This window comes from Dreissena polymorpha, chromosome 7 (assembly GCF_020536995.1).
Source record: "Dreissena polymorpha isolate Duluth1 chromosome 7, UMN_Dpol_1.0, whole genome shotgun sequence".
Lineage (NCBI taxonomy): Eukaryota > Metazoa > Mollusca > Bivalvia > Myida > Dreissenidae > Dreissena > Dreissena polymorpha.
Genome location: NC_068361.1, coordinates 46,227,853 through 46,290,575, shown reverse-complemented (window position 1 = coordinate 46,290,575; position 62,723 = coordinate 46,227,853). Strand labels below are relative to the sequence as shown.

General features: G+C 36.3%; 1 protein-coding gene across 9 annotated transcripts; it reads left to right on the top strand.

The window, feature by feature from the left end:
• Window positions 1-2,480: 2,480 nt before the first annotated feature.
• LOC127838767 (solute carrier family 23 member 1-like) lies at window positions 2,481-50,889 on the top strand. Of its 9 annotated transcripts, none has more exons than XM_052366750.1 (15): window positions 2,481-2,514; window positions 3,734-3,932; window positions 11,887-12,090; window positions 23,354-23,511; window positions 23,952-24,052; window positions 34,386-34,468; window positions 38,390-38,571; window positions 40,321-40,441; window positions 42,533-42,689; window positions 43,542-43,691; window positions 45,519-45,622; window positions 46,873-47,002; window positions 48,674-48,814; window positions 49,149-49,244; window positions 50,410-50,887. In XM_052366750.1, the coding sequence occupies exons 2-15, from the start codon at window positions 3,876-3,878 to the stop codon at window positions 50,637-50,639; spliced, it is 1,914 nt and encodes a 637-aa protein (XP_052222710.1). In that variant the 5' UTR covers window positions 2,481-2,514; window positions 3,734-3,875; the 3' UTR covers window positions 50,640-50,887. The 9 variants fall into 9 exon arrangements, with proteins under 9 accessions (XP_052222710.1, XP_052222719.1, XP_052222711.1 ...); XM_052366751.1 differs by lacking the exon at window positions 2,481-2,514 and adding an exon at window positions 2,925-3,009; XM_052366759.1 differs by lacking the exon at window positions 11,887-12,090 and having other exon boundaries at window positions 50,410-50,889.
• The last annotated feature ends 11,834 nt before the right edge of the window (window positions 50,890-62,723 follow it).

The following is a 62,723-nucleotide window of genomic DNA, read 5'->3' as shown; positions in this document are numbered from 1 at the left end:
AGAAATATTCCAAATTATTATTTCCTCTCAATACTGACAGAAAATCCTAAGCAAATTAGTCCCACAGGGCTCTCTTGTCGATTACAACTGATTTTAACAACACCAATAAATGTCTTTTCATTTCAATGAGAAAATGTCCACCATGGGTCATCACTATAAATCCGTCATATCACGTCTCCTCAATTTATGCGCATATTTTTATATCCATCCTGTAAACCTATATTTACATCCAATTTCTACCCAACATTTTACTAAAATAAAGTTTAAAAACACTGATAAAATTATTTTGCAAATCAGTCTTTCTCCGAAATCATTTAGAAGCCATCATGCGTAAGGTTACACATACGATAAGTTCTTAACTGTTTTGTGAATTACGATCATCCATTTTTCATGTTTATAACAGAGAGGCAGCCGAGAATGAACAGAGAGGCAGCATTTGACAGAGAGGCCATCGATATGCATCTACACCGTGTTTTTCTATAAACATAAAAAACATTTTCTTTTTCCGTCATGGGCATATACCATTGCATGGTATATATCCCTTTGACCGTTTATAGCAATAGCTGAGCTAATTAACTTTCTTTTAGAAAGTGTTGCTATATGTATATTCTACATTCGATCACATAATTAATCTCTCGAAGTTCATTACTGATAAAAAAATGAACAGAGCGTCCTGAATGTGGCAGTTAATTTGTTATACATTCTGCGCAGTCATGGTCCGTGTGTCTGCCAAGCAGGTACAGAATGTTAATTGAGTGTATGCGTGTTTCATAAGGTATGCAAAATAAATTGCACAGCGATGCACGTTAAGGATTTAATAGGCGAGAGCAAGACACCGATTACACGTACGTTGATTTACATTATATGTCTTGCAAGAGACAGGGGGTTAAATTTTATTATAAGAAACAGACTGAACTATCTGTTTAATGTGAACGTTTACTTTTAAGTTGTTTTGCTTTATAGGGGCGTGTCAAGTTTTAAGGTACTCGTTCACATACTTTATATGTTTTAATAATGATTATTTTGTTATTTATTTGTAGTATTATTAGTATGATTATAATTAAAATTCTCAAATAACTTAAAAATAGAATTATCAATCATCTACTCATGTAGTATAAAAATTGGAAACAGTTTAATTCAAACACTTTTCTTTTGCCGTAATTCGAACTAAACATTAAAACTCGGTTAGAAAGACTGATATGTTTAGTATGATATGTTTAACGATTTATGTTAAAATACAACAATCAACAAACGAAAATTGTTGATTACTTTTCAAACGCTTCATATCAAGTGGTTATATTAACGCTGCATATGTTTACCGTATACAGGTTTAATTGTCATTGGAGTATACAACGGCAACATTGTTCGTATGATATACATGTACATTGAAATTTTTTGAGCTATTACTGCTTTTTAAAGTGCGACTCAATAACTCGTTTTCACGACATAGATAGTTGAAAAACGTAAAAAAATAAGGCGCGGTAAAGACATTTATAGACATATGCACATGTCACATCCGTTTCTGTCTCACTGTACATTTGAATTAACATTAACCCACCACACCACTACTTCCATCGGCGGAATACCTATTTCCAGTTTGTTATTTGCTAATGATATTGACCTTTGAGTGGCACCAGCAGTGAACGCTAAGACCTCACCAAAAGACTATGAAAGGGCATGCGTATACTGGATGGAAGTAAGCATGTAGAAATCGACTATCTTGATGAAAGACACGACGAACATCCGTGCAGATGTCACATTGAACTACCAGAAGCTGCAAGAAGTGACCAGCGTCAAGTTCGTGGGAGCAACCCTCTCCAATGATGGTACCAGTACCTCTGAGGTCAGAGTAAGACTTTCCATGGATACTGCAGCAATGGTCAGACTGAGCCGATTGTGGACATGAGTTTCCCCACAATGTACAGGCTCTACGTAGTCTCCATCATAGTGTACGGCTGCGAGACTTGGGCACTTCACGCGGGATCAGACAGCAGGATACAGGCCTTTGAACACAAGTTTCTCCTAAGATTGTTTCTCCTTCATGGAGCACAATGCTAAAAAGTACGTCCGGAACATAAATGCATCACTTAGTGGCTCACAAAAAACCCTCCTGGTGACCGTCAAACGGCAATAGATGGCTTGGTCTGGATATGTCACCAGGCAAGGATGTGCTTCTTGAGGGGGGTCGCCGTTGAGGCTCTCAGTAGACAATCTGGCCCCGTTCATTCATTGTACAACCTGTACAACCAGGTTGTACAACGTGAACGACTGGAAGTCCCTCCGTAACTCTCAGCAGCCCACAACAGCCATGACTAGCGAAGGATCTGTGTTGTCGTCCCTAATATACCTCTTAACGACCAGACCGGCAAAATGAGTGACGATAATGATGACGGCTGAAACCTTCTTATACGAAATTACGCGCGAAAACGACGTGACATTTCGTCGACGTCATAATGACGACATATTTATGTTTAATTTCAATAGCACTCATTTAAGGATACTTTAATCAATAAGGTAGAATATTTAAGTTGATTAACTATTAAATGGTTTATATTCTTTATTATTTATCTTATTTAGAAATACTTTGATTGATTGATATATATAATTTAGTTCTCAACATCATATAGTTGTCTTTTATATTCAAATCTTGACTATGTGGCTAATATAACTAAAAAATAAATTAGAAATTTATCTGTTCTAATTAATCGTAACGCCAATATCTTTATGAATTTGTATGAAAATTAACGTCGATAAACCCCTTTCAGGCATACCGATATGTGCTTTTGGGTTGCTGCCAAAACTTGTAGACATAATATTGCAAAAGTGTCTCATACCATAAGTTGCCAGCGTAGCTCCACACTAACCTGAGCAGTCGCGCAGTCTTATCATGAGGTACCCTGTCCGCCAACGAGGCCACGAATTCGACCGCATGAGTTTATAGCGGATATGGTAGCTTCTGACCAGACCGTGCGATTTTGATGACTACGGACTACGGTGGCCGAATACGACGTAAGACTCATTTTCGAATCATACGTCCAATTTCATATCGGATGACAGTCTGAATATGCTTGACATTTCACGTTTAAGATCTGCACGATATAAGTTTCAAATCGGGAAAAATGCCATGGCAATGACAGCGTAATTCGTGCATATGTAATAATGACAGTTGTGTAGGAACATACTTAGCGTCCTGAGTTGTCATAATTAGGCTCAGTCACGTTTATATTATTCACCATTACATTCCGAGCAAAATATTGTGTATCTCGACATTGCAACGTTGTGAACAAATCAGTAATGTAACTTTGCCGTGAATGGTTCATAGGTTGAAATATACTAAACAAAACACCGTCTAGCGTTTCGCGCAATTTATTTTGACGCCCGAAAGTATAGCGGATGGTATTGATATCTCGATCATTCTGACTGGATTATAAAGAGGACAATACGCGTATGCCATCACAGTAAATGTCTGGACGCACACAGGGCACGGGACTGAATCTCAAAGCAGATGCCCATTTAAACATGAGTTTAATAAAATGGTCTATCCTTCAACAATTTAATGTTGGTTATAAGTACGTGCGCAATAGTATGCAAGGTACACTAACGCGCACTTACCCATTCAAAGATAACAACGTTATTAACCTAATAATTATACCGAAACGGTTCTGTACTGCATCAAGGAGCATATAATAAATTAGTTGCATGTTTGAATTGGCAATTTGCATTCTGATTCCAGGCATACGATTCGTTTTGAAGTGGAAGAATACGGTACTGGACGTTCAAAAACGGACAGAGGACGATTACTTATGAATTGACAAACCCCGTTGTATCGAAGTTGTGTAGTGTGGGATTAGTCGGATCATACCGGTGTGCGAACAATGAGTTCGTCTGGAGTCTATCGGCCAGTGAAGGCCTTGTATGGCTTTGATCGTCAGGTTTGTGTTTAAGATTATTATTATTCATGTTTTTATATAATACCATGAGTTTTTTTTAGTTGAGACTTAAGCAACAAATGTTCGTTTATGTAAAATAAAACTGATTTCATAGGTGATCATTATAAACTCCCACAAATTTTAAAGGGGATATGTTTGCATTGTCCATAAGGCCAGTCGGCCAGGACCGGATTACCAAATAGACAAAGTAGGCAACTGCATATGGGCCCCGCGACTTTTAGGGGCCCCATGAGACCGTGACGAAATAATTAAATACGTAATAATAATTAAATACGTAATATACATACGACAGTGATTGTTTTCTTGAATTCCTAATCTAATAACTTAATATGTCATGTTGGCATTAAGGTATTATAATGACATTTTATAACTATAGATGTACATTGTCATATTTTACTTACCGGCCTTTGCACTGGTAGGCTAATTTCAACGATTAAAATCAACTGGGCACTGTCGTTTTAGAAGGCACTGGGCCAGGGGCTCGAGCACAAAAAGTTTTGCTGCTTTATGGCCTCCAGGGCGGCTAATCCGGTTCCGGCACTGCCGTTCGGCTGGTCGGTTTGTTTGAATCGCAATCTGCGATTGGGGTGAATAAGGACCCTAGCCATTGCCTTAATATAGTTGAATTATTGCACTTTATTAATTTTCAATAAAACTTTGTCTTGGAAATATCTCTAAAACTAGGACAGATTAAAATCTAGAAATTGTTAGATCTTATTGAGGATGGAGTGCAAATGCACAAAGAACCACAAATCTTGCTTTTATTTGTAAGATCAATTGTCCTTAAGTAAGTCGTAGACTTCATTTCTGTCCCGAGCAATATTTTTGTTTAACTAAGAGTGGTTAAAACTTCACAAGTCATAATTCACAATTCATAGAAAGACACCAGACAGATCCAATTAAATTAAACTATAGTGCCAAAACACTTTAACTCTTATTTCCATTCTTACACTTATATTATTTAAATTATTTACATGCTAAAATGCTGTCGTGGGAATATCGCAATAATTTAAAGAAGTGTAAATTTGTTTTAGGAAAGGGCAGCGCCTTAGAACCAAACCTCTTCCTTTGATGTTTTGAGATTAATATTGCAATTTGTTTTTTAAACCGAAGTAGCTATGCTTTCCTACAACACGTCATAGGTGGGTATTGCAGGCATGGCGGTGACATGTCCCGTTTGCAGTTTACGCAAAACCTTTTTTATTGTGGGCTATTTAAAATGATGTGATATTTGCAGATAAAATATTATTATGGTGGCGTCCGCTTTTTCGTTCTATTTGTAAAATGTTTGTGTTCTTCCTATTGGCATGTTTTAAAGTCGCCAATACCCCAGAACGACAGATATACACGCAATAAATGGCACCAAATGTTAATATTGTGTTAGCACATTTTTTGTCGATCTGTGTGTATATTTGTCGTTCTTTCATTTTCGCGCGTTAGCGACAATCTTCAACCCCACCAAACAGCAAACAGGCAAATGGATCTTTGGTGCTACCGATATTTGAAGTATTTTTAAACGAGCTTCATATGTACGCATGCTAAAAAGGATGACCGTCCAAACTGTGTTCACGAACATTTAGCCACTAGAATTGCTTTAACAAATTACGTTTTTCCTTTGTGCCACTTGTTGTTTCGAATAGTCGAACTCTCTATTACGAGAGCGAGAATGCGAGCACACGATATAAAGGAGCGAAATTACGATGTAAGAGCGAGGGATCGCCACTCGAGAACGCGATAGTACGCAGTTCGTTTGACCACGGTTATTTCTCATTGTTGACCTTTGGATAACAAGGGCGTGAGGACGATACGAAGAGCGAAATAACGATGCGAAAACACGAGGTCAAGAGTAGAGAAGACAAATCACCATGCGAGATCGCAAAAGTTATATAGCAATCTTCATCTTTATTTCGTGCAACCGCATCTAAATTGCGAGATGATATGCGAAAACACGATATTGAGATCGCGACCATGCATGATTTTCTTCTATTATGTTCTCGTATTTTTTACCTTTGCAAAATTCGAGATTTCGAAACCACAATGCGAAGTAACGAGAGTACCATGCGAGATTGCGACATTCCAAGTTCGATCTCGCATCGTGATTTCGTATTCTCGTTCTCGTAATCCAGAGGTCGACAATGCGAAACAACGAACACTGCACGACAGTTATATTGTGATCTCGCATCGAAATCTAGTGTCTTCACATCGTTTTCTTTCGATCTCGCCTGCCATCTGTAAAGATCGAAAATGCGAGGACACGATATAAGAGAACATTATTAGTCATACATGCCATAATTTTTTAGGTCCAAAGCGGGACATTCCATAAAAATTGTCGGGACATTTGACCAAAAAGCGGGACACCTAAAACGATCTATCATTCCACCTTTACTGTAGTCAGTATAGTATAGTACTAACAAATACTCTTGATACTTTTATTCAAGACACAAAACATCTGATATGAAGAATGGAATCTAAAACATAACAATAACAGTTTTATAAAGTAATACAATAGCAAACAACGAGGATAATATTCATCTTTTATAGTACAAAATCTGGAACATTACGACAACAATACTCATTATATTAATTTCAATGGCAAACATTAACGCGAGGGAGGCTATCCAGTACACTGAAATTACGGGTTACAGTAAACTATCTACCGAACAGTTACATCAGTTACACACGGAATGCGCGGCCGTACACATTTCCGAGGTAGGTTTTTGGTGCAAACCGTCTTTGTGTTCATTTTAACTCTCAACAACGCCTCAACCGTTTTTTACACCAACAAAAACAAAAGGACAAAAGAAGTCTATGGATGCTTACTCGAATTATTTTCTCTAAAGTTAATAATCATATTTTGTTTTCTTCTTATATATACAGATTAAACTGAATTGTGAATTGTCAGGCGCTGTATTGGGGTAGTGTCAAACTGTCATGAATAACAACACGTTGTTTTTATTACAATAACACAAGACAAGATGGGTACCACTTTACTGTTTGTTGCGATGTTTTTTAAGCATGTATCCATGCGCAGTTTGTTACTTGTCAATTGTAGCGGCTTAATTGGAGTAGGGTCAAACTGTCATGCATAGCACCTCGTTGTTTTAGCTTAATTGGAGTAGGGTCAAACTGTCATGCATAGCACCTCGTTGTTTTTATTACAATTACACCCAATTACACTAGACAGGATGGGTTATCACTTATTGGACTGTTTGTTGCGATTTTGGTATATTGCACATTCGGATTATCCCGCCATTTATGAACTAAACATTGAATGTTAAAGACTCATTAATGACGCAGCGATAATTTTACAAAACAATTGTTTTGTAAACCGTTTCCAACAAATACAAAATAAACACAATTTCAACATTTATTTCATTATAATACAACTATCGATAGCAATAAGCGACCACTATCTTGAAGACCACCATGGTGTGAATGCCTGATGAAATCAATAATTAGCCGATAAATCGCAGATAAGGTGTCATAAACAACACTGGTACACACGATAAGTAGAATCGGATTGTTAATTGGGGGCAATAAAGGGATTAGCGGGGGTAAGTGTTAGCGAAACAGAGCTTGAATAGCGAATTTTATTGGGAACCTATAGACCTTACATCGTTTTTTACGAATGTCGGGACAAATCGTCTCATATCGGGACGGCGGGACAAAGGGCCCAAAAGCGGGACTGTCCCGCCGAGATCGGGACGTATGGCATGTATGTATAATTAGTATTGCGCACTCGCATCGTTTTCTCGCTCCTAAGCATTCTTATCTCGCAACCTGACGCCGTGGATCATAGTGTTAGTCGTACTCTATGCAAGGGAATACATCTTGTATATAATTAAGTTTATTTGCTCACATGATTACCGCTCTTGACTTTTCTCTGAACGTAGTGATTGATAGTTAAATGAATATTTATTAAATAGATGACTTGTGTTGATACAAATTTGCATCAAATGTACTGTATTATATGATACTTATCTACTCATTCGACACACTTCAATCTGACCCGCGTCATGAGAAAATGGTTCATATGCCATATGCGGATAACGTAGCTCTATTAAGGAGTAACTCTGTCCACTACTAAGTCACGCAAGGTGTCGCTGTCTTTTTAGCGGACAGCGCAGCTGCTAACCTGTCAGTGCGAATGCGCAGGATGGTCTGGAGCTACGCTGGCCGCATAGTGCATGAGATTCATTTCGGGTTGTATTAAATTTGTTTCGATCATTTCAAATTACTTATAAGGTTTTAAAAAGGCCCGTCAGTGTAATACTCGTGTCAAAGAATTACGGTTCATTCAATAAATATGATACACTAGTTAAGCATGTCGTTAACCGAATACATGCATATAATTTATAGAATAGCTTACCGCGCCCATTATTCACGATGGCCATTCTCTTTTAACACTAATATATGTGAAAACACAGTATTCTCAAAATGTAAACAACCATTTTTACAACGCTTAATAATTGTATCAATTTTAAATGATTATTACTCAATGGCGGAATTACATGTTCGTTATATGTCACTGATTGTAGCATTTGTTCGCTTACTTTTTTACACTGCTGTTTAAATGTTTGAACCTGTGACAAATTTGGAAATTTTCAATTTCGTCAATTTTTTGAACAGTATCAAGTATCAAGTTGACAAGTATCAAGAATAGACCGGCGACGAAAACCCTTTTGCTCAATAAGCGAATGAATTTGTCTTAGATGAGCGTTTAAATAAGTTTGAGATTAAGAAATTGCTGAAGAAGATCACGTTCGATCAGGAAATATTTTCAAGCCGAACTATGTAAACAGTTTCACGCACGTAAATAACACAATAAGGACAGATAACGGAAATAAATAAGATCTGTATGTTGATAGATCGATGTTGTGATCATTAGTTGGTAAGTGCCGGATTCCGTCCCTCTTGCATACATATTTCAGATATTACTACGCTTATCGTATATCGTTCCCATTTTGAACAAGCATTTTGTCGTTAAATGTGTCTATAGTAAACATGTAATGAACTGAAAACTTATTCAGGCGTTATATGCTTTTATTTTGAAATATTAGTGAAGAGGTAGGCTTTGTGTGTACGCTACGTTTTAACCATTCACGTCGTTTACCACTTATCGTGTGATAATTCATTTAACTTAAATGGATCTATATTTTACGACTTAAAAGGCATATGTTTTGTTTAACAAACCGCATGCTCGCTTTCGTTGTAAGAAGTAATTGCCACCGAAAGAGACGTTCTGTAGATCAGTCTATCGACTAAGAAAAGTGTAAGGTATGTACTCAATCAACTCTTAAAGAACATTCATCTGGTGTAGCCATATACAGCTTTGTTAAAACATAGCAAATTGACGAATTTCAAAACTTGTAACATGTAAAAAAAATGTGTATGTACTGGACAAATGAAACAACTAATAAAGTGTTCAATTATCGCTTCTGTTATGGAAAATTATCATACAAATCGTAAAACTAATAAAGCGTGCAACGTTTTTCGCCAATAAATTGTCAAGGCACGGCATTGCAGATATGCCTTTGACATAGTGAAAAATCCGAAAGTTTTTGTATTATGAGTCTAACATAATATAGGGACTAAATATATACTCTATATAGCAATTTATATGCCCGTTTAAAGTTTACAGTTTTCTTTCGAAATCACATAATTGTCCAGCAAGTATGCATTGTTAACCATTATCAAGTGCGTATACTTAAGCTATTAAGTGACAACTGTCCTTATTGAATAAGAGGTATGAGAAAAAAGGCTGTAAAATAGTCGCGTACTTTAATAAACAAGCTGGATTCGTGTCGCTGATTTTGTTGTCAGAGGTACGCGGATTACAAACACATACTCATAATACCGTTTCTTTATTCAGAAATAAATGAATATTTAAATACATTTATTTTGATACGATACGATAAAATGTGCCTTTGAATATCTCTGTTACTGTCGTTTAAATATATTAAATTCATTCTGAGCACTGAATATGCGGAGATGCCTCGGGTCAAACCATGTCTGCAGACACTATGTTGCTTCTTTATTTTCTATAACAAAAGGAGTAGTTTTAGAGGGGTAATATTGGAATCACCCTGTGGGTTTGGTGGTCTAGTTTTAGAGGGGTTTTATTGGAATCACCCCGTGGGTTTGGTGGTCTAGATTTAGAGGGGTTATATTGGAATCACCCTGTGGGTTTGGTGGTCTAGTTTTAGAGGGCTTATATTGGAATCACCCTGTGGGTTTGGTGATCTAGTTTTAGAGGGGTTATATTGGAATCACCCTGTGGGTTTGGTGGTCTAGTTTTAGAGGGGTTATATTGGAATCACCCTGTGGGTTTGGTGGTCTAGTTTTAGAGGGGTTATATTGGAATCACCCTGTGGGTTTGGTGGTCTAGTTTTAGAGGGGTTATATTGGAATCACCCTGTGGGTTTGGTGGTCCAGTTTTAGAGAGGTTATATTGGAATCACCCTCTGGGTTTGGTGGTCTAGTTTTAGAGGGGTTATATTGAAATATGTATGTTTGGTGGTCTGTCTTCCCGCACGAAATGTTATTAGTTTATTTTATATTGGATCGATCAACTTCCACATTTCTCAGACTATTTATGTTAATTGTGAACAAGATCGTCACCATAAACTGCAGATGTGCAGGGCCAGTGATTTTTTTACCTGCGAGTCCCGCGTCCTGGACTCACAAAAACCTCTGGGGATGCAAAGTTTGGAAATATTAAAGTCCCAAAAATGAATTGAAATTTCTCAAAAAATAATATCGTTTAATATTTGGACTCATTCTTTCGATTCGGGGACTCATAGATTTGCAAGTTATCGAGTCCCAGGACTCAGATGAGAAAATCTGTAAAAAAATATCACCGCAGGGCACAATTGTATTGCCCACTGATATGTCCCATGGAACTTTTCGTGGCGCTTGACTGCCATATAAAATGATATAGTTTGTAAGTCAAACGTCCTCCCCATTCCTCAGGTGATTGAATTGAAACTCAAATATGTCATCAACATGAAATTTGAATATGCAAGACACACGTTTCAAGGGCAGTTATTCAACTGTTCGTAAGTTATATGCCTTTTAACTTATCCATGCCCACAGCTGCTATATAAAAGTCAAGTTTGCAGAGAGAACTTTTCCACACGTCTCAATAAATTTAATTGAACATTAAGGCATATCAACGGCATGATGTTTATATGTGCAAAAGACAATTTTCACACACATATAATGTTATATATGTGTCATTGAACTTTGCGATCGACATGGTCGTTAAACTTGTGACAAGTCAGTTAAAGAGGTATTTTTAAACGCCTTTTGTACGAAGCTATTTAGATGTACAAATAATATATCAATATACTTATTTATGGGGCACTTGAAACTCTATAAACTACAAAACTAGTATATATATATAAGTAAAATTGTATCCTGAAAAGAAGTATAACGATGGTTTAAATTGGCTAATAAAATTCGAAGCTAGTAAAGTCGAGGTAAAGGGCGAATATAAATACGAAATAAACGCGTATTCCCGTCATACTTAGTGATTCTTTACAAAGATCCGTAATGCGAAAACACTAGCTATATTTAAAACATATCCTTAAGTCGTCTGTGTTGACATAAACCGTGTTAGAAAAGTTTGTGGATGTTTGTTTTGCAATGATGGTTGAAAGCTATAGAAAACGGCGAGTGTTTTGTTTCATCAGTGCACGATAAGGGGTGTTTATTTCAGTACATTAATAACATTCCCATAAAGCGTAAAATTACTTCTTCACACTGAGATTAAAGGAGTAGGTTTTCGTGAATCAAAATGTGTTCACACGTATTTCAAACAACAGGTTCATTTAACCATACTTATTGGTCGATTTAAACTGGACTAATTGCATGTAATTATTGGTCGATTTAAACCGGACTAAATGCATGTGATTAAAGTGTCGTTATTTTACAGGAAAATCAAGTTTTAACGATGTCCAATAAAGCCAACGGAGAAAGAAAGATTCCGAACAGCGACGGATTAAACCATCATGTAATAAATAATATTGACGTTATCAAACATGTGAACACAGATGTGACGTCAGAAAGGAACTCAAACGTGATATACGGGGTCGATGATGTCCCTCCTTGGTACCTGTGCATATTGCTAGGATTTCAAGTATGGTTGTTTATTTGTTTGAATTGATTCATTCATCACTCACTTACTCTCACATATTTTCCTCGTCAAGTAAACACTCACTCGCGCACTCACTCATTCGCTTACTCGCGCACTCACTCATTCGCTCACTCGCTAATCACTTTCACTCTAACTTATCGTAGTTACTTAGATGGTTTAATTCATGCAATTAATAGTATACCGGTTTTACCGAAGCGGGCTTAACAATTTACCCTCGTCCGTGAAATTAAGTATATGCATGAAAGAGGATCTCGTGGAGAATATTACGGTGGCATAGAGGTGACATTCACTCCTCTTTTTTTAAATTGCACTCCTCTTTTTTCTATCTCGTGGCCACGACTTAGTAACTCGTGGCCACAAGTTAGTAACTCGTGGCCACGAGTTAGCTATGTCGTGGCCACGAGATAGAAAAAAGAGGAACGCAAAACTAAATAAAAGAGGAGTGCAATAAAAAAAAGAGCGGTGCAATAAACAAAGGAAGGGTGCATCAGGGCTTGCACTAAGAAATAAATTTTGGAAGTCCTGACTTCCTGCCCTTTACTTATGGAAGTCCCACTCAAAAATGTTGGAAGTCCAAACATCTTTAATGTTGATGTTAACGGAATGTCAACTGCGTTAATGATCACAAACTCTTCCCATCCATTTTGGGTCACTTTAATTCTGTGAAAGTAACTAGATATATCATACAACAAGGCGGAGACTACCCAAGGCTTTAAAAATAAAAGTTTGGAAAATCAGGGTATAAGTTTGTGCAAACAATATCGACTTAAAAGACAAAACATGTTGCACCTTTTCATCACATATTTATTGCCATTTTATTATCCTCATCCCTATGACTGCATTTGCAACAAAACACAATCTTAATGAATGGTCATGATGGAGCATCTAGAATATCAATTACTGTTTATCCGAATACTATACATGTCCGAAATATGTACACTTAATAAATGCCTTACCAGTTTAACTTTAATAATCCAAACTTTCCATGTTGTTATCTGGTTTAACAAACCTTATCAAATGCTTGTTAAATCCATTTAATGTTTTCTCCATTGAACCAACATTACTTGTAATTTGAATCACCAGCTTTGAACCGAACGCGGGTTGAATGTTGCAATAGGTCAGCCATTTGCAATGTCGAAGGTCATGACGTTGCAATTTTATTCTACTCGGATAATTTAAATCTAAACCAGGAATGTGTTTTCTGAATGTTTCTGACTAGTAAAATGACTTGTTAGTATAGAAAATGAACTGTGATTCCAGTTTATATAAGATGGTTATTACTCGTAATTATCGGTGGATTAACAAACTGAGAAAACTCGCGGGACCTAATACGATAGTGAATCTATGTAATTAATTAAACTTTGATCAGTTTTGTTTTTCTTTAATTATTTTTGCCGTCTTTCTTTTACCGTGTCGTCTGCCGAAAACCAGCAGTTATCGCCTAATCATTAGACAACATACGGCACGCGCAAAGAGGCACGAGTGTGTTGTTAAAGCAACCAATATTAAGCGACTGCTTTGTAACGGTCAATTTGCGATCCGCGCGGGGGGGGGGGGGGGGGGGGGTAAATTGTGTAACCGTTAGATAAACAACACACAATAAACTTGCTACCGGTAATCACCTGCGGGCGGTAGCAAATATAAGGAGGCGGAGTTTAGACTGATCGAGACGTGTGCAAAACACATTGAGTCGGCAGAAAGCAGTGTTGATTGAAGTGTTATTTTAATCGACAGCTTACGTCACGGGTTGCTATTTTCGGCGTATGACCAATTTTAAGGAAGTACAGTGGACGTCATGGGGTTTTGTTATCGGCGTATGGAAACAATTATCGGGCGTAATATACGGCCGTACGCCGCTTAGTGCAAGCCCTGGTGCATTAAACAAAAGAGGAGAGAATTTCGAGATCTCGAGATTCCGACTTAGCTAACTCATGGCCACGAGTTAGTCAGCCAATCAAATACTATCTTGTTCCCTCAAATTAATCAGCCAATGAAAACGTCCAAAAGGCAAGGCTCTGATATAGCAGCAGCAGCAGTAGTAGTAGTAGTAATAGTAGTACTAATAGTAGTATGTTATTTTATATCAGAGCCTTGCTTTTGGGACGTTTTCATTGGCTGATTAATTTGAGGGAACAAGATAGTATTTGATTGGCTGACTAACTCGTGGCCACGAGTTAGCTAAGTCGGGATCTCGAGATCTCGAAATTCTCTCCTCTTTTGTTTAAAGCTCCCTTCCTTTATTTACTGCACCGCTCTTTTTTTAATTGCACTTCTCTTTTATTTTGTTTTGCACTCCTCTTTTCTCTATCTCGTGGCCACGACATAGCTAACTCGTGGCCGCGAGTTACTAAGTCGTGGCCACGAGATAAAAAAAAAGAGGAGTGCAATTTAAAAAAAGAGGAGTGAATGTCACCTCTATGCCACCGTAGAATATGCACGTTATTTCACTTTTGTTCGTCTTATCATCCGTCCGAAAAATCTGCATGGTGCGATAACTTTAAATGTTATAATAAGGTACGTTGATAAAAGTCAGTATGAAGATTGAAAACCATATTGGGAATATTCACGTTATCTCATGTTCTTTGTGCAATAAATCTGCGCATGAAATGCTATGTGAATAGGGAGCCGTATTGGGAATATGCACCTCATTTTATTTTTTTGTCAGGCAAAAATCGTGGTTCTTATGGTTATAGAACAAGGTAAAAACTTAAATCTGGATCCTGCAATAACTCGAACAGTACTAAGGCTAGATTGATGCAACTCGATATGTTGATAGAGGGCACTGCTGAACACGCATTTTGTTCCAGTGGTTTTCTTCAGATCAACTATTGTGTTTGCTGTGGTTATATAAACATTTGAAAATTAAAATAAATCTGCATCCTACTACATGTACAACTAAATAGGAGTTTCGAACGATTTATAAAACTTTTGGAGATACAGTTCTTACTTCAACAACATTAGCCCGGTAGAGGACCGGCTGTTTTATATGTGACAATCCCTAAGACTTGTTAATTCGGGCATTTATTCAGTGCGATTTGCAAATGAAAGTTATCAGCACATGTATACACGCACATTTAAATGAATGGTCACGAAACCCGTTAACGTTACGCCGACTTTATCTCCGATAGATCTTTGCAATGTCCGCAATGAAAATAAGGAAAGAACACCCTGTTCGACACATAACTGTACTGTATTCGCTATTTATTTTTTGATGTTTCGAAAGCTAACCCCCATATCTATTCCAAATCGCGTATAATGTATCCATATATATATAATATGTCAACTTAACGCGACATAATGACAATTTTACCAAATATAACTTGATCTAACATACTTTCCACTTAAAGTGATATTATGGGCATTGTTCACTGTTGAATTGAGCTGAAACGAATTAACAGGTCAAAAGAGTTAGTTTAAATGTGGTTACTGACCAATTATCTGCAACTCATCTTGCTACCAGTTGTTTATAAAATATATATATATATTATATTCGATATTTTACGTGACTCGCCCAGTCCTGTAAGCCGAAACGATCCGTAAAACAAAATAGTGTCTTTGTGTCGTATGAACGAATCTGCACTAAAACTAGATTTAGATTCACATCGTTAATCGAATCATTTCTGTCGTCAGTTGTCAAAACGAAAGTACGGTTGATAGTCAAATGCACTATTTTTCTCTTTCCGGGATATTGTTTTAGTATGTTGATGCTGCATTAACAAATATACGTGTATATGAAGTGAAAACACCAAAAATAAACAACGGTTGCGATTGACACCTATAAACTGTAAGGTGCCCATTATACTACTGTAATAATTTAACCTTAACCCAGCATCATGTTAACTTGACTTAAGATAATGTCCATTTAACCCAACACAATATTAGCTTAACCAAACATAATGTCAATTTAATCAAACATGATGTTAACCTGATCAAACATAAGGTTCAATGAACTCAACATAATTTTTCCTTCACCCACCATGTTTCAACATACCTCAACATAATGTTACCTGAACCCAACATAATGTTACCTTAACCCAACATAATGTTAACTTAACCAAACATAATGTTAAGTTGACCCAACATAATTTCAAATGATCAAACATCAGTTTCTCTCATTACTGGACAGTTTCGGAGTTCCGTAAAACACGACTGAGAACTGAGTTGTTAATAATGTCACTTTGACGTGACTTGTTATGCCATGTTTTCCGATCTTTAACGTCGTTACGTTTTTAGTTGTTCACGTTGGCGGGCATTTTTAAAAGGGAGTTTTGCAAGTCAGTCTGCTGTTAACTACGCGCAAAGTTGTCTTCTCACTGAAATCCAATACTTCATTGTTTTTAGGTGTTTCTACTTTCTAGCTTGTTTTTGTTGTGATCACAGTTTGTTATCATTTCCTAGCTGAAACCCGAGATTAAATGACAGACAGACAGACAGACAGTTTATTTCAATCCAATAAGGCATTTAAATACCACGAGGACATATATACAATACAAGTGTCGACGAACAGTGTAGACTAGAATACAAAATTTTAACAAAAGTTGTAGTTGTATGTTTCCAACATTTGGAGAAGATCGCTTTGAAAACAATATTTCAAAAAGCATACATGCAAGATAATTCTGGAACGTTTTCTAAGCATTTAACCAATCTATTTTAAGATATAATACAATATGTTTTTATCTTAGAGGTTTCTTCAATCCGATTACTGGATGATATTCTAATAACAATGTAGAAACATAGAAATTGGCTTTTAAAATGTAGCATACATTTATCCCAATTTGTTTCGTACTATCAAATATCATCATATAAGCATGGTAGTATGTTGTTTAAAGGAAGCATTTTCGGGCTGTATTCTAAACATATGCATCGATTTAACAAACAACGACATAACATACACATTTACATAAGTATGCCATATTACACCACTTTATCCTGCATTAAATGGTTTCTCTACATCGGCCTCTTCGGATATGTTTATAAATTTAGTTCAATTTTACTATTACGAAAAACAAGTAAAATAACCAATCGCAAAGAAACCTTTGAATACAAAAAATTATAATATAGTTTAATTATTAAACATGTATGAGTTATATATCTATCACAGATGGTATTTTAACATCTATGGAATTAACATGAAGAGTGCCATAGATATATATGTCTTACCGAAACGAAAATGTAAGACTGATATCATATGCAACTGCTATCACTAACATCTGTACTTAACAATTTATATCCACTTTTCATATATTTGTCTTACCGAAAGAAACATGTAAGACAAATATTGTGGAAACTAGACTTAAAATGACACATTATAATACATTAATTGTACGATCGTGAACTACTAATAATACAAAGGGTATTAAGGCAACATGTCTTATCTATTAATCGTAATAGAAAAATGCATGTAAATGTTATAATGTAATCGTATTTCACTACAATACATTACAGTTCTAAATAGCACGCTATCATAGTCTGGTATACTTAACAATTAAAACAATTAAAACGGCATAAAGGCCTCATCATATTTATTATCCGTATGACAAAATGTATGTAACAGTAACCAACAATCATGTAAACATAGTTTGCGTATGGTTTCTGTAATATACCAAGGAACATACATAGTACATCAGACATATTAACAGTTTCAGCAGAAAAACATTGAAAACATGAAATATATACAATTCAAGTACAAACAAACACATAGAAAGCATGTATTTACAGTATCACACGAAACACATTTTGCAACAATTTTACCATGTCAATTTCTATACATTACCTCATTTCTAATAATAAATGCTTTATGAATATAGGTTCCTAAGTTTCTAAGTATATTCTCATTTTCTGACTTTATAAGATCTATAAATTTAGCCATGCTAGGTCTAAACCAATATTTTCTGCCAATATATTTTTTCCTTATGTCAGTATACATTACACATTCCATAACAAAATGATATTCATCCTCAATTGTATTGCATCTTGCACATTTTCTATCACTTATTGAGGTACTCAAAGGTCTGGTCCATCGACCAGCCTCAATATGCAATCTATGCGATGAGACTCGAAAACGAGAAAACGATTGACAAAACTTGCTTATATTAAAACATTCGAGATATGGTTGAAATCTAAAAGATGAAATTGTGTTGTAGAATAAAGCTCTACTAGACTGAGTTAATCTGGCGTACCAGTTCTGTATAAATTGGTCATTTAATCTCTGCTTAACAATATATAGAAACATGTCATTATTACCTACACCTTGAAAAGTCCAGGCATCAACAAAACCAAGCGAACATAATAAGTTCTTCAATAAGGAGCACCAATTTGTTTTATTGGGATACAATTCTAAATCATTCTTTAATAAATTATACACAAGAAGAATATACTTATTTTCTTTCGTTTGAAGAATTCGTAACCAATATTTAATAGCCTTATACATATGTATAGTTTTAAAAGATACTCTGCCTAATTCTCCATATATAATGTATTAGGCATTTGTTAGAAAAAAAAATGTCCTGAACAAAGCCTGAATCTGAGATAATAGTGACAATTTTGTGGAAACATAGGGAACATTTATTTTAGTGAATAATTTTGTCGTACATGTTGTAAAATTGATAACTTGATTTTATGAACTTCAATCCACTATTTAATTTAAGAGAAGTTCTTAATTAATTAAATTGAATTTTGTTCATATGGAATGTTCTATTTTCAATAACAATTTAAAACTCTGAGGTTTAACAGACCAAGTCCCATTATGATTTCATGAACAGAGATGTATAGAATGTGTTACGACATGTTATGCTATTTTCTTTCTTTCATATACCTTTTCGCATATGTAGCGATACAGTAGTTGATGTGTCATGTATTTATAATTTTTTTAAAAGAAAGAAAAGGGGATTTCATGTATTGTAATGTAAGGAACACATCTTGTATTGTCTTGTTAAAGCATGCAGTCATGGGTTATTTGTATTGAGGTGTATATCTGTGTGAATCTATGAATAAAGTCATTTGTGAGTTACCCACCAACGAGTTCAGAGCAGACATGGCGAAAGACCGTCACAATTTACAGGCCAGACTGGCCTACGAGGAGAAATAATTTACAGGCCAATTGTTAATTTCACAGGCCTCAATTGTAATTGTTTAATCCTGGTGGGACATTGCATAAAAAATTCAAAAAGTAAATATTAACATGTGTTTGATTTATTAAAGGGCAAAAAAAGTGTGAACAACCTGATTCGAAAAATAAATTAAGTGTATTTTTCAGTTTGGGAAATTTTTTAACACATATTAACATACATACATTATTGAGTTTTAATGATATATTTAACAAAGATTTATTAACATATTAAATACTTTAACTTTTTATTATCTTCCATTTTACTTACATGCCATAACAGTTAACTGTATAGTGACACAAACATAAATTTGAAAGGCGTGTGTTCATTTCAAACTTGCGATTAATTTTGAAAAAATGAGTTGCGTCTTAAATTATGCAATAGCGAACAACTTCAGTGCCTTCAGCGCTTTCATTATTTTAGTCGCAAGGTCTATACCCACTTGTTTTTGTTTTGACATTTGGCTATTTTGTTACAATCAAATTTCTCATATTTTAATATTGCAGTTGAATAATGTCATTAATGTGTTTTAATAAAGTGAATTTATTGGAAAAAAAATACATGCACAACGTAGTAACTGAATAGTTTAATTCAAACAATATCTATTAACTGAAATTTGGAAATAAAAAAGTTCTAATAGGTTACGTCGCACATGCAGCGCGTGAGTTGAGATTTTTTTATCCATTCTTTACATTTCAATATTATCATTCATCTGTTAAAATTAATGACGGGAACGAATACTGGAAATGATATTCGAATATTCGTTTGTCATTATTCGAATATATTCGAATATTCGATTGCTAAGCCTTTTATTAAAATGTCCGAACCTATGACCGTCCGGAGCAAATGACTATTCCTGATTGCCACAAATGCCACTATAAATCGTATCTTACGTGCAGCTTTGAAAAGTTGGATAGAGTAATATATATTTGTTTAAGATCATTGATTATTATGCTCTTCTTTTAAAATAAATACTGTTTAGTTTCATAAGATGTAAGATATTTCAGGAAAACACATTACCGTAATTCTAATTTATTACAATACTTCTAATTGATTTGGATTACTTTCCATCGATCATATGTATGCTTTTGGTTTCGCTATTTGTTCTGGAATTAAGAACCACGACGAAGTAATTGGTATAAATTTGAGAAAATAAATTCTGATTAGATGATCATTGATTTGATATATGGATAGCGAAATTAAAACATATATGCCAGATCTCGACGGGACCGCGATTTTGTTGATTGTCCCGGCGTCCCGATATAAGACAATTTGTGCCGATATTCGTTTAAACCTTCTATAAGTTCACAAAAAATCGCTATTCAACCTATATAAGGTACGGTAAGCTAAATGAATAAAACAATAAGTAGACTTATCAACAATGCGATAATTAAATTAAATAAAGCTTAACTGAAACACAATTTTAGTGATGGTACGTATAATTCGGTAACTTGAAACGAATGTAGTTTAATATCATTTTAAGTCCCCAATATTTAAGGCTCAATGGCATGAACATTAAATACATAGTAGCTTCTAAAATACAAACTGTAGTTAATTTGATGTTCAATGCAAGTGCTTTCGTTTCAAAGAATTATTTTATGTGTATTTTACTCATTTCATATTTCAAATATAGAATATATATTGCAAAACGAGGTGTTGCAAAACGCACACTTTTATTGCTTAAAACTTTAAACAGGCGGGATTCGATAATAAATTTAGTGAAATTATGTAAAAAGCATGTTTTAGTTTCGTTTTATTGCTGAAAAACGTGCACTGCAATTGCATGAAACTGTATTTACCCGGGATTCGAAAATAAATCTTGTGACAACATATATTAAACTTTATGTGTTCGTTTCGTCTTATTGCTACGTTGCACCATACTTCGGTCCATGTGAATTGAATCCGTGTCGCTAAATAAATGTAAATTCACCAAAATAGTTATATCATCACGATAAATTAATGAGATTTGCGTTTTAATGCGTAAACATCATAACCAGGCAGATCCTTTTAAAGCCCCATTAACACTAAAAATCAACGAATATTTCGTACATTATTTCGTAAAATAAAGTGAACCCATAAAAAATCATTGTTACTTTTAATAGCCAAAACTTCAACGATAGATGTGGTCTGGTAACATTGTATCTTGTTAAATCTATGTTACCAGACCACATCTAGCGTTCGAATTTTGGCTATAGGTTTAAGGAACACTGATTTTTTATGGGTTAACTTTATGTTATGAAATAGTTTTCGAAATATTCGTTGATTTTGAGTGCCAATGAGGCTTTAAATAATGTCTTGTACCAAGTTTCTGACTACAACGAGCACGGTGTCCATTACGTATAAGGAAACAAGTGACCGCTTTTATTTGATTTGATTTTATGAAGATGTTCTTTCAATAAGTTCTTTAAAACGTCCACCTCTCGTTCACTAAAGGTTTAAGCCCGTTGTTCGCTTATTTCTTTTGGGACAGAGTCAAAGGCTATATTGGACAATGTTCGTCTAACAAATTGCGCGAAAACGACGTCATTTTCAGGATTGGCGTTGTTGGTAATTTTACAGTGGTAACTTGGTAAGTTTACAAATTTCAATGGTTAGGTTATAACGGAGTAACCATCGTTTATACAAAAACAAATAAATGGCGGTAAATAACTGCGCTAATCAAGTTACTACAGCTAATATTAACCACCGTTTATACAATTGACCGCTGAGCTTAAAAAACCTGTACAGACACAGATTTTTAAATGTTTATCAATAAACGTTAATGTTTCACATAAATTGACTTTCATATTTGACTGATTTTCAGAAAATAATTTGTATATATTGCATAACTCTGAATTGAGAGAAAATTGTCGATTGGTCCCTCTCCTTATACCCTCCCGTTTGCCAGTTAACACCTCGTTCATTGATGGCAGCTGTTATCAAAGCAATGACTTATAATGGAAACCAAAACTGCGACTTTGTACATGTACTTTTTTGGAAGTGTCTTTGCATAAAAATTAAATATTCGAATATGAATTTTGGATTCGAATATTCGGCCGATTTTCGAATATTCGGATATTCGGTCCCATCCCTAGTGAAAATATATCTGAGCACTTAAAAATTATGTAGATTTACATTTCTTCAATATTTCGTCGTTACAATTCCATTTTATTGTTTAACAAAGTGTTGTATAAGTATGCGTGTTTAGATGCACTTAACATAAAAGGGAGGCAGCCAAGAGCCTAATATTTACGAAGTTACACCGTATTCATTAACGAAGTTACACCGTAGTCATTTACGAAGTCACACTGTAATCATTTACGAAGTTACACAGTAGTCATGCAAGTGAACACGCTAACCAAGAATCATTGGCATTCGATGAGAAACTTCGAGATATACTATATTTTTGAAGGATGTTATATAAAAATGAACACGCCATTTCCAACACTGAATTTCAACAATGGACGTTAAGAAATATGACAGATGTGTATACTCTTGAGCTATTCAGTATCCGAATTCTAAGTTTATTGTCAAGTGCTTTTTTGACAATTGGCATTTTAAAAGTATTTTTATTTTTATACCACTACATCAAACACTGAATCCCATACTTCATAACATTGAAATCCCAAACATTGACTAAATAACTGTTGATCGTATTAAATTTTTCTACAACCTTTAACCAACTTTAACTTACATATTAATGCTCAAACCAGTATGGGGTCATAGCGTAGTCATGTTCTTGACAAACTGCGATAGGTGTTTGTCAGTTTCATTGGTCATTATTTCTCGCGAAAGCGCTACCAAGTCCGATCTGATACGTTTTGTCATTGGTCAGCTATGATGACGCCATATCTGTCGCGTGCGCACATCATAGCTACCGCGTGCGACCGTCATAACTATCGAGTGCGCACGTCATAGCGATCGCATTCGAAACGCCGTCGCTATCGCGTGCGCACGTCATAGATATCGCGTGCTCACGTCAGTACACGTCATAGAGAACGCTAAATAAAATATGTTCTATGCCCCCTTTGATGCCACCGTAGTAGACATGTGGATGTTCACGATTTAAGTAAATATACACGTTTGTGGTTTCATTAAGCTTTTTGCGCCCCAAGGAATACTGACTAACGGCCCCGTTTTACAGAGCTTCTCATTTCCAGCATTATCTGACGGCGTTTGGTTCCACTATAACCGTACCCTTGGTCTTGGCCCCGGCGCTCTGTATCGACCAGGACATGGTGGGACTCAGCGAGATTATTAGCACGATATTCTTCATGTCCGGCATAGCAACATTGCTTCAGACAACAATTGGCATTAGGTGAGTTGATTTTCAGTTTCCATTGCAACACGTGTTTATTATGCATATATTTCGTTTCAGTGACATGTGCAATTTGATATTTATATTAACGAATCTTTCGAGAACGGACATGCAAAAACAAAGGACTTGTAACAATTCTGGCATGTTGACGTGTTTTGGGCAATCAACATTTTGCATACGTAATGCAAAAATAATAGTTTGATATCGGTTATGCAATTGGCACTATGACTTTCGTTTACCTAGTAAAACGGTTATTTAACACAGTATAATATTAACAGAAACTGATCACAATCGTCGAAGGGGTTCTATCTTACAAGTAAATATTCTGAGAATAGTTTTCATTGAGTTAAACGAAATACGATATTTTCCCAATTTCCAGAGCAGTTCTTCATAACTCGGATATTTTATAAATTACTGTATTTTGCATAGTTTCATTGCAGGTTGCCGATCATTCAAGGCGGCACATTTGCCTTTCTGACCCCGACTTTTTCCATTCTTGCACTTCCGCGCTGGGAATGCGAATACACAAAAGCAAGGGAAAGTAAGTAACGTTTTTCTGTAGTTAAATATCGCCATACTTTTTCATCACACTTCTCATGCGCGGCGGCCATATTTGTTCTTAATAATTGTAATTCTACTCGTGCGCAGATTGATTCGTTCTTACATATCCCATGTTTGACTTAAAATTGTACCATGACCAAGCCAATATTGCCATAAGTATTATACCTAATCTTTTGAACAAAAATTGTTAAAAAATATATATGTATTTAAATTGTTTGTTTTAAAAGCCTTCCCATCCTGCACTGCAACAGGTTATCTTATTATAAAACTGAAAATATTACTTCCGGTTTGTCGTTCTAGTGTGTCACCACGAACAGTAGTACCCTTATTGTTTTAAACTTGAACAATAAGGTCATATGAGTTGTTCCGAAAATATATTCAAACTTATGATTACCATGTCGACCATTCCGTGCCATAGTCATTAGGGCTTTCGCTTCCGGAACGGGAACAGGACGTCAAAGGTTTGAGTCTCACTCGAGCCCGTTCTGGTATGGTCGGTTTCTTACTCAGCTGGAAGTTGAATCAAGGGTTCCTATTGTGTTACTACCAAGCGCCTAGAATTAAAGATAGGTATCGTGAGTAAAGATGATAATAAACCCATTTATGCCTAGCGTCTAGAAAAAAGTCCTTGGCAAACAGCGTAGACCCAGATGAGACGCCGCATGATGCGGCGTCTCATCTGGGTCTGCGCTGTTTGCTTTAAGGAATTTCTGTAAGAAATATTCTAAATATAGAAATAAATATACTAGGCATCCCTAATTTTGGAAAAAAATTGATCCAATTTAGAAGGATGGGAGAGCCCACTAGGCATAAAAGGGTTAATAAAGGTGTTTCATAAGTCGACACAGGCTGGCTCTCAACTGATACTCATACAAACAAATTCCCAATTTCAATTTTCTTAAGTGCTGATTATAAATAACTTCCAAGTTTGCTAACGTTTTCTTAAGCCCTAATGACGAGATATCCGACATGTGGCAACGACTTATTTAGTGTGTTTAAATTATAACTAGACATAGAATGAATGTAATAATGCGTAAAATGAGAATAACTGGCAACGACACAATCCAGCATTTAAATTACTCACAATTTGAGTTGCACAATCCTTGAAACGACCTCAATTTAAACACATGCATAACACATCTGTTTAAAGTAGACATCCATGAAACAATGTTTTTCTATGGTAACTATCCGTTAACAATACTAATTAGTTTATGGATAATAGTTAAGTATTAAAGGCACTAATTAAGTTTTGGGTATGGGTGACCAAAATGTAAAGCGTAAAAACATTCTTTCGAGATCGAATCACTGAGGTTGCCTTCCCTTTCAGAACTAGCAAACATACAATCCGCAGCAAATTTCATGCAGTGATTACCCCCCATGAGAATCAGCAGACAAACAATTCGCATCAAACGTGCAGTGGTCACCTCCCCTTTTTGTACCAGCAAAAATATGCTTTTCTGGAATGTGTAGATGACTTAAACTTATTTTTTACTATTATAAGTTTAACAGATTTTTTTACTAAATAATTTTCTTTCCGTAATGAAAAAAGTATTCTTCGATACTTAGATTTGTCGGGCTATTTGAATCCTGCGCATGCGATGAATTAATGTGGGATTACACAACTATGTCATAATAATAGTAACGCTCAATTGGTATTTGAAGGCTGAGATACACCGAGTACTCTCGAGTTTACTTACAAAGTACCCAGGGACGGAAAATATACTCAAAGGTACGCATGAGTCTTGTCGTGTTCCGTCAAGCTTATATTCCGCACCCGGGATACACTGTAGTATAATTTGTAATTTGAAGTTGTATCTAAGCCGACAATGACCGATGGAGACAGCCACGATTGGTCTTGGTCAGCTTAGGTGCTACTTCAGCGTATCCTGGGTACTCTTAAGTATACTACAGAGAACCCAAGGTACGGAACATATATATTAAAAAGTACCCCGGTGTATGGCTCGGTGTCGTATAAGGCGTATTGTCCGTACCCGTGATATTTTGTAGTATACTTTAGAATCCGGGATACATTTAAGAAGTACCGGTCTCTGAGCCGACTACAATCAATTGAGTGTAAGTAAGCAATCGGTGTATTTTAATTGTAGGGGTTAAATATTACAAATAAGTTATCAATACTCGTTCAATTAAGAAACTTAATAACATTTGTACACGCCTTCATTAAACAGTATCTCTTACATTGTATTATTAAAACATTTAAACGATAAACTAAATACTTGTGTCGCATTTTTTGACATAATCGACAAGTTACATTATCGACAAGCTAACCCAACCAACAAATGATACAACGTACCAACAGAACGAAATCAGACTCTCTTGTTAACATATTTGAACAAGATTAATGGTAGGATCAAGGGGATATATAATTGTAAGCAATAAAAGTTCACGTTTTGCAACATTGAATGCATGTCAGCCGTTTCGATTTACTGAGTTTGTACATTAAAAACGAATGAACTTTCATGTATCTGCATGTACTTTATACCACTCAAACACCACGTTTTACTATTATTTTTCTGACTCCCGTGTGAATACCTCTTAAATAGTGACTGCTTATAAAATTATATAAATTATAAAAACAACATTATGTTTTATTTATTGAAAGCCAAAAATAGTGTACTTTGTTAAACCATATTAACGTAATGAACAATGTAAACGTTGATGAATTACAACAAGAATTTGGTTCAGAAGACATGGTACATATATCTTAACATGAACATCAACGAAAACATAGTTTACACAATTGCTTCTACTGTTTGTACAGTCAAATAATAATTCGTGTAAAACTGACATGCAATCTGTTAGGAAATGTCCCACTGTCATAGTAACGTTCATACGGCACATCGACACAAGTTTCGAAAGTGAGTGCAAACTTTCAATTCTTTTGCTTGTAATTTTATTAATTATTTCAATTTAGTACCTGTTTAGTGTACGGGCATTAATACTCTTTACATAGATGCTGTTTTCATCTAAAACGGACACGGCATTGTTGACTTATTCCAATTTAAAGGTGGGTGGGGTAATTATAAGGTTTAGTCAATTATGTTTGCAAATACTACAATTTTTTACCTTTGTTACAACAATTTTAATTCAGAACATAACGCATGGTTTTATGTTTTTTCTTTAAACATTTTTTGATGACATGAGATCTTCTTTTTCTAATTATGTAATTTATTGTATTTAGTTGCCATGGTAACAGTTTCGAAATACTTCTATTTCCAGTTTAAGTGCTAAAAGTTTTCAATAATCGCTTTTTTATAGTGTTATGCTATTAAATTACTTTATCGCAAAAAAATATTTCAAATGAGATCACACACACACGATTTACGATGTTTAGTAAACTGTACTAGTATTCGGATATATTGAAATTGGGATAGCATTCAAATTACTGTTGACTATTGCATTGGTTTTCGAAATATAAGACACACTTTTATCATAATTAAGGTTTCAAAAATACGGTTGACATAGAATCAATGAAGTTTATTAATGGATATCACATTGAGTAATTGCATAATTTATAACAAACGTGTGTAAATCTGTAACAGATAAAAAGTAAATCTGTATAAAGATTGTATAACGATCACCTTATAATTACAATATACAAACAATGGAAAAATAAAATGCTTCATTTATCAACGGTTCGATTAACGCAAACCATAGCTTGTGTACATAACTGTGCTGTTATCGAATACGACGAAGAGCCATGTACACGCATACCACTTTACACCACAAGCTAGATACAATACAAATACAAATATCATGCTTTCAAGCTATAATCAATATAAAAAATTAACATATCAACAAATGTGCATGTACTACAAATTTGCATTGAATATGTGAAGAACATGAGGAAATCTGTAACAGAGTCAGTCAAATATATAATATATAGCATTATATTTTTTACATTCTAAATAATCACAATACAAAGAAGAAATATAACTTGAGTCACCAACAGTCGGTCGTCATTATTTTAGACTATACCTTAATCTTTATTAATAATGTAATGTTTACATAATTAACTATGTGTATTAAGATTGCAACAGAGGACAGATATATGTATATGACTGTATAATTATCATCAAATATGCACTATGAAGTGTAGTACATGAATCTTAATTTTGACAACGAGTTCTGTCAAAAGATCATTTGCGATACATTCAATTTATAGAGTGCAACCCCGAATAATCACTATTGTTGGATGCTGTTGAGTTTACAATACCATTGGTACTGAAAGAAGTACATGTGGGTTCTTGCAGCAGCCATCTGATTTCCCACTTTTACACTTGCAGTAAAAACAACAAGGTACACCAGCTTTCCTGCATACACAACGCTTTGTAGAACACTTTGTGCAGGAACAAACCAACACAAGATTCTTTGGAACAAACACTTTTGGGTTTGACTGTAGTAAAAGTCCATCTTTCTCTTCAAACCCAAAGTCTGTGGGATTTGCTGTGACTTCAATAAGACAATGCATTTGCATATAGCAAACATATATACATCTTAGTATGTGCAAACGTATGGCTGCACTTGTCGGCGGAAGGTCAGACAAGTCCATTGCTTTACGCTGGTGATACAACGTATATCTTAACTCATCCATTGTTGTACAAGGCGTACCGGGCTTTGTCACTTTAACCAGGTAGTTTTCTGCTTTTGAAATCGCTAGGTCTTGCTCATGTTTGTCAAGGCTTTTCCCAAAGTCCTCTAAATACTGTTCCGAGCATACTTTCAACGCTGACAATTTTGTTCCCACCTTGCTCGTCATATCGCACCAAGTTAAAATATGATCAGCTATTAAAATTTTACACAAAGCAGGCTTCTTTTGTGCAATCTTGTGCTATGGGATATATCGAGTGGAGTTTCCTATTCCTGCACGGATCCAAAATTGCTGCAGTCCACGAAATTGAAGGATGCTGAAGAAGTGAAGTGCTTACACTACGACATCTGTATCACCAGAAATGATAACACATCGTCTTGATCCTTCGGCAGTTGCATTGACGGCATGGGGAATCATTCGCACATCGGCTTCTTCCATTGAAAGATCCAGCTCAGGCTGTTCAATGTTTTATTTACAACAGATACACATGGTGTTTCATGTTCTGGTTGATCTATTCTGCTAACAACAATGTGAATATTGTGTTGCCACTGATATCCAAGAATCGCAGTTCTTAGTAGGTATTGAAGCCTTGTCTTGTTCTTTCCTGATGGCCAAAATGTTTCCATGCGTACTGGTAATTGGGTGTCCTTCATAACTGTACTTATTTCAATCGGTTTTGCATTACCTCGTCTGGTTCTCTCTGAATCTTTAATTGACATTTCATTGTATGTGTCAAATACGAAATCGATTCTGTCAGCTTTACTGCATATGCATAGGGTCATCTTGGATGGAGGATTCGCAGAGGTCACCAAATGTTCGTATATTTTTGAGGGAGACTTTTCTCACATTAGCCATTACATCTATTAAATAAACTGTTGGAATCTCTTGCCATACTGAGTGTGATGTGCTTTCCGTTTCGCCTATAAATTTCTCGAGCTCATGAACGAGGGTACTTTTCTGCGGCTTCGTTATGAAACCCTCTTCATCAAACATGCAATTTGATTGCACCAGATCATATTTGAAAATTTCCTTTGTACAATCGCCTCTTGCTTGACATATTTCAATACTTCTATGTCCCAAAGCTACATCTTTATCTTTTTGCTTCTTCTTGGACAAGACTCCTGATGGTCACTGTGCACTGATTGAATTGCATGTCTTGATGTTGTTTCTGTGAATGGTGTCAGAAAGGGCCTTATCTTTCAAAACTAATCTCTCTCGGCGAAATTCAGTGTACAGCTCTTTGCCTTATTCTTTGACGTTTGTCATGTGCTCACGAATGTCATCGGTCATGACTTCCTGTGTAATAATATTGTGTAGCTTTGGATCAGTATTGCAGTTGACCTTGAAAGGGTTTTCATACAGCTTAATGTATTGCATCATGTCTGTTACATTTTTCTCTCTTGCCTTTGTTTCTGAAACTGAAAATTCATGATGTACTGTTAGCTCATGAAGAAAAGGCTTTGCTCTGCCAAGTTCTCTATGAAGAGTGCTGACCGATATCATCTCATGATATCTCATTTCCCACTCAAAGACAAAATCCTTCTTTCTAGAACTTCCAGTGATGCCACCGCTGCTCTTCTGTGACTTGTTTATAGTCTGCTCTAAACTCTGGTCTGCCGCAACAGCTCTAAATTTTCCTGATGTTCGTTTGACAACAAACATTCCTTTCATGAAATTAGAGTATACATCTGGAGCAGTGTCTTAAAGCCGTCTCATGTCTTCCAGATAAAGAGAGCACCACCTCAAATAATTCGTACAGTCAAAAATTGCAAAGAAAGGCAAAATTTATTGTACTGTATAAAGATGTAGAAGCCAATCCCCTTCTCGATCTGCCCGAACATGATTTCTCAAAAGTCTGACAAGCTCTATGAATTGATCCCAATAAAGAAATGTCTCGCTTTTTGAACTTTTCTCTTTTCTGAATACTGTAAACTCTCGGGACATATCTACTGCTGTAATTTCGAATGTATCTAACAGCTGTACACTTTTTCCATATCCTTTGCTGCTACAGCTTGTTGAAGATTTGCTAATGTTTCAAACTCTGTTTCGTATTCTGAAATTCCATGCTCTTCAAAAAATGCTCTCCACTGAAGGCGTTCCATGGCTTCACTTAACAGTAAGATGCCTTTAAACGAGCGTGCAAAATGAGAACCGGCTAATACCGACTGAACAACGTTCGGACCAAATACACAATTTTCCACCCATATATTTTTAGCACCGCTGTTTCTAAGGTAGCGTCCAATACAGCCAAGGAATACCTTAGTCATGTGGAATTACCCAAAAATAAGTTCAATGTCGGAAAGGTCCTGCGGATTAGCCATAATAATTTCACGTGCAATGTGATACACACCTCCATCGCATGTTACGGGGAGATTCTCTTGGTCAAGTTGTACTAATACCTTCTGGAAGTTCTTTAGGGCAGTGTTTACGGTCTGGTAATCAGTGACAGGATAGGGGATTACTGGCAGAAATCCAACTGTCATTTCCGGCACATCAGCTTTTGACATGAGGGAATTAAACGCACTCCAGGAAGGTATTGACTGGATCGTTGTCTTCATATGTGGCATGTCTTTATCAGTGTTGTCTGTGTCCAGTAAATTAATTCTGCTCAATATCCATGCTGTATCGCTTTGACGTACTTTTTCTTGCTTTTCTTCATCTTCTTCAATTGTGTCATTGCATACTATGAACTCCGCATTTAGCCGTGGCTTTCTGGAGGGCCTAGTATAAGGTTGAAGACATTGGCATTGTAGTGTTCCTTGAAACGGTTTTGATCCGTGAATGATACCTGTCTGTGAAATTAATGGCTTTCTGTTCATTTCCTAAAAAAGGACAGACACGGTGTCATGGCTCCCATTGATCCCCGATAATGTAGCTTCTTCGTGGTCGAAATTATCAAATGCTGCGGTTGTGAACATGTCTTTGTGAAAATGACTTGGTAATGGCACTGTTTCTGAACTTGTCGTTACAATTAGGCTTGCCATATCATTGTGGTATTTCTGCAGTTCATTGTAACTTTTGCCTAAGCCGAAATGATTCATGCATGTTATTAGCTCTCTACTTTTGCATTTGTCATGTATCGATTGTGCATTCATTATGTGCAACGGAGTTCTTTTTCTGCCATTGTGCAGGTTGAAATAGATCACTTGAAAAAGTGCCTTCATTCTGGTTGTTTTTCTCTCTCTGTGATCTTCTTTTTCTTCTCTTCTCGCTCCATCTATCACATTATCTGTAGAAATATCATGGTCGTGAATGGTTTCATCATTTTCATAAACATTAGCGTCGACATGGTCATCCTCCTCCTCCTCCTCATCATCATAATCATCATCGTCATCATGGTTTCCTTTAGCACTATCGAGTGTTTCATTCTCATCCCCGATGTCAGAATCATTAGATGTGTCGTTGTCAATATTGTTTCCACATTTATCATTAACAGCATTGGTACCACAATCGGTAGATATTTTGTGATATTTTGAACCCCGTCTTCGTTTAGTTTGTTTGTCGATCTTAAAGAGAGTACCGAAGAATATGTACCATGCTGTAGGAATCTTTGTGTTGTCCCAAGAATCTTTAAGTTAATTTGAGTCGCAGAATCTATCACACAGATCAAAATCAGTTTTTAAGACTTCGTCACGAAGAACTTGTGCACATTGCTTTAGGATATTATTCGGGTCAACGTCTGTAGTTGCTACTGCATTTTGTGCTGATATTACCTTGGCAGATTCGTAAATTCTTGATCCCCTAGTGATATAAATATCTTCACCAAAATGATCATATATCATCATCCTCAATTGTCTGTTACTAAATTTTATTTGATTAGCAGGCAGTGATTTGTTCAAATGGTCCCTAAAATCGCTTAGGGAAACTGTGCTTTTAGATTGTATTTACATGTACTAAATAACCTCTGTCTAAGTGAATTCCGGTTATCACCTTACTCCAATGTAGTCCTCGTATCATCGTAACGTCTAAAGTAATTTAGCATGCAAAGCTTATGGTAATACAAGTTTGCGCCAAACACTGAATGTTCATCTTGTAAATCACATGTGCGTAAAAACACATCATCTTGCATGGAAACGGTAGCCTTTAGAAAATTTCTGGCCATGGAACTGTCTGAAATCCTTGATTTGTCATGCTTACCTTTATATCTTATTTGGCAACATACAATACATACAGTCTTATAATGACTTTCCTTTATAAGTGACTTGCTTCTTGGTTCGCCATCAGAACGATGTATTCGAGTTGAAGTATTTTTATTATTATCGTCAGTTTTAGTAGACGTGCTATCGTTTGATAAATTAAGCAATGATTTTTTATGTGTATATGACTTATAACAATAATTTGTGACATGATAAACAAAATTGTTATTGTCTTATCTGAGCAGTCTATCATGAACTATATCCTTTCGTATCTCAGCAGCTTCTTGAATGGCTATCCTGCCTCTTTCAGTGCCAGTTGTTGGATATTTTGTTTCATTTTGGCAGATAATGCATCTTGTGACATCAACATCATCTGAGACATTTCTTGTTCGTTTTCTCGGATTTCCACTCATTTTGTTCATTTAGGTTTCTGAAAAAAGAAAGGTTATGGGTGCCTTCACATAACCGACAAAGGTAATAAAAACCACTATGCATGTCCGTATATATATTTGTCAAGAGTCATTGAATAGATATATTTAAAATGCACCTTATTAAACTGTATAAAGCTGCATATTGTATCAAATGCACCGGATTCTTGTACTTTATTAGTTTACATAACCATGTTCAGTTTAAGCAAAACTAGCTGTTGCATACCTTGTAATAAAAAGAAGCAGGCTGACTTACGCATGAATTAATAATGCAAATAGCCATGTTATAAAGGTAAGATGATTTTTAGTTGTATTCCTTACATGCAACAATAATAATGTAAAACGTTACCATGGTAACAAACCTTTATTCGAAAAAACCCAACAAAGAATGGGTTGTTCATTTACTTTTCAGGTATATTTATTGTACCAAAACCAATGAATTTATCGCATAGTACAGATGTTTTTATTAAATACAACGCAAAGTCACTTTTAAGTATTTCTAATAGGGCAGTTATGTAATTTTGTGTTGAATTCTGATTTACACCACCCACTTTTAATTTGAAATAAGTCAACAATGCCGTGCCCGTTTTAGATGAAAAAAGCATCAATGTAAAGAGTATTGATGCCCGTACACTACACAGCTATAAAATTGAAATAATTTATAAAATTACAAGCAACAGAATTGAAAGTTTGCACTCACTTTCAATTTTTATGCCTTTTTTCGCATTTCTTTGATACTTTTTGTCATTTGTTTTAAATATTTGTCGAAAGATATGGCCAAAAGTGACATATTTTGCGACAAAAACATGTTTTCCAATGTTAATTCAAGAAAAAATAAAAATCTTATTCAAATTCAGAAAGGTCAGACTGAAAAACAGATAACTGTTTTTTTATCATTTTTGGCGGCCATCTTGGACGCCATCTTGGATTACAAAAAACCTACCATCACGCGGTATGTCCACCCAAAATTTTCTGACACTTCAGACATTTACCTAAAAAATGATATATAAATCAGCTTTCACTCTTTTTTGCACACTGGAGGTGCCCAGGGACTGTACTATAATAAATTGATCCAATTTAGAAGGATGGGAGAGTCCCCGAGGCATAAATGGGTTAAAGGACAGTAATGATTACTTGTAGCGGATCCCCAGTTGGTGAACAGCACTCTTCCGGCACCCGGAAGTGACGCACACCGGGAGATGTGGCAGTCCAGAATTCGGGAGGTATGTGGACATTGGCGTCTAATTTACGTAATCCCGATTATGCTAGGTGTTGGGAAAACCTATTAATCGTTTGCGGGTACAAGCCGAGGTGACAAATGTAACGGGTATAATTCTTTCAATAGCACATGTATATATACTATAATTATTTTAATGAAACTTAGATAAATGCATATAACACACTAGGTACAGACAACTTCACCGAACAGGTTTGACAGGACTAACTAGAATGAGAATGGTTTTGTAGCACAAAGTCAGGAAACATCAAAGCGACATTAATACTAATATTTTCCTATTTCAGTCACACGCTGTTAATTCGGATACTTCGATAACAAAGAAAAACAAAAGTCACGTATATAAGTTCCTAAGTTTCTTTTTAATGCATGTCCGTAATATTAGTTTTTAAGACACGGTACATGGTGTAGTTGATAAATATATCCTTTTGTAATGTGAAAAAATAATTTCAAGGCAGAATGGTATATATTTGCCAACAATGAGAAAATTCCATCGGAAAACAACATTAACTGGATGATCAGTAAACATTTCAACAAAATAAACATGCTTAGAAATATTGCAATACAGTGTTTGCTATTCCAGCATGTAGAGTGATAACTGTACTTCAAGTGTTAAAATTTTGATAGAGCTAAATGAAATATGCACGAAAATCGAGCATGTTTAAATAGGTGTTATGCATGATATTGTAGACACTTTGATTTCCGACAAAGGGCACATCGGATAACACAGACTCTTAACAGATTGTGCGCTCTGATATCTGAGTTTATACTCGAAATGCGTATATGTATATAGTTATTATTTTTACCAAAGTGGTTGTTATTCCAGCATGTAGATTTAATTACTTTGTTTAAAATACTCAACGTTTGATAGTATTCAATGAAATATGAACAAAGACAGGGGATGTTTTATTAGATGGTATGCATGATGCACTTTGATTCCCGATAAAGGACACATCGGATAACGGAGACTTTTAACATACTTGGAACTGTAATATGTTGTAGACCGGCGAGAGTACCGGTGTAGTACCAAGAAGCAGACGTCGAGAGAAATATATATAAGCTTCAACGTTACAATCGATATAAGCAAAATAAAATTGAAACTTCAAGCTAAAATGGTCACATTGTAATCCCCAAGATGTATTGTATTGTCGTAATAAATTATACCATGAAACACATACTAGTGCTCATATTCCAAAGAGATGAGAACAATAATTCAAATGTTCGGTTAATCGTTTTAAGTTGTTCGCTTGCGAACAACTAAGGTAATACCACGTTTTTCAAGCCAGTTTTCTTAGGTACGATAAACCTGATAACTGCCGCATCCGCGCCGAGGAAGAGTTGTATAATTTAGGCCAGATGTCAAATTCCTACTGATATCCGTATATGATCTGCTGCAATCTCCAGTCAATCTACACAGATGGGGGTTAGTGGAAGACTCAAAGTGTCAGCTGTGCGACAAACCAGGAACCATGCAGCACACTCTCTCATCTTGCCAGACAGCGCTAACACAAGGCCGCTACAGGTGGAGGCACGACACGGTCCTCAAGGAGGTAGAAGACATACTAGAGCGGGAAAGAAGAAAAACAAGACCAACCAACAAGAACGAATTACCAACAATCAAATTCGTCAAGGAATGACAAACTGCCAAGAAGGCAAGAACCGCAGCAACATCTATCCTTGATGAATCAGAGAGTTGGGAGATGAAGGTCGACCTAGGAAAACAGCTTGTATTTCCAGACATAGTCCCCACAACACAGAGACCAGACATAGTTATATGGTTTCCAGAGGACAAGAAACTGGTGATGATAGAACTTACTTTATCTTGGGAGACTAGGTGTGATGAGGCCTATGAGCGGAAAATGGGAAAGTACACTGAGCTACAAGAACCGTGTAGAAGTTGTGGTTGGAGTGCCTGGCTGTTCCACGTGGAACTAGGGTGCAGAGGATTCCCAGCGCAATCAGTAAGGAGAATATGATGAGAGAGGAAAAGAGCTGGACGCTAAACCACTGACCCGTAGTGTTGGGCCAACACTGCGGATCTGCTGCACGTATTGATGGGCAGTTCCCAGCTGATGAGTCAGTGGTTTGTGCAGTAGTATCTGTATTCTACACATCAGTTCTTCAACTATATTCATTCACAAATAGAAACCTAATGTAAATATCGTGTTAAATGGAATAGTTTTTAACTGAGCGTTTATAGAAAAAATCGATAAACAATTTTTGAATTATACGTGTCGCGGAAGAGAATGTTGATCTTTGAATTCGAATAGTAAACACGTTCTTGATGTATTCCTTAGCATTTTTATTTTGTTAATATATGGACTGATTGTCAAGTTAATTATAATTTTCGATGGAATTTATCGTTGTTCTCATATAATAAACCGCTTTTCCGCGAACTGTTTTCTTCACAATACGAAGTACTATACCATTGATCGGTCAAACAATGTTCCGTGTCTGAAAACTCAATGAACAGAACATAAATGTTAAAAAGCAGAAGAAGTCGGCTCTCGCACGTGGCTTTTGTTGTTCTCTGTAATCGAAGTGCCATTCGTTTTCAAAGTATCCGCGTAACCAGCGTGAGTCATCACAGTACGCAAAATGTTAAGTTATTTTTTATGCGATTGAAACCTGTTTAAAATCTTGTTTACACTAATTTTTGTATTGAAAATGTTATGTTGATACATTTAACATTTGTATACTAATATATTTTTAAACTTGTGTCCTAATCGTTTCATAACATATAAGACACGTACGACATCGGTGCCCTAACAACATGTGTGTATTATTCGGTCCACGCGTCAGGCTTAGACATTCTTGATTTCATTTTCTGACTGTAACTGCACATATAGTTTTGGTTTGTGGTTAGTTATGTGGTAAGTGGAAAAATAGGATAGGTCACACACATGTTTAACCCATTTATGCCTAGTGGACTCTCCCATCCTTCTAAATTGGATCAATTTATTTCCAAAATTAAGGATGTCTAGTATATTTATTTCTATATTAAGAATAGTTCTTACAGAAATTCCTTTAAGCAAACAGCGCAGACCCTGATGAGACGCCGCATGATGCGGCGTCTCATCTGGGTCTACGCTGTTTGCCAAGGCATTTTTTCTAGACGCTAGGCATAAATGGGTTAAACTTTGCATTGCCCGTTCCAAGCGTTGATTCCAGTATGTTTGTATTTGATTTTCTGTTGCAAAAGTAGCGGATAAGAACGAGGATCGCTCTCCTGATAGTGTTTATGGAGTAACATTGTTTGCTGCATTAAGTACTAAAGCAGTTAGATGTGTGCTGTGCGGATACAATAGAACATATCTCAGTGCATATCTTCAATTTTGTCAAAGATCAGTCTCCAGAGGTCGAGGCTGTGTGTTTTTTTGTCATGTGGATAAAACATATTCTTTCTTTCAACTAGTTGTTTTTTAATTTTCTGTAGATTCATTTCTAAAATATTTTAATATCTTTTATCATTGGTCCAAATTTTTTTATACCAGTTACTTTAAAATAAATCAACGAATCGTTTATATTGATTTCCTAAACTAACGACACTAGAACAATAACATTAAGTGTGTAGTATTCGATTAACACGTCACGTTTTGACATTGATTCCAGTTTTGATGAATGTGCGCTTATAATTGGTTTTCAGTTGCAATAGACGTGAATTAGATAGAGAATTTATCTCCTAATAATAAGAAATAATACACCGGCGTTGATGTGACACGAGGATGATATTATTAAGATTTTTCGAAAGCTGTGAAAATCCGGATTACAACTATATATCTGTATATTAGTCACATTTTAAGCAGTCAAATACCACATTAACCATAAATTTACAATATATTTGGAAACAAAACATCATGTATATGCCATTTAAATATCCCTTCAACTCCTCGCCCATTATTTCTTCCAGATTCAGGGTGCCATCATGGTTTCCTCGCTGTTTGAAGTTTTGATCGGGTTCTCGGGCCTCATAGGGTTCCTACTGCGCTTTATCGGTCCACTTGCCATTACTCCGACCATCGCGCTCATTGGCTTCGGTCTCTTCAAGGAAGCGGCAGACAAAGCCTCTGCGCAGTGGTACATCGCCTTCATGTAAGTTGTCGCATGATGACATCAACAGTGACGTTAACAATCACTTCATATGTTTTTTTTTGTATTTTGAAAAAAAGAAATGCGGTGTGTGTTCTCGGATTGATCGAGTGCTATATAATTTTATAGACAATTGTTCATTAAATTTTGTAGGTCTAGTCAGAAGGAGTTGAACACAGCCCCTAGCATTGATGTATCGCCTTTTTAAAAATGATATAATTTCGGCATCAGCGAAATCACGGTTTTCAGCATCTGATATTAAGATATTTTTTAGTTGTGTTGTTGCAATACATGTCGATCTGCGTTTCATAATCCAGAATAATTCCAATGAACTCTAATGATGAAGCGAACATTTCATTTACACAGTTTGTACATCGCTCTGTTTTGTAAGTAATATGAGAGGAAGTCAAAAGTGACGTCAAGTATTTTTGTATGTGTTTATACATGGGCGGAACAAATAATAATTGTGAATCGAGTAAAATTTCCTTGATTAATTCAAAGAAGGCATTTTATTATGTATCGCTAAAGTGGTTCAACGACTTCATGACATGCATAACGCCACGTTTTCCCTGAGCGAGGCTCATACAGTGGTACATCGCCTTAATGCGAGCATAACGCCACGTTTTCCCTGAGCGAGGCTCATACAGTGGTACATCGCCTTAATGCCATGCATAACGCCACGTTTTCCCTGAGCGAGGCTCATACAGTGGTACATCGCTTTCATGACATGCATAACGCCACGTTTTCCCTGAGCGAGGCTCATACAGTGGTACATCGCCTTAATGACATGCATAACGCCACGTTTTCCCTGAGCGAGGCTCATACAGTGGTACATCGCCTTAATGACACGCATAACGCCACGTTTTCCCTGAGCGAGGCTCATACAGTGGTACATCGCCTTAATGACATGCATAACGCCACGTTTTCCCTAGGCTCATACAGTGGTACATCGCCTTAATGACATGCATAACGCCACGTTTTCCCTGAGCGAGGCTCATACAGTGGTACATCGCCTTAATGAAATGCATAACGCCACGTTTTCCCTGAGCGAGGCTCATACAGTGGTACATCGCCTTAATGACATGCATAACGCCACGTTTTCCCTGAGCGAGGCTCATACAGTGGTACATCGCCTTAATGACATGCATAACGCCACGTTTTCCCTGAGCGAGGCTCATACAGTGGTACATCGCCTTAATGACATGCATAACGCCACGTTTTCCCTGAGCGAGGCTCATACAGTGGTACATCGCCTTAATGACATGCATAACGCCACGTTTTCCCTGAGCGAGGCTCATACAGTGGTACATCGCCTTAATGACATGCATAACGCCACGTTTTCCCTGAGCGAGGCTCATACAGTGGTACATCATCTTAATGACATGCATAACGCCACGTTTTCCCTGAGCGAGGCTCATACAGTGGTACATCGCCTTAATGACATGCATAACGCCACGTTTTCCCTGAGCGAGGCTCATTTTCCTGAGCGAGGCTCATTCTCCTGAGCGAGGCTCATTCTTCTGAGCGAGGCTCATTCTCCTGAGCGAGGCTCATTCTCCTGAGCGAGGCTCATTCTCCTGAGCGAGGCTCATTTTGACATTGATGAGTACATGTAATCCCGTGGTAAGTTATTGGTTACAACTTGTAGGACGATGTTTCTGATTGTAATCCCGTGATAAGTTATTGGTTACAACTTGTAGGACGATGTTTCTGAATGTCATCCCGTGATAAGTTATTGGTTACAACTTGTAGGACGATGTTTCTGATAGCGCTGTTCTCCCAGTATCTGCGCAACATCAAGATTCCCTGCCTCGTTGCGGAGAGGGGCAAAGGCTGTACCACTACGCGCATGCCCATATTTAGCCTATTTCCGGTAGGTAAACCACCGCACAAATGCTTTAAAGAGATCTTTTCACGGTTTGGTAAATTGACAAAATTGAAAAAAGTTGTTTCAGATTCGCAGATTTTCGTTTTAGTTATGATATTTGTAAGGAAACAGTATTACTGAACATTTACCATAGTCCAATATAGCCATTATATGTATCTTTTGACGATTTGAAAACACAAAAATTATAAAGCGTTGCAACGCGAAACGATTGAATAATTTGGAGAGTTCTGTTGTTGTCGTTTAAATTTACGAAACTACGAACATTACTTATATAAGGTATAAAATACTTTAACTGTGTAAAGTACTGTGACAGGTCGGACCTCAAAGACCTCGTGAAGAGGCCGGTAGGACCTGTAAATAAACTCTGATTTAAAAAAAACAAAACTGTGTAAATCCGGCGGAATAGCCGAGAGGGCTAATGCGTTTTTACTTCAGACTAATTCCAGGACTCCGAGGATCACTGGTTCGAGCCCTGGTACCGGCTACTTTTTTTTCCTTTTTTAAATTTTATTCTTGATTTTTTAATGGAGCTTTTAAGATTCAATGTTTGCATTTATCAATATAAAGCATTAAATGACAAACTTCAAAATATGCCAAAATCTGTGAAAAGGCCTCTTTTAATTATATTCACTCTATTTCGGGCAGGCATATCACCACACGCATGTCTATTATCAGTCTGTTTTGGTAAGTTCGAAACGTTGAGCCTTTATCCGGTTCGTACTTTACGACGCGCATGTCTATATTCAGTCTGTTTCCGGTAGGAGTACCACCTCGCGCATCTTCATATTCAGTCTGTTAACTGTAGGTGAATTGCGCATGCATATACTCGGCCTGTTTCTTGTAGGTTTACCACCACATGCATGCCCATATTCATTCTCTTTCTGCAAGGTATATCAATATAACCACGCCCGTTTTCATTCTGTTTCTAATTGATATACTAACCCTCCATGCCCGTATGCAGCCGCTTTCCGATAGTTTAAGCATCACGCGCATGGCTATATTCAGCCTCATGCTGGCAGGTCCATATAAATCCGGTTCAGATAGTTTTACCACCACGCCCATTTTCATTTATTCTGTTTTCAGGTAAGTGTACCACCATGCGCATGCACATATTCAACCATCCGGTAGGATTACATAAGTTTTAACCTATATATTTTAGCTCGATTGCATCGCAAGCCTCGGGCAAATTGAATCGCTCTCGAGTCCGTTTCTTTTGGCCTCGAACCAGTACTGGGTGTCTTTGTGGGAGATCTATAGAATGCTACCACGGTTGGGATCGAACCCGTGACCTCCCAGTCGCAAGTCTTCCATTCACAGTATAAATACCATTATCATCCTTTAGCAGGTTCATGTCTAAATTAATGTTGATGCTTAAAAAAGCTAAAAATCACTGCTCTATACTTTTTTACGTGACTTCTCTTCTACTATAATACCTTGTATACTAGTATTAGAAACTTATTAATAAGAGCCTTGTAGTGTATCAATGGAGCTGTCTGTTTCAAGACACTTAATGCATTTAGTTTAAATATATTTTATCCACTGATTTTACGTTAATACTCGGTATTAACAGATAAAGGACAGATCAGGAATGTAGCCTTTAGACAAAAATGTAGGTTAAATAACCAATTACGGGACATACAGATACAAATATTGAAGGCACACTGAGCGATTTGAAAATGCTGCGTTGGAAACGGATTTTTTCGGCTGAAAACGATACCCTGCAATGTCACGTGATTGTAGTTGCTGCTCGCTATGATATCCTTCAATGTCACGTGATTGTAGTTGCTGCTCGCTATGATACCCTTCAATGTCACGTGATTGTAGTTGTTGCTCGCTATGATACCCTTCAATGGCACGTGATTGTAGTTGCTGCTCGCTATGATACCCTTCAATGTCACGTGATTGTAGTTGTTGCTCGCTATGATACCCTTCAATGGCACGTGATTGTAGTTGCTGCTCGCTATGATACCCTTCAATGTCACGTGATTGTAGTTGTTGCTCGCTATGATACCCTGCAATGTCACGTGATTGTAGTTGCTGCTCGCTATGATACCCTTCAATGTCACGTGAGTGTAGGTGCTGCTCGCTATGATCGTATCCTGGATCGTATGCGTCATCCTGACCGCTTCCGGTGCGTTCCCGAAAGTTGACGGCCAGTGGGGCTACAAGGCGCGCACCGACATCAAGACCGCAGTCCTTTATGAGTCGGATTGGTTCCGGTTTCCGTATCCTGGTAGGTGGCGCAAAGGAATAAGTGAATTATGGGCTCTGTGATAAAGGGGGTTGAATGTATGTGCTTAAAGTGTCATACCAGAATAGCATGTGCAGTCCGCACATGCTAATCAGGGACGACATTTTCTGCCTTAACTTGAATTTCGTCAAGAAATAACTTCCTTAACGAAAAATACAATAAAGTGGAAAATGTCGTCCCTGACTAGACTAATTAGACTAATCATGGACGAGGCTTTACGCAGTTGCATAAAGCCTATTTGTCCCAGAATGAGGACGTTATGGTTTTTAGTCAATTTTTGGTGGACATTATCCTTTTGTTTCACAACATACAAATCACTGAATAAGTGAAACACTGCTTTATCGAGCTAGTATTAAACGACAATTAAAGTTACTATTTGTCTTACTGAGGTACATAGTAGGTAATCATCAAGCACGGATTGAATTAACCAATTTTTGGGTTATATTTGCAATATGATGGCCAAACATTTCTCATAAAGTCATTAAACTCTATAATTGGTTTATTGATATTGTATTATACAGCGATACATGTCCGTAGCACTTCATAAAATACATTTTAAAATGCAGTTCAACATGCTCTTATTAATTTATTATCAATTTGAATAGTGTTATTAATAATCATAATAATAATGTTTCATTTATCCCAATATGTGTTTTAATCGAGCTTTTTTTCCAATCCAAAAGGTACGGTCTGTTAAATATACAGCAAAAAAATAACTGATATCGAATCCTTATACCAACACATATCTTTAAAACATACGAGAAAGGCGGGTCCCATCTGGGCAATAGCGATTGTGGTCACAAATGAAAATAACTTATACGTGTTTCATTTCAGGTCAGTGGGGCACCCCGACTGTCAGCACGGCGGCTGTGTTTGGGATGTTGGCAGGTGTCCTGTCCTCAATGATCGAGTCCATTGGCGATTACTACGCATGCGCGAGACTTTCCGGAGCTCCGCCCCCTCCCGTGCACGCGGTCAATCGCGGTAATGCACGTTTGGCGCATGATGTGCGTGTTTAAAAATTTAATGATTTATGAAAATGATGTTTAAGTCGCCACATATAGCAAATGTTGGCGCAAACGTTAATATTGCATAACGTTGGTTTATGGTAAAAACATATTTTGATTAAGGCTGTTTTCACAACTGTATACACTTGTTTGTAAGGAGCTTAATGTTGGGCACAGGGCTCGTACTTCAAAGGTAATGCACGGAAAACCTTAACTAGGCAGTTCTATTCAAATTTAGATATCTACCTATACGTGTACGTTCATATCATAAACCCATAAAGCTGTCGACCAACATTGTAACTATGAAATACACTTTCATCTTTCTTTTTACCGCCCTGTTCATCAACATTTTCTATCGCTTGAAAGTCATGGGAAAATGTGTATAAGCAAACCTTTCAAGTACGAGACCGCTAAAAGTCGAGTAGGTCAATGACCTCTTCTGATAAGCCGATAAACAATCATAACGTCACACCGTTTGCTTGCACAATTTTATTTCTACGTAGAATAAATCATACATACATACAAGCATTGCATATAGTAATATGAATTTTATATACTTGTACTAGCATTTAATAAACTGAGTATTTTATGTACTGTTACTTGTTGGGTACAGAAATCTAATAGTTTACATACAATCTTGTAAAATTCTAATCGTTATATATTTCAAGAATTGCACACAAAAATATGACGTAAATTTTACATTGCTGCGCATTAGAATATAATTAACTGTCTACACGCAGCTTGTATCGTTTTAGAATAGTCATGAGTTTATTTAATGAATGAACGATCATTGACTTCGTTTATGTCGGGAAAACACACGAACCGTGCTTATTAGAAATATTATTTATTTAAAAATCTCATGGCATTATTTGATTTTCGTACAATTCACATTTATATTGATACATAAATATCACGGACGCACAGATGAACATTTGCTATTTATGTCGTAACCACGACTTATGACTCGTTCCTATTACTTAAAGGGGCCTTTTCACGTTTTGGTAAATTGGCAAAAGTAAAAAAAGTTGTTTCAGATTCGCAAATTTTCGTTTTAGGTATGATATTTGTGAGGAAACAGTAATACTGAACATTTACTATGCTCTAAAATATCCATTATATGCATCTTTTGACGATTTGAGAACCTGAAAAGTATAAAGCGTTGCAACGCGAAACGATTGAATAATTTGCAAAGTTCTGTTGCTGTCGTTATATTTTTTGGAAATTACAAGGATTGCTTATATAAATAATAAATACACCCCCTATTAGCATGAGCACGGATGGTCGAGTGGACAAAGTGGATACTTTTTACACCATGACTCCAGGGGTTAGTGGTTCGAGCCCAGTTGAGGGTTACTTTTTTATTTATTTTTATTGTATTCTTGTTGTTTTTTTGCATTAGATTTTTAGGTCAAATGTTGAAATTCATCAATAAAAAGCATTTAATGACAAGCTTCAATACATGCCAAAAATATGTGAAAAGGCCCCTTAAATGTGGCGTTCGAACGAGATATTAGCTCGTGTGAAGGAGTGCTTTACTGTTTAATGATTTGTACTGCAAGCAAAATATTTTGGATCGTGTTAAGTTCTTCTTTTTCATTTTAGTGTTATTTCATTAAAATTCTTTAAACAAAATCAAGACATCAAAATGCTATTTATTTGTTAATAACTTTATTCTTTAAGAAATCCTTGATAAAAATTTAATATTTATGAAAACCCTAAGTGGTCCTGAGAAAGCGTTTACATATAGGGAGGTATTTACGGTTAATAAAGTACAGATAATGTCATTGCTTTATTTTCTTTTAAGGTATTGGAGTGGAGGGTATTTGTTGCGTGTTGGCAGGCGCCATGGGCTCCGGTAACGGCACTACCTCATACAGCGAGAACGTTGGCGCCATAGGGATCACCAAGGTGAGTGGGTAACGGTACTACGCCATACAGCGATAACTTGGGCGCTATTGAGATCACCAAGGTAAGTGTGTAACGTTACTACGACATACAGCGAGGACGTGGGAGTCATTGGGATAACCAAGGTGAGTGGGTAACAGTACTACCTCATACAGTGAGAACGTGGGCGCCATTGAGATCACCAAAGTGAGTGGGTAACGGTACCACCTCATACAGCGAGGACGTGGGCGCCATTGAGATCACCAAAGTGAGTGGGTAACGGTACCACCTCATACAGCGAGGACGTGGGCGACATTGGGTTAACCAAGGTGAGTGGGTTACGGTACTACCTCATACAGTGAGAACGTGGGCGCCACTGGGATCTCCAAGGTGAGTGGGTAACGGTAGTACTTCATACAGCGAGAACGTGGGCGCCACTGGGATCTCCAAGGTGAGTGGGTAACGGTACTACTTCATACAGCGAGAACGTGGGCGCCACTGGGATCTCCAAGGTGAGTGGGTAACGGTAATACTTCATACAGCGAGAACGTGGGCGCCACTGGGATCTCCAAGGTGAGTGGGTAACGGTACTACTTCATTCAGCGAGAACGTGGGCGCCGCTAGGATCTCCAAGGTGAGTGGGTAACGGTAATACTTCATACAACGAGAACGTGGGCGCCACTGGGATCTCCAAGGTGAGTGGGTAACGGTAATACTTCATCCAGCGAGAACGTGGTCGCCACTGGGATCTCCAAGGTGAGTGGGTAATGATACTGCTTCATCCAGCGAGAACGTGGGCGCCATAAGGATCACCAAAGTTAGAATGCCCGCTGTGATTTTAATATTATATCAGTAGATCCTATTACAGATCTCTTTAGTTGTTTTTATATGATAATATATTATTTCTTGTTTATTTTGCAGTGCAAAATCGACATAGTCACTATGATCTTTACACATCCTCAGAAGTAATTGCTTCTGCTGATATTGTTATAACTACACCTTCCTTTTCCCCGATATACTTCTGTACATCTCTCTTATTCCGTCAAGAGGTGGGCAGTTTACATACTAGCTGTTGCACCTTGTATCTGTTCCCATGTTTTCTCGTCTTCCTACCCCAGGTGGGAAGCCGCCGTGTGGTTCAGGTGGGTGGGGCAATCATGTATCTGTTCCCATGTTTTCTCGTCTCCCTACTCCAGGTGGGAAGCCACCGTGTGGTTCAGGTGGGTGGGGCAATCATGTATCTGTTCCCATGTTTTCTCGTCTCCCTACCCCAGGTGGGAAGCCGCCGTGTGGTTCAGGTGGGTGGGGCAATCATGATCGTCCTCGGATGTCTGGGCAAGTTCGGGGCGCTCTTCGTCACCATTCCTGATCCCGTCGTTGGCGGAATGTTCATGGTCATGTTTGGTAAGCTTTGTCAAAAATCCTTTTTCAATTCATATTGTATACATGGAATTATGTGATTGGTAACTCCTCGCATCAGATACCACTGAGAGCACATTATTCACGAATTAAATACTTTGAAATATGTTTACAGTCCAACATTGAACAATTTTAACTTATTTACATGGGTCTAAGTCTTTACAAGATGGGCTTGTGCGTAAAGTGTTGTCCCAGATAGGCCTGTGTACTCCCCACATGGAAATCTATGACGTCACTTTCCACTTCTGTAGAATTTTTCGTCTAAAGGAAGATTCTTCTAAAAAAAATCCAGTTCAGGCAAACAATGGCGAACTGCAGAGGCTTATCTACGAGGACGACTCTTTACACCCACGAATGTAGTCCCGTTGTCCCAGAACGAGGCTCATATTATTACGATACTATTTTTAACGTCCAATCATTTGGTGAGTACAGGCTGTAGGAATACGAGCTTGTAACCAGGCATATCTTATGGCGCGGAGGTTTATGGTTCTAATGCGTAGTAATTAAATCACGTGGGTTATTAAGTTCATTGTGGTAAAAATTGTATCAATTTAATCACGATAATTTTATATTGATTTCAGCGTAATTTTGTGGAAATGCATACAACCAAAATGATAATTTTAATTTCACTTTGCCGTGGTCTGGGCCGGGCTGTCAAACCATAATAGGACCAAATGTTACGGTGGTGAAAAACGTAAGAGCCGATGCCGTATGTCGAAACCAGCGTGGGAACAATTGTCCGTAGGATCTGATGCCCGATGTTATAACCTGTCTATCAATATACTGTTAACGCTTTTCTACATACAAAGATACCTCTAGGATTGTTAACGCCCTTTAAAAGGACAACTGAAATTCAAAACATAAACAAGATGTGTCGAAATCGACGTGGCAATGGCTTGAACTGTATGCTTGTATTGATTTGCAACATAATTTTAAATAAACGTTCTCATTGATTGTACAGGTCGAGTTGGTTTTAAATTCGAATCACACTAGCAGCTTTGGAGAACCGAGCTTGACAATATTTTATATCTCCAACTTTAATGATAATATTGTTTTATCCCATCTTCACCGCAACATTGACGGTATAACACCCCATGGAATAGACTAACCTCTATCCCACCTTGTTGAAAAAACCTGTCGCGTGCACGGACAAATTACGTCATTAATAAACAAACACTCGTTCGCTGTGTTTCATTGATTTTGAAGTTTCCAAACATGCCACCTTTGTTTGTTTTTTTCTATCTTAGTAAAAATGCGATAGGATAAAAACAATACTAGGATTAGCGTTGAATAGAGAGAAGTTCGCCTAGGCTCGCGCTCCCGGCGTTCCGAGCCTCGCAACATAAACTTTTCTCTATTCAACGCTAACCTAGTATTCTTTTTCTCCCTCTCCGGTCAAATAATAACGATTCATCATACCGAAAACAAACAAATGGTCCTCGCTTCAAGAACAATGTGATTTATGCATATGCGTTAAGTGTCGCCTCAGATTAGCATTCGCGGTCCTCACAGGTTGATAAGGGACGACACTTTCCGCCTAAACTGGAAACAAAGACTGCACAGGCAAATCTGTTACGACATTTTGCGCACATGCATTAAGCCCCGTTTTTCCACAGCGATGCCTCAATATATTCCCATTCATTCCCTCCATTGCAGGCATGATCACGGCAGTGGGCATCTCCAATCTCCAGTACGTGGACCTCAACTCCTCGAGGAACATATTCATCCTCGGCGTCTCCATGTTCTTCGGGCTCAGCTTCCCCAAGTGGATCGCCGGAAACAAAGCCATAAACACAGGTACAAGTTCAAGCATCGGGAGGTTAAGGTATTTCTATGTAATGACGATATTGCTGCAATTAATAAGGAAGACCACGCCAAGTATTCGAAGTATATTTTATGCATATGATGTTTTTTCTAAGGTTACTTTTGTTTTAAATAACTCTTTATCATGTTCGTTGATTTACTCTTGTACATACGGGATCTTTTGAGTTATATTCATCAAAACGTATTACCACAACACATCAAAATATGTAACATACGTATTTATATTGAAATATATCGAACCAATTTGTAAGATGTATACAAATAACTCACATACCAATCGCATAAAGAAGGTATTATTTATTTTCAGGTAGTGACGTAGCGGATCAAATAATCTCCGTACTATTAGGTACCAGCATGTTTGTTGGCGGAATGACGGGTTTTATTCTCGACAACACCATTCCAGGTAAACCTATGTACTTATATTATTGCTTGTTTGTTTGGTTGTTATAAACTACAATATACGATCATGTTTACTTGTTAAGTACGTGTATATGTTAAGTGCACCAACATTGGTAGAAACACTAATAGATACAGGGGCTGTATTGACAGCACTCTGTCTTGTAATTATAGCAGTCTGTCCGTCTGTCAGTCTGTCTTGAAACTTTTCGGATTCCAATACTCCCAAAGGATTTCGGATTAACTTGCTACGAACATTCGACTATAATTATGTTACGAAATGGCGTGTGCATGAACCACGTGGTACATTTAAGTGACTAGGTCAATTATCGAAGTACAGGGTCAGAGTGCAGCACTTTATTGGCAAATTGGGATTATCATTCGTTACCCTTGTGATCTACGTTACGTTGAACTCTCAATATCAGACAAAGCCTTTGTCTGATATTGAAAGAGTTCAACGTAACGTAGCACACTTTTTCAAATATATGCGACATTTTGTCGCGCGCAAGAAACACGTGGCCACCTTCAATAAAACTCTTATGTGCGTCGTTGCAATACAAGACTCAAAATAACATTAATACTCCAAATCAACGATTATTTCGGAAATTATTTCGTAAAATAAAGTTTACCAATAACAAATCAGTGTTTCCGATTGCAAGAGCCAAAATTTCACGCTAGATGTGGTCTGCTAAAATTGATTTAACGAGATACAAAATGCTCGTTTTTAGTTGTGTGTGGCACAATTTATTCCATTTTAATTTCCCGCAACGATATCATACGACACACGAACACTTATATGGCTCATGAAGATGTGTTGAATATATTGTTCTACAAAAAAGAGCGTTTTGTATCTTTTTAAATCAATGCTTCCAGACCACATCTAGCGTTGAAATTGTTGATATTTCTATAAGGGACATTGATTTTTGTATTGTGTTAACTTTATTTTTCGAATTTTTGTACGAAATATTCGTTGACTTTTAGTGTTAATGGGCTTTTAATTTTCAAACTTGTGTTTATACAATTACTTGATCATGAATTGAATGATTTCAAAATAACGTAGCACAAATGTTGACCTTTATGGGACGGTGTCACGCGCTAAAGAACCATTTGACTACCTTCAAGTCAAACTTGAACCTCATCATGTATTGATTACATGTACTATTATACATCAGGAACAGACGAGGAAAGAGGTATCACAAAATGGCGGCAACATGGCGACGATGTGGGTTCTGACCAATCAGCGTTGAGGACTTACGATATTCCTTTTATACAAAAATATTTGGATAGAGTCGAATTTTTCCGTTACCTTCCGTTTTGTCCAAGATTTTCAATGAAGTGCGGAAAACAAATTGACACCGAGGAAATAGAAATTCCGGTTGCAAATGAATCTCAGCGATTGTAGTGGCGTTTCATTGCTTCTGTTACTATCATTGAAATTGCATTTGATTGCTGATCATGTGTATATATCTTTCATGTGTTTGCATTAACGGAGCGTATAACCTTAATCATCCATTTATTGCCCTGTGAAAGAGGAATACTTCACATGAGCTCAAAAAGCGAATGTCTGAGAAATGTGATAACTATCACAAATTTAACTTTCAACACTTACACAATGTGCCTTCCAAAATGTGGAAACAGTTGTCCACGGTGATTCTAACTTAAGAAGAACTGCAGATGTGATATACATATCTGATTAAAGCTGATTAAAGCTAAAAAGATCTTGACTCTTTTCGGCGAAATGTGTCTCTTTTAATAGTCGTGAGTTCGAATATTTCTTGGAAAGAAATCGAAAACATTTTCATACCGATCATGCATCTTCAGGAATTCATCAATCTAGTAGAGCTACTCCGACTTCAATATTTTATATAGCGCTTAATTTTAGCTAACATATAGAAACCTTCTAATTATTTTGTCGTTTAATGTCATTGATCAGTTTGTTTTTTTTTCAATTTGAAAATGGATAATCATAAACTAAACAGATTTATACAATATTGTGTGTATGTCTGTGATGCTTTTTCCACCTCCCCACAAAATTGTGCCTTTGTTGTTGTTTTATTTAATCGGTGATAACAGTTGGAACATTATCAAATCTATCTTGAGCAAATAAAATATTTAAATAGCTTATATTGTTTCATATACAAATATTAACCAATCAGAATAATTTAATGTGCAAGAAGTATTCTCTGTGTTGGTTGAATTAATCCCACTTGTAACCTGCAATCATTATTACATATTTGCTTGAAATCGTGACATTGGACTGATCTTAACTGGGCTAAAAAAAGTTGCCACAATGATGAGTAAAATAAAAGAAGTTACCTGAGCAGGAGATGGCCAATTCACCAAATCATCAAGAAGGAATAACTTCGGCATAGGAAAACTTTATGATGTAACATAACACATACCAAATATATGGCCCGTGTGGTTGCACATGCGAAGATTCCCACTAAAGGATGCTAAAGATCAAATATGTATCATTTCATGCATCCTATATACAAATAACATAAACAAGTATCGCGCTCCCGACCCAATGTGCTATGATTTTTATTAGTAAAAACATCATTTTGAATGAAAAATAATCAAATTATAACGAAAAATCAACGTCTCTGAAAATCACTATTAAATGTATTTATTTGATAGTATTTTTTTTTCTTGACGAGTGGATTTTACGTTATGATTCGATTATTTTTCATTCAAAATGATTTTTTTACTAATGAATATCATAGCCACACGCTAACCACCTTTGTTCCGACTCACCCACAGGTTGAGCAAATTATTACCACAGGGGTATTTTTTGTTGACAGGTGGCCACCATAAGAAGTTACTTGTCAAATAACAATCCTCTGGGCCTTTTTTTTATCTTACAATACATACTGTGTACACACGTATACGGGAAATAAGTAACCGTCGTGGCGTGAAAATTCACTTGTTAGTTTATGAAGAGATGTCGTATGCAGCAAATTGTTTACTACTACCATACGAGACACGACGCCGGAGAACTCTTTACCACAATAGCTTACCACACGCTTTTCGTGCACAGGTGAGCTTATACATAAATCAAAGTTCAAACGTACGTTTTCTAAATTTGTCACGGTTTTAAATGAATCACAACAGAGATGTGTCAGAAACATGCGATTGATGTTTGTCCGCAATGTCGCGATTTCTTTGAATAAAAAACCCTGTGTAAACACTAAATTTGAACCTTCTGCAACCATGTCACCAAACGAAACTGGACATTTTTTTTGACTGGTTCCATTCATTAGAGGCATGAACATATTAAACATCTATGAGATATGTGTTATTTATGCTTTTTTACCACATTGAATAGAATACGGACAATACTCAAAGACCTCCTCCCAAAGTTTTATAAATTTTGTCCACATGCTTTGACAAGCTAACAATCTTATTTTAAGGGAGGCAACTGCTATGACTTTGACCAGTTTTGAATGGTCAATAAAGACTTTCTTCTCAATGTATACTTTAGGTGATTTATATGATTTCGATGTTCCAAACACATATTATATATTTAGTATTTCATTTAAAACATGTACCGGTATGTAATTAACATTTAAATAATGTATGTTATGGTATAAAGTATATACAATTAATTTCTTGAAATATCTACTCATGTCCGAACTTGGTTTACCAGCTATATGTACTACATAGTAACATACGCTAGATATCTTAACAAAAAATATTTATTGTTTCTCATTATTTAAATACTTTATAAACAAACTAACTATTTATCAAAAATGTTATTTGTAATTCTTGAAACAAGCTGGTGACGCCACGTTTACGCCTTTCCTTCGCAATAACTCATTCCTTTATATTTCATTATCTTACAGATAAACACTAATTTTGCATACATTTTTATTTGATTAATATATTTGAAAAAAGTCTCTAAGTACTAGCATGCATGCTATTTTAAAATAGCAATTAATTGTAAGTGGTTGTTAATATATACATGAAGCGATAATACAGGTTATCTGCCATAGAACAATCTCGGACAATTATTCTAGCCAATAAAATAACTTAATAATGCTTGCCGGAAAAGTACGACTTTTGACGAGCATTTCAATGGCCGGGTTCGATAAATAACAATACAACAACATTGAGCTACTTCTAGATAGCATTTTGGTCCGGCTAAGGAGTCGATACATAACATCGACATTTTGTATTCGTTGCGTCCGATAGCAGGTTATGAATTTGTTATCTTTATCAAAAACATGACTTAGTGACCTTTTCTTACGTAAATGATTACACTTCATCCATGTGCATTTCAAAATTGAGTAATTTTTTTTTTGTATAGTTGCATACATTTCATACATACCAATGTTATAGAAATATCCAGTTTTTGATTTTAGTTTAAGAGTAAAGTTTTCCGGCGGCTTAAAATAGTTATGAACTCCAATGTTTCCTAGTCGTATACTCCCGATATACCGCACGGCATGAACATAATGTGATTGTGTAAAAACATGAGAGAACAATGATTGCTATTTTTATTAGCAAATGTGGGCCGCGTTCTGAAAAACTGTAAATAGAGCATGTAGATAAAGTGTCTTTACAGATAAGCCTGTGCAGTCCGCACGGACTAATTAGGGACGACACTTTCCGCTTTTATGGAGAACAGCCTGCGAGTTTAGGTCTTATGCTGTTTGCTGCTCATCAGTATCTAAGGATTGGAAATTAAGCCTTAAAAACTTGAATCAAGTAACAGGTCTTAATTAAATATCACTTTCCAAGGGACTACACATGCGTAAAAATACGTATCTAAGTGGCAAAGGGTTAGATTGCTGCTTTGTTTCAAGACTGAAAATCTCAATAAGCTCGTTTCCCAACTAACCAGTATAAGCCTTAACAACATAACATGGTTAGTGTTTAATCAGCCTTCACATAAGGTTATTTGTATTTTCTGAAATAAAGTGCTGAATTTGGTCGATAAAGACACAGACTCTTTTTAATGTTCACTTTTGCAAAATAAACGTGAAACCCAGTTATCAAAGAAGTATTTTATTGCCAAAGGTAAGAATGCGACGCTGAATTCTAGCACTAACTAATGATCTTACTATTTGCCCTAGTCCGATTAGCGCATCATTGTAAAGTTTCGATTGTTTCCAGAGTGTCATCGTATTATGTATTACCTGATCTAAGCAGGGGTATCGTTTGATACCATCCAACTCATTGTCGCCAGGTTTTTGATTCCCTGTTAAACCAAAATACATTTTACTGTAGGTAAATTAATAAGTTAAAAATGAAAATAAAAACAATTAAATTAAAGATATATTTTCAAAAAAAATTATTGTAATAAAATAAAAAGATAATACAATAATAAGATAATAAAATAATAAAATTAGATTATCATAAAATTAGAAAATTTGAAAAATTAGAAAACCATAAACTTGAAAAATGAAGATAAAATGATACATTTAAAAAAATTAAAATAATAATAATAATGATGATGATGATGATGATGATGATGATGATTATAATAATAATAATAATAATGATTATAATAATAATAATACTAATAGAAAAAAATAATAATATAACAATTTAATAATTATACATTACAACAAACGTGCTTAATTTATATAAAATACTACTAATAAATTAATTTTAATTTAAATTCAGTCAAATTTAAATTAAACTAAACAACTGGCAGGCAGCCTTTTTTAATTAATGGTGAGTGAGTGAGTAAGTTTTGGATTGTGAAAATGGATAGGCCTATATAGCTTGGGGATTTAGGTCCATTTATCAGCAAAATCTTGCAAAACGTGTAAGCAAGCACCAAACTTTCCATGAATGTACCTTTATATGTGCTCTTTTAAAAAAAACCCGTTAGCCACCAAAAAAAAACATGGCGGCCATTATTTTCCAAAATGGCGGCCGCATAATTTTATATACAATTTTTCCTAAAAAAAATCAATGTATTTGCACTCGGAGACATATGAAAACAAGCATTATTTAGGTTGCTATGTTGTAAAGAATGTTTAAAACATACAATTTACCGTTTTTGACATTTAGATAAAATATTGTACATTTGTATCGAAATTGTCGTTATTTGCACAATAATTGTGAACCAAAAATGTACGTATATATCACAATAAAGTTATCATAACGGTAATATAAAGACAATACACACACATGTATGGCGCCCATAAACAACTGTTGAACATGTTGAATAAATAAATATAATAAATAAATTTAAAAAAATATAAGCATTTAAAAAGAAAACTATTTTACTCCCAGGGGGTGCGCTTATTATGGACTAATTGGTATTACGTAGGATGTAGGAGTGTCGTACACTTCATGGGTGCGCTTATTATGGACTAATTGGTATTACGTAGTATGTAGGAGTGTCGTACACTTCATGGGTGCGCTCATTATGGACTAATTGGTATTATGTAGGATGTAGGAGCGTCGTACACTCCATGGGTGCGCTTATTATGGATTTATAGGTAATACATGCAAGTAGGAAGTTCGAGCGTCATATACTACGTCATGCATCTTTTTTACTTCAGTACTGTGGTATTTTATGACCTCTGTTACAGGTCAGTAAGTACACCAACATGTATGGTCCAGCTGTTCAGTAATATAGTAATAGGTTTCAAATTGAATGTTGCAGCGATTTATTTGATAGTTGATTGAAGTCATGAATTAATTATCAAAATTATTCTATCAAAGGGAAGTATTGTTTTCCCAAGCAAGTTTAATGAAAACGATTTTTATTGTAACTTAGTCTATTAGTTATACGGGTCAATATTAGCTTTTAGATTTAGTGGCTTAGGTTGGTAAAAGGTAAGCCCCTCGGGTAAGTCACACAAATAATATGGTTAGCGTCAATGTGTTCATTTCAAAGCACCAAACAGACTGGGACAAATGTTGTCTCTGTTAGACTGAAAAGAAAGATGAAGATTTAAAGTTGCCGCCACCCGAAAGCAAGGGGTTAAGATGGTTATACGAATATAGCAACAAACGTTCCGCAGTTTTATGCAATAAACCGGCTTCCATTGGTCTTAGATCCAAGAAGGTTGGATGAGGGGGATGGAATCGAAACAACACTGCGCAAAAGAAAGGCACAATATCACCAGAGCTGCCGTCTAATGTTCAACAACACAAACATTTATAGGAATAGAAAAAGATCCTCTGCAACACCCGATGCATAAGGGGAAGTGCCATTGAAATCTAGTAGATTACGCTTGGAAATAGAAAAGTGCATCCTGTGTGATTGCGAAACGCCTTAGTCATACCTCAGGAAAGCAATGTCTATTAACATTGATAGAAGACTAAACGAATGTGTCCGGACTCTTAATGATGGGAAGCTTCTTGCCACTCTTAGTGGTGGAGATGAAGTTGCGCAAGAGCTCAAGTACCACACAAATTGTTTTTCCTTTCTGTACTACAGAGAGAAAGCTCATCTGTCAAGACTTGATGACCATGAGACCTGCGTTTCATTGGAAAATGAAGTATACCCGCTTGTATTTTTATAGCTGGTGACATTTATTGTGGAATCAAAATTCAAAGCAACAAACCCCATAGTATTTTGTCTTGTAGATCTCGTTAAGATGTTCAAACAACGACTAGAGCAATATGGAGTTAGTCCGTTTATGTCAACTGTGCATTCAACAAGGCTCAAGGATAGACTGCTGGCAGAAATTCCAGAGATTGAAACTCATGAAAGCGGTCGAGATACTGTACTGACTTTCAAGAAAGATATTGGGCCAGTGTCATCAAAAGCTTTTAAATTATCTGACGCAATTGTACTCAGCAAAGCAGCAAGTATTTTACGCCGACTCATGCTTGGCCACGAAACTTCGTTTGACGGTAGATTCAAGGAGGATTGTATTGAACGGTAAGTCCCACCTGCTCTGTTGCAGTTTGTCTGTATGATTGAGCAGGAGGTGAATATTAAATCGCAATTGCAGTTAGGGGCATCAAAGACAGATTTAACAATGGCCCAACTGCTACAGTATAACTGTTTTTCAAAGAGCAAAGACAGTTTGGCTACGAACAGACATACAAAAGAACGGGAACCCCCCTTTCCTATTTTCATGGGCATGTCCGTGTATGCAAAAACCCGCAAGAAAGTTCTTGTTGAGCTTCTTAATGAACACAGACTCTGCAAACTGTACAAAAGATTTCTCGAGGTTTCTGCTTAATTAGGAGTAGCAGCTGTTGGACGGTACATTAAAGAAGGTCTTGTTTGTCCATCTATCCTTAGGAAAGGCATATTTACCATTGTGATTGTATCATAAGAATACAGCGCAGTTTGCAACCAAGACAGTCTTCCTGAGGGACTAGTTCCTAGCAATCATGATGAAGAAGCAGACATAAGGATGTTTTTGCATGTAAAGGACGCAGTAAACCAAGGTAATAAAAACATCATCGTTAAGGCTTGTGACACTGGTGTTCTAGTGTTGCTATTAAAAGATATTCAGCTCTAAGCAATCTAGGCTTGGAGAAACTTTGGCTTGAATACGGTCAAGGAGCAAATGTGAGGTGGATCCCTATTCATGACATTGCTAAATCAATAAGGAACAAAACTAATGGTATTGCATTTTTCACGCAATTACTGGGGTCAAAGTTTCGATTGTAGCATGACTGTTACAGATCCTGCTGAATGGGGCTGGACAAAGCAGAACAATCTTTGGAAAGTGCTCTGGACTAACCTTGATCCAATTGCAGAAAGTTGCAAAGAGTTAACCAAGTGTGGCTGCAAAACAGACTGCCCTGGTCGCTGCAAATGTTACGGGTTTGGTCTCGCCTGTACCGATTTGGGTAGCTGCATATGTCAAAACTAATCTCGACTTATATCAATAAGATCATTTAAATAAAAACACTTTTTCAAGGACTTTGAATTTGAGTCATCAACCCTTATTAAGAAGACAAATTTGTTTTAATTGACAGGGAACCAAACCATTACTTGACTTGATAATGGCAGTCAATTTGTAAATGTATTTGCCATTTTGGATAATTTATCACAATGTATATTTTATATGTATGTTATATATATATATATATATATATATATATATATATATATATATATATATATATTTATATTTATATTTATATTTATATATACTCTAAGCTCTACAAGCGTTCATTCATTGTCTCATATACTAATACTCATGTCTTAAATACCCAAATACTACTAGTTTAAAATAAATCCAACGTTGACATAAAAATTGAGACCGGAAACGGCTGCCATGTTGAAACAAAATCGACGCCATATTTTATCTTCGGTGGCTCAACGGTTTTATTAAAAACGGACATCAAACTGAGTTTTCATACCAAATTGCATGTTTCCTTACTGATTTTCTTGATTATCTTGCTGATTATATAAGCTGCCCAACTTGTTCACATAAAATGAGAGCAGAAATGGCGGCCATCTTGTAACTTGATGCCAACTTGAATTTTTGACTAACTAATTTTTTTTTATCAAAAGTGTGTATCAAACTTAGTGTTTATACCAAATGTCATGCTAAATTAAAGATTTGCACAATTTTTACGCACAGTTGCGTTAGATATACCCCACATGGCTGTATATATTGAATCGGAAATGGCGGCCATCTTGAAAATGGCCGCCATTTTGAATTTTTGAGTGGCTAAGGAATTCTATCAAAAGTGCATAACATACTGAGTGTTCATGCAAAATTTCATGCTTGCTTACAGATTTGCAAGATTTTTACGCGGCAACGGGTAGCCCTCTCGCTGTCCTCCAACTTCAAATGGTTTCCCCAAGTCAAATTAACAGCGTTAATATTTCCATTACCAAGAGTAACAAGAGCATCTATTTCATTTGATTGTTTGCATTTATCCGAAAATACCTCAGTATACCCTACCGCCATTCTCCAGCCTGTATGGAAGGAAAATTCTTTCTTGCGCACGGATTGTCCTCCAAATTGCAAGGAATATAATGACTGAAAATCAACCATGTATACCCAGGATTTAGTTCGCTGTCATAAAGAAGGCGGAGAAGACGCTTTTCGCCGTGGACATACCCAGTTGAGTCGCGATTGTTCTTGAAAAAAACGAATCTGCCATTTGTAAGATAGCGCTCGCGAACATTGATTTGCCAAACCTCAATGGCATCCAGCTTAATTATACTCAATACACGCGGAAAAATCGCGTGATTCTAATTCCGATTTTGATATCAAATACGCCATAACCAACTGTTTTTTTTTTGGTTCGTTGAGTTTTTTTCTCCGCTAGGAAAAGAGCCCTCTCTCCTACATACTGTAGGCACAAAAAGAAATCTCTGACGTTCGCCATGTTATCCATTGTGTGTATGTGTGTGTGAAGTGTGTGTTTAAAAGTGTCCGTAAGATTGGCTTTATATACTATTGATACAGATCATATGATATCATTCGGGGATTTATCTATTGCTACTTTCTCGAATTCCCCATTCTAAATCGAGTAGGTAAATGAGGAGGACTACCGTACATGTGAATTTTTTGAAAACCTTTACTAAGGTTTAAATCACATGTGAAACATCGTCAGATAGCAAGATAAAATACGCAAAACATACTGATAAGTACATACATATCCGATTGTTCGTATAAAAACAATAACCTCAATATACAAAAAAGTTACTCATACATCATCGTACTTTATTATGATTACGAAGCACATGTTCTATCGTAAACATGTCTTTTCGAGTACAGATATTATCATTATAATTACACAATAATTAACTTCGCCACACCGCGAGATTCGACTTATTCGTATATCTATACACTTTCATTCGATTCGTTAACCGTTTCTTTTTTTTCCGTATATGTAGCAAAAATGAGTGATTTCTCTCTCTGTCTCCCTCTGTCTCTCTTTGTCTCTCTGTCTCTCTGCCAGCCAGCCAGTTCTTGACCTCGTTCTGGATTCAACTGGTCACAAATGCAATACCAAGCTTGGTATGCATGTAAGCTACCAACATACACCATTTCAGAATTATAGCAACGCAAAAACTAAAGAGATTGGACACAGACAGTTTTTATTTTTTTATAATCAGTGACCTTGATTTTGATGCAACTGGTCCCAAATGGAATCCCAAGATAGGTTTAGACTCAAGTTACCTAAACACACCGTTTCAGCATTATAGTTCCATCTTAACTCAATATTTTATCATTTTTAGTAATGGTGACCGTTATCTTAATCCGACTGTACCCATATAAAGTCCCAGGCTAGTACTGTATTTAAGCGACATAAAAAAATTCACTGCAGTATCTCAACCCAAGCTTATGTTATTAACTGGAAACAATTTTCATATTTGTAATCACATATAATTTTACCTTGACTGCTGGGTCAGAAAGTAGGGTTAATACACACTCAATTCGATTGCAAAACCTCTATCGAAACTGAAGTTATTAAGATATCCCATTTTTCTTTCTTCATTTAACATGACATTGACCTTTCCCCGACATCTCCCAAATACAATCACAAACCGTATCAAAGCAAACTGTATCAAAAAGCAATCCCAAGTTAGGTAATCATGCATACTTCCAACAAAAGAATTGTCTGTACCATTTTTACACCCAAACTCACGCTATTGAGCTGCAGATCTTTCATACTTAAGTAACAGTACCTTAAACTTAATCCAAAAAATTACTAAATAAACTCATTAGATAAGTCTTAATGCAAGCTTATTATATCCAAACAAGTCATCGAGATTGGTAAATGCAAACTTCAGTTTAGACGGGAAACCAATTGCCACCCACAAAAACGACCACTCGGCCGCCATACTCCAATCTAATAAACAGGGCTTTACATTTCGTTAATAACGTGGTAAAAACTCAAACACATTTCTTTTTATTGGCCATATATATGATAATAAATCTACCTTTTTGAGTGTCTTTCTAGATTTGAAGAAAACGTATATCGGTCCTTTTGGTCTGTAAATGTACAACCAGCCCGCTATAATTTGAAATTGGAATAAGACTACAAACTTGAAATAAACTTTGTCTTCTACTCCAGAGGTGAACGTAAGTCTGAACGAGCCCCCCACCGATGCCACGACAAAACAAAATTCTTGAAATATTTCATAAGGGTGTATGTAGTAAAGCGGAGAAAATGGAGCACTTGTTGAGGTTTTCTGGCTGGGTTATAGCAACTGGCCCTGGATCAAGGCGAATGAGTTTCGTAATAATCCTAATTACCGTCGTTTGTTTAGCTGATTTTCCAGCTATTTCAGGTAAGCCTTCAATTGCAATTACAGCCATAACAATTACAGGTATTGTGGCGATTGTATTCCTTCCCTTGTATTTGTTTCCCATTCGCAAGGAATGCATACAGTGACATTCCGTATAAATTTCCTCAATACTTAAATAATGAAAACAGGTAGATTGCGTACATCTGAACCCGGACGTGAAATTTTTGGAAGGATATCAGCATTTATATACGAACACTTTTTATTTGACTGGTTTAATACACACACGGCGGTCTTTGTGAAAAGTTTGCTTTTTCATGATGCGTCTGATATTGATTTTGCATTTTACAGTGGGGACGTCCATGGTCGTTGCATTGGAGGTAAGATTAATATATCTGAAAGTTTATATTTAAATAATTAATTCTGCTTTTTTTTAAATTAAACGTCAATTAAGATGATATTTTAATGATATTTTGTGAACTTACTTATTTTCATATTCAAATAACACAAACGTTTTTGCGAAATGATATTGTCTCACAATGATTATTTTTTTGTAACGAATGCATCTCAGATCGACGAAAATTCATATAGGGTTTTTATTCAAAACTAATATTTGAACGACATAAATTTATTTCGGTTACAAAACCATATTGTCTTATAACGCATTAAAATAATCTTTCGAGAAATAACGTTTGTTTGATACAGCTGTACCTTTAATACGCAATAGTATTCCTCTAAGATTTCACGGATATGAAAATGTAATTTAACACTGTTAATATATTCCGGTTGTTTGACTACACAAACATCCGCTATTTGTACCTTGTTTCTCACTGGGTACATGGTGCTAATCTGTCGTATTCTATCACGATAGCTTTAATTTCCCGCAATGAGTTGTTTCTTAAAATGGAGGTGAAAAATTGACCAATGTCGTCGATTACTTCCTTATGTCGTGAAAAGTCGACCATTGTCGTCGATTGCTTCCTTATGTCAGTAAAATGGGGAATCCATCAATTTTTAAAGATTCAACGAACAGATTATTTAGAGCAGGAAAAAAAGGCGTCAACGATCATAATGTCGGAGAGCCATCAGAAAAAAGCCCCATTTTACAGTAAAATCTCAATTTTTTAATATTATGTTTATTCACCAGATCATCGCCAAAACGTGACTATTTATCAGATCAGATCCGAGATCCTTATCTCCTTAGTCGAGATAGTTTTACCTAAATTTCTTGCAATAGTTATATGCAACGTTCAAAGTCAATTCCAGTATTATTGCGAAATTGTTCATGTTTGATGCAAACTTACAATTGTAAGTTTGTAATACGTGTATATACCGATAACTCTGACA

Bases quoted from the DNA above. Each gene is read 5' to 3' on its own strand.
- LOC127838767 (XM_052366750.1), top strand. From the start codon at position 3,876: ATGAGTTCGTCTGGAGTCTATCGGCCAGTGAAGGCCTTGTATGGCTTT. The intron at 3,933-11,886 runs GTTTGTGTTTAA...GTTATTTTACAG, and splicing joins TGTATGGCTTTGATCGTCAG to GAAAATCAAGTTTTAACGAT. The intron at 49,245-50,409 runs GTAAACCTATGT...ATTATACATCAG, and splicing joins TCTCGACAACACCATTCCAG to GAACAGACGAGGAAAGAGGT.